The 72,089-nt window shown below is 40.6% G+C and overlaps 1 long non-coding RNA gene across 1 annotated transcript; it reads right to left on the reverse strand.

Annotated features, from left to right (window-relative positions):
* Nucleotides 1-11,904: 11,904 nt before the first annotated feature.
* LOC309624443 lies at nt 11,905-46,860 on the reverse strand. The gene is made up of 2 exons (XR_014241928.1): nt 15,365-46,860; nt 11,905-14,594 (listed from the first exon to the last, which is right to left on the reverse strand). It is a non-coding gene; the product is annotated as an uncharacterized lncRNA (long non-coding RNA).
* Nucleotides 46,861-72,089: the final 25,229 nt, after the last annotated feature.

The following is a 72,089-nucleotide window of genomic DNA, read 5'->3' on the forward strand; positions in this document are numbered from 1 at the left end:
CTAACAACTGTGCCTCAATATCCTCTGCTATTTCATCAATTCATCTAGTTATGGTGCTAGCCAGAAGAGGAACACGTGCCACCTTCTGAACTGCAGCCTCTCCTAAAAGTTCATGACAAATGTCCTTAGCAGCAGGCAGGATCAGCTCTTCCCCAATAGTAAAGGGCTTCTTAGCTTTAACAATGCAGTTAGCCACTAAGAATGATGTTCTCAGTGCAGACACATCTGATGAAGTTGTGGCCTTCAATAATTGCTTCTGTTCTTCCTGTTCATTTTTTTCTTTTGAAAAACTCCAAAGGCTTGTCTTTTAATGCAGGGTGCTTGGTCTCCATGTGGTGAAGCAGTTTTGAAGGTTTCAGGGCTTCATTGGATAAGCAGTCACCACATATTATACAAAGCAGGCTTGGAGAATGTGAATCACCTGTTGCAATGAACCTGTAATTTAAGTAGGACTCTTGATATTTTCTTTTAAATGCAGCTTTCTTTTTGTTGGCAGTCTTAGAGTCTTTTGCTGTCTCATCATTGGGTCTTTCCCCCTTTTCGAAGAAGCTCTCCAGCGACATTTGTTTTTTACTTATTTTGGCTAGGGTTAGCTTGTGGGCTTACCAAAACTGTGACTGAGACAAGTGTGCAGTGCGGGAAAGAGGTGCAGATGGAAGTGGTAAATAAAATAATGGGTGGGCCATGCGTGGGCTAAAATAAGTGTTGGGTTCTGACTTAAAGCCTGCCACCAGATGCAGCTGTACAACTGAAGTACATCAACTCACTTGCCACTATAAAGCCTGCCACTAGATGCAACTTAATTGTCACTTGCCACTCACTGATAGGGTTTTGATCTGAGTCGGCAAGCAATTGATTTATTACGGTCTCTGTGCAGTCAAACCTCTCTGCTGATGATAATCTGTATTTGCAGCCTCTCCCCAGCACTAGCATCACCGCCTCAGCTCCACCTCAGATCATCAGGTGTTAGATTCTCATAAGGAGCACGCAACCTAGATCCCTCACATGTGCAGTTCACAGTAGGGTTCGTGTTCCCATGAGAATCTAAAGGTGCCACTGATCTGACAGGAGGTGGAGCTCAGGTGGTAACGTGAGCAATGGAGAGCAGCTGTAAATACAGATGAAGCTTCGTTCACTCACCTGCTGCTCACCTCCTGCTGCATGGCCCAGTTCCTAACAGGCCACGGACCAGTACCAGTCCGTGGCCCTGGGGTTGGGGACCCCTGTTCTAGAGCATTGGCCTGACTTTACTATATCCATATTTAAATTCCTTCAGTGGTTTCCCATTGTCCCTAAAATATAACCTCAATCCTCTCCATCATACATCATTTGCCTTCCTCTCCAGCTTCACCTCTTGCAACTTCCTATCATTTTCCTCATGTTTCAACTCTAGGAAAAGTGTTTCAGTTCCTGAAATAGACCAGATACTCTCTCCTCAGATTCCTCTGGGTTTCATACCTAACAATCTCTTTCCTCCACCCTGGACCCAAACTCTTCTTCAGTCTGTTTAACTCCTACTCATCCTTCAGGTTTCAGCATGATGTCTATTCCCAAACAAACCTCCCCAATCCCCTAGCAAGCACAATACAAGTGTAGTCTTGGAAAGCATTTCCATATTAGGGCTTGCCCTCTCTCTTCCTTGCATTTTGAAACTTTGAGACTAATATGAGGAGAAATCTATGCTGGCCTACTGAAGGACGAGAGATTACATGGAGCTGAGACAAGTCAACTGAGCCCCTCATAGACCAATCTGCCAAAAATGGGACACATAAGGCCATCCTATACCATCCAGCTCCAACCAAGCTGATCCTAACCAAAAGAGTCACTTCAGGAATCCCAGTTATCCCAGCCAACCCATGAAATTGTTCCATAAATTAAATAGAAGTTGTTCTAAACTACTAAGCATTGCATGATTGGTAACACAGCAAAAGATAATCAACACAAAGTCCATCTTTATGTGAAATCTTATCGTAAATATCTACAAATAACTCATCATTATAACAGTGCTTTGAAAAAAAGACTCTCCTTTTGACTTAAATATAAGACTTGACACCATAAAACTCCTAGAAAAAAACACAGGCAAAACATTCTCTGATGTAAATTGTACCAATGTTTTCTTAGGTCAGTCTCCCAAGGCAATAGAAATAAAAGCAAAAATAAAAAAAAAAATGGGACCTAAACAAACTTACAAGCTTTTGCACAGCAAAGGAAACCATAAATAAAATGAAAAGACAACCTATGGACTGTGAGAAAATATTTGCAAAGGATGTGACCGACAAAGGCTTAATTTCCAAAATATACAAACAGATCATACAACTCAATATCAAAAAAACAAACAATCCAATCAAAAAATGGGCAGAAGATCAAAATAGACATTTCTCCAAAGAAGACATACAGACAGCCAACAGGAACATGAAAAGATGCTCATCATCACTAATTATTAGAGAAGTGCAAATCAAAACTACAATGAGGTACCACTTTACACCAGTCAGAATGGCCATCATTAAAACACCTACAAAAGGACTTCCCTGGTGGTCCCGTGGTTAAGAATCCGCCTTCCAATGCAGGGGACTCAGGTTCAATCCCTGGTCAGGGAATTAGGATCCCACATGCAGTGGGTCAACTAAGCCTGTGCACCGCAACTACTGAGCCCACTCGCCACAACAAGAGATCCTGCGTGCTACAAAGCTCCTGCTTTGTACAACTACAAAGCCCACGTACTCTTGAAGCCCATGCACCACAACTACAGAGACCATGCACTCTGGAGCTCGTGTGCCATAACTAGAGAGCCAGAGTGCCACAACTACTGAGGCCACGTGCTCTGGAGCCCATGTGCCACAACTAGAGAGCCTATGTGCTGCAGCTACTGAGCCCACACGCTCTGGAGCCCACGCACCACAACAGACAGCCCACTCACCGCAGCTACTGAGCCCACACACTCTGGAGCCCGCTCGCCACAATGAAAGATCCCACGTGCCGCAACTAAGACCCGACACAGCCAAAAAATTTAAAAATTTTTAAAAAGTCTACAAATAACAAATGCTGGAGAGGGTGTGGAGAAAAGGGAACCCTCCTACACTGTTGGTGGGAATGTAAATTGGTGTAGCCACTATGGAAAATAGAGTGGAGGTTCCTCAAAAAACTAAAAATAGAGCTACCGTATGATCCTGCAATCCCACTCCTGGGCATATATCTGGAGAAAACTATAATTCAAAAAGATACATGTACCCCTATGTTCATAGTGGCACTATTTACAGTAGTCAAGACATGGAAACAACCTAAATGTCCATCAACAGATGAATGGATAAAGAAGATGTGGTACATATATACAATGGAAGATCACTCAGCCATAAAAAAGAATGAAATAATGCCATTTGCAGCAATATGGATGGACCTAGAGATTATCCTACTAAGCAAAGGAAGTCAGAAAGAGAAAGACAAATACCATATGATATCACTTATAGGTGGAATCTAAAATATGACACAAATAAACTTAGCTATGAAAGAGAAACAGACTCACAGACATAGAGAAAAGACTTGTGGTTGCCAAAGGGGGCAGGGAGGGGAAGGAAGGACTGGGAGTTTGGGATTAGCAGATGCAAACTATTATATACAGAATGGGTAAACAACAGGTCCTACTGTATAGCACAGGGAACTATATTCAATATCCTGTGATAAACCATAATGGAAAAGAATATGAAAAAGAATATATATATATATATATATATATATATATATATATATATATATATATATATATAAATCACTTTGCTGGACAGCAGAAATTAACACAACACTGTAAATCAACTATACTTAAATAAAATAAATTTTTTAAAATTTTTTTATATTTTAAAGATTGAAAGAAGACTCTCCTTTTGGAGCAAGTATACAAAAATAAACTGAAATCTGTATATGGTGGCCACCTCTCACACTGACTCTCCTTTTACTAGTAATTTTATATTTTATCATGTTTTGATGTTCTAGGGAGTATTATCATCCTCTTGATACCTGCAACTCTTCTAGTTCTGAGTTCACAATTGTTTCATCAAGTATGCAAGTTGACCCACCTATAAGTATGCAGGTATTCTCTTCCTAATGTTGTCACTTAATCATTATTACTTAATTCTCTTGTTTATTTGAACCATGAATGTCTGTGATAAAGACAGCCATAGGAAGAATAACATGTCTGGTCTTGACTTTCTTCCACAGGTCTTCATTTAGATCAAACTGGGGGAAATAATGTTTTAACTATAGCTAAAGTGGGGGAAAGGAACTGGAAGCTAGAATCAGAAAATCTGAGTTGGTAACTGATGGAACTGAAACTCCATTTCTGGTACTGTGGACAAGTCCCAAACCTCTCTGAGCCTCAATCTCCTTTCATAACGGGGGATAATAACACATACTTCACAGAGCTGTTCTCAGTATGTCAGTTAGCCTTGCAAACGTTAATACATTGCAAACAGGTAAGTTATTATTACAAATAAGCAGCCCTTAAGTCCTCAGATGGTTTTCTATTTGACTCAAAATGAACTTGGTATGAAGCACAAAGGTGATGTGGCATCCTCCCCACATTCAGTCCTTGCAACTCATTGCCTACCCCTTGTCTTCCTGAAGAGACTTATTTACGTGCATTTGAGCCAATTCAACAATTGAGACATGCTTTACAGAGGCCCAAGTATAGCAAGAAAACCCACAGCCATCAATTAACTAAGTCTGTAACAGCTAACCTGCTTCTCTTGATCAACACAAAGGCAAACAAAAAACATATTTTAAATAAGAACCATAGAACCCATGTTTAAACCAATATAACCATCTTGGTTTTCTATAATAGACTAGAAAGGACTGGGTTTATAATGAGCGATATGTGACCACAGGAATCCTTTGTAATCATTTTTTACTACCAGTGGTGGAAAAGACATCTATTTTTATGGATATCTCTTTTCCCTTTTCAAAGATGACAGCGACGATAATACATTCAGCACTCTGGTGGAGAAAACTGATTTAGGGCTGCCAGCTTTTCAGCACTGTGTCTGTATGTATGCCTTCTGTTTTCAGAGTAGCAGGTTCAGCTCCTTTTTCAAGGACCTTTCCATGTTGACAGTACATTGTTACCTGAACTGCAAGGTACCTTTGCCCTAAGTGTGTGGGACTGTTCATTTGTCTGTTGCCATAATTTCCCAGCAATCAGCAAGTTCCAGCTCCCTCTCTAATCATGACTGGGTTTTTCATTTGCCAGGCAGTATTTATCAATTTCCCTGCTGCTTGCTTTTAAGTGATCACTGATCTATAATTCCTCTTTAGATTATCACTTAGGTCTGCTTTATAAGATGACTATTTACGAGGCAATGTGAATGTTGTCTGGCCTTGGACAGTTACAGCAACAGTTCATTTCAAGTGTCCCATTGTTATAAATACATTTTGCTCTCAACTCAACTCATCACAAAGCAGGAATAAATAGAACAATGAATTTTCTCTATAGCTTTTCAGTTATGTGAGCTTGTCCTGTCTGGGCTTTCTCCTCCCTTTAAGCCTACAAGTAAATTCTCAACTCATAAGACACCTAAGAAATAGTTACTGATTCTTTCTGAGATTCTAAACATTAGAGTGAAAAGCATTTAGTGGCTATGGCTGAAAAATGGAAGAAATGTCTACTGGGTATGTATTCAAATACAAGAATTAAATTTCAGTGCTGCAAAAACAAACATTTATAAGATTTTTCAAATACTCTTTGTCTTTTTTCCCCCCAATATAATTTGCATTTGCTAAGTTTCTTTTGTGTGTGTGTGTGTGTGTGTGTGTGTGTGTTTAACATCTTGACATTTGAATCTCACGAGAGTCTATTAGGTGTTCCTTAATAAATTATTCTAAATCTCATTAATTTCTTATCTTCAAGGTGCTTATTTTAACGAAAGAGCATTGAATTGTAAATCCTTCCAAGGTATTTATTAGGAGATATTGCTTTGTGACCTTTATGGCCATTATTTTGGCAGAACCGTTATAAAAATAAACTTAGTTCCTAGAGTGTTTAAACAGAAAGAATGTACTCAGGCTAACTTTCCATCTAAAATCATCCAAAATATACTCTAAGGATAGAGAAGAGCCATTTTGTTTAGAAAGTCGATCTTTTTAATTCTGCTTTTTTTTTTTTTTCTGGCTAGACTAAACAAATAAGTCACCACAGGCACTATGCATTTTTCCTATTCCTTTCTCTTGGGATGAAATATGAAATAATCTACAAAGTAATTTGATCCAGCAATTAAAAACAAGGACATGAATTACACTAACAACTGTCACATAGAAAGAATTAATTCCCTCATAACAGTCTGATGATACAGACCCTGGGTGATTACGAACAGATTGTAATTGGAAAAGAGCCAAACCAATTCAGGTATCTCCAAAACACAGGGGTAAGTCTCAACTTGCAAACAGAGAACATTTTTTACTACCCACAGGAGTATCTTTTTGCAACTGGTGCTCAGATGTTTATCTAGTGATTACTCAATGCACCTAGCGATGCAGCCATCCAAGGTACTGCACGTGGCGATGCCCACCGATCCTTGCTTCTGAGAGTTAGCACATCATTTATGGAAAGCAGACTTTCTGGAGTCTGTGTTTTTAGAAATGATGTCCTCCCCTGCCCCAAGTATGGATTATTGGCTGCTTGTGTTTAGTAGTATAGTATGTCATTCTAAATAATGGACATTAACTAGCTAGTGTGTCATTGGACAAAGTACGTGGGGGACACTGATGCCTGCTGCTTATTGGGAAAAAATTTCATTTTTCCAATGGCAGGCAGATTTTTATGATCCCTTTCAGATACTGTATCATTTCTGTAAGGCAAAGTCCTTTATTGAAGAAAACTGTTATATTCTCTGGTATAGCGGAAAGAGCTTAATTTGGGGGGGTTGGAAGATCTAGGTTCTTTTTCACTTATAAAAGTAGTAATTTGGGGGATTGTGAACAACTAGATTCCCTTAGCCCGGGACAGCCCCACTAATTCATTATCTCTAAGGTGGGCTCTGGGATTTACCTGGTCATTCTTTTGTGCTCTGAAGTTTAAGACCCACTTACTCAAGAGGAATTCCAGAACAATTTAGAATAAAGCTGTATGAGTGAAATAAGAGCTGCTTAGAAAAGGAAAATCCTACGGAGTTCTGGGCAGTAGGCATTATCTCAAAGTCACAGGCAGGCTTCCCAGCTTAGCCCTGGGAGGCCTTTACCAGCTCAGGTAAGGGCCTCACTCATTCATTCACTCATTCATTTATTCATTCATGCACTCAGCAAATGATTATCCTACACCCCCTTCATGTAAGACACTGTGCACTGGAGCAGCCGGCATCACCAAGCAGTCCTGCTCTCTTAGAATTTACTCTCTGAGCCTTGACATGTAAGTAATTATAGGGTGAAAAGTGCTTGGAAGCAGCCTAGGGTCATTATGAGGAGGTGGTCACCACTGGGGAGACGGAGGGTGGGGTGGGAAGGAAGTAGTGATAAAAGGCCCAACCCCATGCCTCTCACATGGAACAGCACAAATAACTGTTTTATTCAACAAAGATTAATTGAATGCCTACTATGAGCCAGGGTTTTGGCTAAACCCAGAGGAAAAACAAAGCAGGGGAAGGGAACAGAGAAAGATAAGAAGGGTGCATCTGGGAACAACTATTTTATCCAGGGCGGACAAGAAAGGCCTCTAGGAGGAGGTGACATCTGAAAGGTAAATTCAATCCCTCCCGGCCCCCAAAATCCCTGCTGGCCTGCCCTTTTTCTGCCCCTCGGCCTTTGCTTCAGCCCAGCCTAGGCACCAACACACCCCCACCTATAAAGGCCCCAGCTCGAAGGTGGACTAAGACAAAGGAGCCTTAATGAACTCATTAAAACAGCTTTGTCAGAGCTGGAGTTGGAGAACTGGAAGGAAGGGGAGGACAATGGGGTAAAATTCCCATCCCTTCCACAACCGGGGGGCCCAAGACGATAAACCCTTCTCCCCATACTCACAAGCATTGCTGTAGGTTGAGCCCCAGCCTTGAGCAGCCACCCGTCCACTCAGGATCAAACAAGGCCTTGATTTTTCTTAGGACCTGCTGTGTGTGAGCCCCACACTGGCCTGGTTGATGACAGCTATTAGAATGTCATGGGGGAAGTTTGGCATCTGGCATTAGTGTTTCAAATCTTGGCTTACTCTGCAGTTGCTGTGTGACTTTGTGCCCTTCCTGTACCTCTCTGAGTCTCAGTTTCCTTTGCCTGGAATGTTTGTCTTCCAGCTCTGCAAGATGCTGGCTCTTTTTCATTTTTTAAGTCTGAGATTGAAAAGTTTCTTCTCAGACCAACCTTCCCTGAAGACCTGATTGAAAGAGGCTTTTCTTGCTATTCTCCATTGCAACCCTGGTTGGCTGCCTTCTTGGCGGCCTTCTCAACTTGGTATTACCCATTCACAGTTTGTTTCCTGCTTTGCAGTGTGTCTCCCACTCTACCACGCACTGGAACCATTGTCTCTTTGGCTTCAAGTTTACCCGTGGGAGGCCAGTGCTCACCCAACGTAGGTCATCAATAAATATGTGCCCACCTTGAATGAATACACATAAAGTGAGATGATTACAATACTTGCCACACCTGGTCATTGTGAAGACTAAGTGCTCTTGGCACCTGAAAGCGATTAATAAACAGTAGCCATAATTAAAAGTACCTGTTCTGCACATGCTCTTTGTGTTTTAGGGTTAGTGTGGCCCTACAGAGGGAGAATGGAGGCAAAGCAAGTAGATATTCATGATTCCAAGACATGGGTGTTACAGTCCCCATAATACAGATTACAGACAAACAACTGGGGCTCAGAAAGGAAGAATGATTTGCCATGTAGCTGAATATATAATTCGCTTTGTTTTTAGGAAGCAAATCAGAACTGAACACATGAACTGCCCTTCAATCAGTTACCTTGTAAGGTTATAATGTATGTATTTTTTCTGATACTATAGTTTAATTCTGTGTGATAACAACTTCTTCTGGAACAATCTTTTTAGTCTGATAGCCCTTAAAAATAAAAATATCCTCTATTCCTTGAAGACGGATTTGATTTTGAGAGTGAAGAGTTATTCAGAGACAAAATAAATGACTAAATTGGGACCTAGAGGGTGATCTCTTTTGATCTATAAAATGGGTTGTGAACATGACTTTTGTTCCAGTTCATTTGGAAGAATAAACCCATGAGAATGCCCAAGAAAAAAAGGTAGTAACTTTTTTTTTTTTGGCTGTGTTGGGTCTTCATTGCTGTGCGCAGGCTTTCTCCAGTTGTGGCGAGCTAGGGCTACTCTTCTTTGTGGTACGCAGGCTTCTCATTGCGGTGGCTTCTCTTGTGGTGGAGCACCAGCTCTAGGCGGGTGGGCTTCAGTAGTTGTGGCATGCAGGCTTAGTTGCTCTGCAGCATGTGGGATCTTCCCGAACCAGGGATCAAACCCGTGTCCCCTGCATTGGCAGGCAGATTCTTAACCACTGTGCCACCAGGGAAGTCCCGGTAGTAATTTTTTTAAGCATAGCAAAAGACAAAGAAGAAAACAAAAGTCCTCCACGATTAATGTACCCAGGGGCAACCACCATTAACATTTTGGTGTATTTTTTTTCCCTAGTCTTTTTCACATTTTTTGAGGTCAGAATCATTCTTCTTATATAATTTTAAATCCTGTTTTGTTTTATTCTGTTTGCTTAAAATTTGTCAAATGTATTTTACCATATCACTGAAAATCCTTCTGACATATAATTTATAACAGCTGCATAATGGTCTATCTTCTGGATGTTCCAGAATTTATTTAAACAGTCTCCTGATGTTGTTTTCATATTTAAACACATATTTGTACATAAATCTTTGTCTACATTTTTGCCTTTTCTTTTGGATGATTTACTAAATGGGGAGCTGGTGAGTCAAAGGATATGAACACTTTTTACAAATTTGTTCCTCTTTTTAAAGATATTTTCATTCTCTTTTCTGATTGCAATACAGACTCATGGCAAAAACAAACCAAAAAAAACGCTGACATTTAAAAAAGAAAACAAAATTACCACTATTTGTTTCTGCATACACACACAATTACTTTTCTTTCTTTCCTTCCTTCCTCCCTCCCTTTTATCCTTCCTTCCTTCCTTCTTTCTTACATTATCCCTTTCTTCCCTTCTTACATTATTCCTTTTTTCCCTTCTTTCTAAAACAATGGGACCATATTATTAATAACTGTTTTGTAATTTGCTTTTTTCACCTAGCAGTATACTGTGGACACAAAGAATACAGTATTTTTCAATGTGTCAAACTGATGTCCAGAAGGGCCCCATCAGTGGCCATTCTCATCAACAAGATATGAAGTGCCCACCTCATTCTACTCATGCTATCACCAAATATTGCCTCTGTTGTAATTTTTGCTATTTAGTGGTAACTTACTATAGCTTTACATTGTATTTATTTGCACATTTGTGAAGTTAAATGCTGTTTTTGCTTTGGACCCTGAACTTCCATCTTTTGTGTTTATCTGTTCCCTTTGCCCATTTACTTGTTGTAGTCTTGTTTGCATATTGATTTGTATGAACTCTTGATATAATAAGTAGTTAGGACCTTGTTCACTATTGTGGCAAATGCTCTTGTTTCTTGTCTGTTTCTTTTTTTTTTTTTTTTAAACAGCTCCTGTTTATTTTTTTATTTTTATTTATTTATTTTATTTATGGCTGTGTTGGGTCTTCGTTTCTGTGCGAGGGCTCTCTCTAGTTGCGGCAAGTGGGGGCCACTCTTCATCACGGTGCGCGGGCCTCTCACTATCGTGGCCTCTCCTGGTGCGGAGCACAGGCTCCAGACGCACAGACTCAGCAATTGTGGCTCATGGGCCTAGTTGCTCCGCGGCATGTGGGATCCTCCCAGGCCAGGGCTCGAACCCGTGTCCCCTGCATCAGCAGGCAGACTCTCAACCACTGCGCCACCAGGGAAGCCCTCTTGTCTGTTTCTTAATTGTATTTATTTTTAATTGAGTTTTAAAAAATTATTTAAATTTATTTCTTTCCTTGTATTAACTTTTCTCCTGTTTTCAAATGTAAACAGTCCTTCCCCATACATAGTACAGGTAAATATTCACCTTTTGTTTTCCCTTTATGATTTTTATTTTAATCTACCTGGATTAATCTATCATGGAAAATACCAGAAGATTAAGATCTACCCTGAGTTCTGTTTCCAAATATTCAACCTTTCCTGTTAAAATTTTACAGTTCTTTCAGCATATATAAAGTCCTTATATGTGCAAAGGTTTGTTTCTGAATTGTGCCTTCCCTTCTAGGCTGTAAGCTTCATGCAGGCAGGCCAATTTATTGCAGTCACCTCATGCCTATTATATACCACTCTCTGTTCAGCCTAAAGAAACTCAGGTGAGCAGAGGAGAATTGGAATTCCTGCAGGGAATTGAAAGCCCAGACCATGCTAAACTTGCCAAAATTTGTCATCCCACCCTAAAATGCTGCAGATATAAATAAAATATATACCATGCCTGAAAAAAGAAGAGGATAAGCAGAAATGTCGAATCTATGAACTGCAATTTGTATAGAAAGAAAGAAGTCTATTTGACATCCGACTGAATTTTAGGTACGTAATACTTTCCTAATGGGTAACCATGGCCCTTTAATTTTATGTTAAATGCTTAATCATAGGGTTTTAATTCTCCTTATTATGGTTTTAAAAGAAAGTGCAAATGTTACATGTACTGGCTATACAAACAGTGGGGAGAACATATTTTAGGTTAAATTTCTCCAGAAAAAAGAGGCAGCTAGATTTACTCTGGTTTCCAAAACGCAAGCTCAAAAGAACTATTTACTTAAAGGTTTCAATTTCTCAAAACTTAAAGCAGTAAGGCAATCTCGGGTTTTTATTCTCTGAGTCTCTCTTCCTTTTAATGAAATATTAAAAGAGCTACCATACTATTGGTTGAATCTTTAGAGACAGGTCAGAGGGCTAAGAAGAATTAAACAGCTTTATTTCCAAGCTACTTCTAAGGTAAGGACGCCTGGCTGTTCAGGGGCAGGGCCAAAAGTGGGTAGGGGCAATATAAGAATTTTTCCCAGAAAGGTACAGTCACTGTCACCAGGTTATGTCACAGATATGTCTTGGAAGCTAATTTGTGAAAAGAGAAAATAAAAAGTGCTTAATCCTGGGTTACAATATCACTTGGGGTTAGCACATTCTGGTAATTCACAATTCACTCTTGCTTATTATCAAAGAGTTAGCAGATTTCCTCTGAAATTGCAACAAGCCATGATAAGACAGTACAGCTAATGCCTTACTCCAATGTTATTAAAAACTCTAATTCATAGTTTGGATAACCTAGCCATGCCCTGTGCAGCAGTATGAATGCATAGAGGGAAAAATTTGGATTCAAATTTCCTGCATCATGAAAATTCAAAACAAAAGCAATATTGCTGCCACTCAAATCGGCAAAGCTGTTCTGATTCAAAGACCAGATTTCCTGATTAAAAATTTGCAATCAGATCAGGTTTTGGAGGATGCAAAGCTATGTGGGACAAGCATTATTAAACCTTTCAAAGTTCTAGTATAGCCACTCGAGGTTTTCCACTGTGGCTTCTGGAGTCAGAGTCACCTTTGAAGTGTTTGAAGCTGTGAGTCTCAGATGCTTATTATTGAGACACATTTGCCTTCACTGAACAGTACAAAGTTCTAAAAATACACATCTGAATGACACCGCAGGTACATTACAACAATATTCATCTGCATTACTAACTCTCTCCTCAAAAACACACTGGATCTATTAATAAGGATATTTATAATATGGATAAGAGATACTGGAAAAAATAATCCAGCTTCAGACACATACTTTGAGCAGTATCCATTTGAGAAATCACCCCAGACAAAAGGTGGTCATTCCTGTTTAAAGCCTAGACCCCCAAGCAGCAGGCAGCAGTGAGAGAAAACACCAAGTAATTCTTTATACATTGTAAAATGTGAAGATTTTTTTTTTGTTTTTTTGTTTTTGGACAAAGAGCAAATTCTTCTCTTATAACCACAACCTCTTCAACTACGTTTTTCTTGGAGTGACAGACTTAAAGATGATCTGCTATTGAAGGAAGCATGTCAGTATAAGTTTGCAATAATAAAAATCTCACTGCTATCTAACTTAAATCTCCTTTGTTCCTGCAAGGTAAGTCCATTCACCGCTTCCCTGGGGCCATTTCGTGTCCAGAGCGCTGTGGCAGTGCTCCCAGAGATGAATATGGTCTAGCTTTATCTTTAGAGCATCTTTAAAATATAGATTACAAGAGAGAAGCTGACGACAAAGTGCTGCAATGTGGTATTTAGACAGCGCCGTGCTCTGCAGACAGAAACCTGCCACTACATTAATTCATCTCGCACCATTTTCTGTTCTCATTATAATTTTATCTTAGGAATTAATACATTCTGCCATTTTCTATTCTGGTTACAATCTAGAGAAATCCGTGAGGCTGAATACATTTTGTACCACTTTGCTCTGCTTATAACGTTAAGATGTTTTGAAGAATGGATTAGTTCAATGCCACTTTCCCTACTTTATCTTGAGAATAATAACTTAAACAGAAAGCTTCACTCAGCGTTGGTGTGAAGGCACTTCTAGTATCAAGATTGTATAAAGAAAAGAAAGTAGGAAAAGTGATTTGTCTTTGCTTTCGCTTTTGTTTTTAAAGTCACTTTGGTCTTCCAGAAATTTTAAAGAGAACATGCAAAAAGTGATTGAAAATATAAGTAAGTAGTATTAGCCACATGACAAAGGCCTTTAGAAGGAAAGAGAAGTTCTCATCATGAGTCACTCTTTATCCTAAGTGAAGAAAACTGAAGTCCCTCCATCACAATAACACTAAAAAAAAAAAAAAAAAAGCCCTAACAGTTGAAAATACACAAAAATTCTAACAAAGGTTCAAATTTAACCAAATATGTAAAAATATCCTCTTAATACTACAAGGACCAAAGTGGCTAAGCCATTTTGAAGAATCATGTAATAAACAAGTTCATATGGTCACCAAAGTCAAAATGGTAAGAGTGATTTTTTATGTGGGATTTGGCGGGGGTGATGGGGGGTAGGGAGGTATACTCAAAATAATGGAAAACTATACAGTTTGGGGTAATATTACAATTTTGCAGAAAGTCCAACTGTAGTGATGACCGTAAACTGTGCTTCAAATACTAGATGAAACTAATGATTTGCCGGAGGAAGATATGCATGCTGAATATCATTAGGATGCAAAATACCTTCTTAAGCTATTTTTTGTCTTCTACCTGCTCCCCTCCCCCTCCCAAATGCTCTAGAGCTTTCTTTAGTCTCTCATTTTCTTCTCTCTTTTATTCAACAACACACATTTGTGACATTGTGCATTCTGTGTTTGGGAAACAAAATAAAGTTAATTGATATCGGTATCTCCAATCAAATTAGCTGATTGAGCCACAGATACACTACTCAAGTAAAAGTCCTTACCTTCATCTATTTAGTTAGTTCCTCTCCCATTCCCTGTGATGGCAATTGCAGAGTTTAACCTCCTTTAAAATCTCCTTCCTCTCCAGTTTCTCGCTATTCTCTTCAGAAACCGTAACTTCTCTTTGCAGGAAAAACAAACAAACAAAAAAAGTCAGCATAGGACCCTCTTCTACCTTCTCCCACAAATGTGTCTAAGTTTATATCTTCTCTTCCCTCCAACCAATCCAGTCAATGGGTTAGGTGCTCCTTCTTACCTCTGGGGCTCCTCAGTCCATCCGGTCACAATCCCAACCACTCACCTCCCTCCAGGACCTCCCTCCCTGACTCACCTTCTTATACACTCAACCTCCACTTTTGCTACTAAAGCTGTGGACCCTTTAGTATAAACACAAATCTCAGGCCTCCTCTCAATTCCTTAAAATACAACAATTAACAGATGTCTAAACATTTTAAATCCCAAATACCACTCAAATTATCTCGTTTTTTCTTATTTCCATTCACAGCCAAACCTCCTCTCCTCCCACTAATTTCTAACACTTTGTAGTGTGGCTTCTGCCCCATTACACCACAAAACCTGCTTTCCCAGCCCTAAGGTCACTAATGGCCTCGTTGTTGGAATATCTAATGGACATGCTTCCATCCTTATCTTGCTTCTCTGCAGTGTTGACACTGTAGACTGCATCTTCCTGCTTGAAACTGTTTTGTTCTCGTTTCAGTTTTTTTGCTTCAGGGACACTATACTCTCTTAATTCTTTTCCCTCACATGGCTGTTCCTTCTCAGTTTCGTACATTGGTTCTTTCGCACTCCCCTAAAATGCTGCTGTGCCCCAGGACTCCACTGTCAGCCATCTGATCTTCTTCCTTTCTGTGTGCTTTATGGATGAACTTACCCAAATCTATGGCGTCTCTATTTCCTGCATCTTTCTAACTTCCAAATCCAAGGCTTCCCTCCAGCCTCGCCTGCCCGACTCACTCTCTGCTGAGTATCTGTTTGCATATCTTCAGATCAGCAATGACTACTCTCATCGACATCACCACCTCTTCCTTAAGTCCCAGCCAGTTCACCCTGGCTGACTTGTTGAGGGTAAGATATGGGAGCTCATGTCACTTTCAGACAGTTCTCCAAGGGATGATTTCACTTTTGACAACTGGGCAGGTAAAACAAAAACAAAAAACAACAGCAACAAAAAAAAATGAATGACTCAATGTCTGCTGTATCTCAAGCCCTTGTATTAAACGTACTGGAATTTACCCAATTATATCAGGCTGTCTTACAGATAACCTAAAAATTAACGAGATCACCAAGCATGTTACCAACGTCATAGATTCCCATCCACCTCATCCCCATTACCTGGCTACTTTCAAACTCAAGTCTCAGGTTCTCAGACTATGAACATAGCCAGATTTCCCCACTGGTAAGAGTTCACCCAATGACACTGGAACAAGAACATGCAATACAATCAGGGGAAAGTTCCAAAGATCAGAAAATGGTCCACATAGCAGTAATCTTTCTTAAGAGTTTTCCAGTAAGACTAGTTTTGCCTGTCAGGAGAGCAAAGATTTAAACATCTTAAAATCAACTCTCAAGACACTTAACATCCATTTTATACTTAGAGAAGATTTCAACCAGCTACAAGTGTATAATTTTAAAATTCAGCTTATTCAGCAGTGTGAATATGGAGAAGGTAATTGCATGTCACCAATTTAGAAACTTCAATCGGAAAAGAAGTTATCCAAGATCCCTCATGGTATTTAGGATAAGGTTAAAGAGAAGGAAATATCTTTTATAAATATGTGAAGAAAAGAGGCTAGGGTTATTTCTATCTACTGTTTATATTTAGTTGCCCCTTTTATTCTAAAACTACATTGTTGCTATTTGAGGCTTAAATACAACCTACAATAAACAAGGAAATGAACAAACCATGCCTCTAAAATGTCCAACTAAAGTCAATTTTAAAAACTCTCCAATGGAGGCTCTTCTGAAGAGACAGCGTTGACTTCTTGTTGCCTGGATAGCCATTTTAAAAATAAATCTACCATTTGAAAGAACTCAGACTTAATGGTACCCTCCAAAGGAGATACTTGATTCTCACTGGAAGTGGAGTAGCTGATTCCCTCTTCTGTGGATTGAACACAGATGGGACTTTAATCAAACATAATTTGAAATGACACCTGCTATTAAAACATTATTCTGTGTGAAAAGCAAGGCTTTGTAACTAAACATATGAATAGATATTTTCACACCTTCCGTTCATTTTCTCTAAATTTCCAACACAGGTTTGCAACAGCCTAGGAGACGAACAGTCCTTAGGTGCTCAGGGACCACCTTTAGCAGTACAGGCAAAGTAGCTCACTCTCCCATCTCATTCAATCCTGGTTCTTGGCTGCATTCGTGATAATTAACTCTAATTGTAATGGCATCCAGACTGATGGAGACTCTGAGCTGTTAGGGACGGAGCTGAAACCACTATACACTCATTTCCCTGAAGACCATGGACCTTCAGGGGGTAATGACTTTGTGTCATTATATTCAGAGCCAAAATTCAGCTGAGAGACTAAAGGTTCTATTTCCCATTACCCAACAGCTCAGGCTGGTAGTTCCTGTTCATGTTGTGATAGCCTCCAATAAGTGTCTCGTCAAATTTCTCACTGCTTGAAGCTTAGAATACTTTCTCTTTACTGGGAAACAACATTTTTTTCAGGAAAGTAAGTTTTAGAAATGTTAAAAAAAAAATAGGAAGCATGCAGTAGACAAGGCTAAAAGATGGTATAACACTTTTCAATATATTTAAATGAGAAAAAGAAAAACATAAATATATGTCAGTTCAAGCAAGAAAAACCAAAACAACCTTCTTACTTTTTCCTACTATATTACAGCTTACATCAGTAGCTAGAAAGACTATAAATTTTTTCTTTTGCATTTCTTCATGTAGTTACCCTTCTTACAATAATATTATGTAAAGTGGAGGCATAAACATATTGTTTATTTAAAACTAAGCATTCATTTATAGTCCAGGGATTAGTATAGAAAGTTGGTAAATAGACCCCTGGGGCAATGGAAACCAGATTCTTTTTTTTGGTTCCCATCAGACTCATTTCCAAACCCTGTGGGGGTTTATCAAGCCAGGCTTCAAGTGTTCTGATCCTTTCAGACTCCAATTAACCTGTGCTCTTATGTTGGTTTTCATTCAGGCTTGTGCTGCTCATCTCCAGTGAGAAGAAAACCAACATAGGAAATGAGGTTAAGCAAAGTGGTGGCTGGGAACTTGTTAAAAAAAAAAAAGAAGAAAAAAGTTGATCCCCAAAAGAGGCAACAAACATTCTAAGCTAGTTTGACTATTACAAACAGAATCTCTGATAACCTCACAGTGGCTGGTCTAAGGGATGACAACAAAGGTAGATGCCTACGCAATGGCTCTGACAGAAGCTGGACCGTGCTTGGCAGGCCTGCTAGAGACAAACAGTTCTGTTCAGCACACATCCAGGAACTGGGGAGGGATGGGAAGGGCTGCCCGCTTCCCGTTTTCTGCCTCGCATTCACATCTCTCTTGTTTCATTCCTATCGAGCCAACTCTGAAGCTGTTGAAAGAGGATTGGCTATTGCTCCCGTCAGCCACCTGGCAGCCCTCAACCACATCCAGCTTTATTTAAACCAGTGGTTGGCTTCAAAAGAGAAAGCCAGCAGGAAAAGAGAAATAAAAAAAGAGAAAAGAGACAGCATGCAGACAATAGGTAGGCAACTCAGGAGTTTTTACCCAGGAGATACTGGTTCTACATCAGCTAGCCAAACAGACACTTTTTAAAGGGAACCTAGACTTGAGTCAATCATGAGGAATAATCTTTGAAAACGGTGACTACAGCAGGGCATATGCTTTAACAAGGAATAGACTAAACAATGTAGCCTGTGGGTCTTCTTTAGTGTTTATTACATTCTTTTTGTAGAAATCCCCGTAACATTTAAAAAAACATTTTTGCATGCAAGTTTATATTGTATCATTCCCATGCATACAAATGCTCATATAATGGCAAGAATAATATTAATGTTTATTGTGACCACATACTTGGTATTGTACTAAGCACTTTACTTGACTTATCTCAGTTTATTTTCACAGCAACCCTACAAGAAAAGGTCCCCTTAGTATGTTTATTTGTGAAATACCACACAATCCTCTCATTTAACTGATGAGAGAACTGAGAATAACTTGCTTGAGGTCACATAGCCAATAAGTGGTGGCCGAGTTGGGACTCAAACCTAGGATTTCTGGCCCCAAAGCCATTTTCTTAATCCTTAGCGAGCAACCGCTCTGAAGGCAAATCTCAAGATCTAATTCATCTGAGCCTCAGATTCCTCAATCAGTTTAATGAGGAGACTGGATGATACTATCTCCCAGTTCTGAAATAATCTGTTAAACAAACCCCTGCTAATTTGGCAGGATAAAGGAGTGCTCCTGAGCCCTTTTCTATCAGCTCTCTGGAAACCCTGAAAACTCTGCTTCAAGGGATAGAATAGCAGCAGATAGCTTTGATCTCCATTCAATAAGTAAGAGTTCAAGATCTACAACCAGATCTCAATCTTTCGGTGTGAACTCCAGATGTGTCTGGGACTGAGTGTATCCAAGAATTCTTCCTGTATGTGATGAATCTTAGAATGTCTGTCCTCCTATTTAAAAAAAAAAAAACATAAAAACCCCTCCCTGGATTCCATGCATCAGCTACAAGCCTTTTCTTTGCCCATCTTATAGCAAACTCCTCATATGAGTGTCTATACTTGATGTCACCCCTCTTTGTCTCCCATTCTTCCTCAACCTACTCAAATTGGGCTTTTGCCCCATCCAGTCACAGAAACCTGTCTTGTCAAGGTCACCTACAACCTCCATGATGTTCTTCATCCAGCCAGGCCTGGAAACAAACTGTAGCACCATGATACAGAAGAATGGGTAAGAAACAGAAATCTATAGATCAAAACAACAACTTATAAACTATCTTTACTGAAACTCTTAAGATAAGTGCAAAAGGCAACAACATATTATTAAACAGAAATACATTCTTTTCCATAGACTATCTTATTACTACAAGAGTTTCTTCATCTCGCTACACTGCTATTTATTTTGTTCAAGAAAATTGGTAAGTAGTTTAAATTTTATGCACCCTCCTATTTTACTATTGCCACATATCAGTCTATCATATACTGAAGTTTTATTCTATTTGTTGGAGCTGCCTACACTAAATAAGATTTCACTATTTTGTAGCCATACAAGCTCATCTAAACTGCCTTCTTTCCTCATGCTCAGGTAGGAAAACAGGTTAGAGGGTTAATGGTTCACCTAATGTCACAAAGCTGGTGTTGAAAGACCTGGGACTAGAAGGCAAGTCTGTGAATTCAGAAAGAGTCCCTAATACCATAGGCCTTTGATGTACTTCCACACAGGAGTGGACTTGACACAATTAGATATGCCTTTTATTAGTCAATAAGTGATAACAAGACAATATTCAAGAATGAGAATTGTGACTCTCTCCTCTCTAACGCACCTGTGCTAAACCCAGTGTCTGTTTTGACCACTTGGAAAGTGGTCCCAAGTCATTGTCAGATATGTTAGCTACGATAATTAGGTTTGCAAATGTTTAACCATTTAAAAATTAGATCAAGTCAAGGTTATACCATTAATAACACCATTTTTACTCAGATGCATCCTGGTATGCTCTCTTGAGTAGCTAGCAAATAAACGGGAGGTGGAGTTAAAAGCTAGTGCACCAGGAACTTGGCCTAACATTCAGCTTGTCTTAGTGATGCCTCACCTGTCATCAGTGTTCTCCAGTGGAAATGGGAATGTCCACTGTGAATGTCACCATGATTTTCTGCAAAGCAGTGGTTTCATGACGGCCAAGAGGCAGCTCAGATGTCCCTTGTGAGACGTTCTCATGTTGCCTAGCTTTTCTTGCTATTAAACAAACTAAATATTGGGCAAAGAATTCTTCAGAAAGTTTGGAAACAAATTTTCCTAGATGCTCGTGGTTGGTGAACCAGTAGGAGACATAGCTCTTGAACCAAACCCCATTCCATCTGGTCATGAGCCAGATGAGCCAGTGACTAGCAGGATGAACAACACTGATGAGATGAAAAGATGCTCCCTTTAGACTGAAGAGATTGGTTTCATAAGAAACGCTAAACTTTTTCTATTCCTTTAAAACGTGGTACCACACTTATGGTACCAACCAATGAGGTTGGGCCATGTATCCTTGACCAAAATCTTGTTTCAGGTTCTGAAATTAGCAACAACGTGGGGATAGGGGGAAAGCTACCCTCCTCCCTTGCCTAACGACCAGAACAGCAGGTGTGCCTATTTTCAGAAGTAAGTGAAATATTTGCCAAATCATTTGGCACATTTCAACTCAAAATGTGCCAAATTACCTGTCAAGGCTAAACAGCCTTTTTAAAAGAAAGACAAATGTCCTTCCATACACATTTGCATGGACCCACAGTGCCATCCAGTGGTTCCTCATGTCGGTCACAAGTGTGCAGGGCTCCAATTGTCTCTTAGGATTTGGATCCGAGCTGACTACCCTTGCCTTGACATTGGCTCCTTTGGAACCCAGAGCCTTTGGGATTTGGTAAGGGGCAGTGCATCCATTTAAAATGAGCTGGGTTGGAGGAGAGTTGGTGTCAAGGTTTGGATGTCAAGGACACATCTATGGTATACTGAGTGGAAATGGGAGTCGCCTGTAGGATTTTCCAACTAGTGAACATCCCAATGCCAAGAGAAACCTACCAAACACACCTAGATCTTTGTGTTCAGTCCCTAGGCTTCCTAACGTTAAGAGGATTGGGCCAACCAGAGTATGGCAACCTACTTCATTTTATCAATACTTCCACCTGGTAAACAGTCTTTTAATTCCCTGCTTGCCCAATTTCTCCCTTAAAATGTCTTTTTAAAGAAATGGGATTTCTCTTTCAAGAACTCTTACAAGGAGTCCTGGGCCATATATGCTGATAACAAGTAGGTAAAGAGGAAGAAAGGTAGAAAGTGAATTCAGGAAGGAGAAAGAGAAAAAGGACAGAGAAAACAGACTTGATTCTGTTCTATTCAGATGACTGGAGGGTCAAGATGATACCACCTCTTCTAATGTCAGTTTCTATACACTGTAGAGCAAATGGGGTTTTGAAAGGAAAATAGATCATATGGTGACAGCAGCAGCTGTATATTACCATAAAGATAGATTCCTTTTCAGACAGTAGCTGTGAAATGCCTGTGACAAAGCACGAAGCTGGACAAATCAAAAAAACTGAGCACTCTTTTATACACCCCCACCAGGTTGGCTCTGAAGAGGTCAGAGTTCTCACTGGGGAAACAAGAATCTGAATGGGAATTGCAGATCACTACAAATAGGTTGATTCTTTTCCCATTGGTTTTCCCAGTGTATCTTGACAGAGACCTGTAACATGGTTCAGCCTCAAAATCTCTAAGCCTGTCAGACCAGATTTAGACATTTCAGTTTGTCACTTCTTCAGCTTTTTAAAAAGATCCCATGAAGAAAACATCAGCTGCTCTGATCAGCAGGCTGCTTCCTTCCCAAATAAATTAAATCCATCTGGTTCAAATCATGATAGACCTGGGTAGACCATACCCACTGGGGCTAAACCCTCCACTTTCCATTTGCTATTTCATCTTATTTGGTTTCAATACATTGTATAAAATAATCAGAAATGAAGAAATTTTAGATATCATCAGCTAGGCCGATATCCCCATTTTGCAGATGTGGAAATTGAGGCCCATTTCCCAGTTTGCATTTTCTCCGTGAGTACAAGCTTTTGGCCTATAGTAAGAAGACATATTAGGAAAAGGGTCAATTACTTTCACATTTTTCACAATAAAGAAATGTCCGCAAACTTGGTATCACCGAGTAACACAATCCAAGAGTTTAGTGAAAAGGTTGGAGAATAGTATAATCACATTGGCTTCCCCTCTTGCTACATTCCAAGAGAGGATATGGATTCTTCAGTGATAAATGGGATGATACTCCCAACTGTGCTCTAGAACCTGGAATTCCGGGTTGCCTAGCTCTGGTGTCACTAACATAGACTAACTCACTTGGACTTTGAAGACTTGCAATGGTAAAATTGTGGTTTTCTGTATTATTCCATTTGAGGTGGAGAAAGGATTAAAAAATAAGTTCAGTAAATACACAGTTTCTGATCAAAGACTTGGGAAAATAAAATTATACGAATGCTTTCTGAGGAGCAGAACCTCAACTGGGAAGAGACACGGGAAAAATTATTTAAAAGAACTAAGATTAGGCTACTGACCACCAAGAATGTCTTGCTTAGCAGAGTGCAGATGATTCCATATTGGTAAAAGGCTTCCTGAAGCTTCTGCCATGAGACAAAGATTTTGGTTAGCTGAGACTGAGAGGAGGGGCCTTAAAGGGACAATCTAGACTGTGTATTCACTTTTACAGTCTTTGGACATGTCTAGACACATCAGTCTCTTTGATTACAAAGGACAAATACCCACTTTAACCAGCTCAAATTAAAAAAACAAACAAAAACCAAAAAGACAGGTCGTTATTGATAAGACCTCATTTCACAAACACAGACAACCACAGGCATAAAGCAAAGCCCAGCTGGGCCTCATAGAGCCTGAAACTTGGAACTTAAGAGTCAGGAACTAAGGTTCAAATATCTCTCTCTCACCCTCCTTCCCAGTCAATACATATTTATTGAAATCTGTATCAGTAAACCAAACATACAAAGATTCTATCCTTGTAGAATCTTGCATTCTAGCTCACATCTTTCTCTCTCACATTTCTACACCTCACTGCCATGTGCCATCTGTTCCCTTCTTCTCTTTACAAATGAATTTTCCTGGCTTACTCTCAATCTCAGTTCCCCTATAACTTCAGCAAGGATTGACTTTGGCTCACTATATTACAGAATCTGCCTCTAATTCTCCATGACCTTTCAGCTCTAGTGTACCAACTAAAAGCTCACAGTGAGCTATCCCATGGATTAGCTGGCTTTGGGTCAGAGGTCATCCCTGCTCCAGGTTATGGGCTGTAAACATAGTATCCCAGGGTGATCTCTCGGTCTCAAGCCATTGATGGATGCAGTCAGTGATGGGGTCATTGATGGATAAAGGTCCTAGAAAAATAGACCATTGTTGAGGTGGACACCCCAAAATCCATCTACTACTCTGTAATGTATTTTATTTCTCTGAATTTATACAAACTTGCTTTGACAAACTTTAATATGTCCCTGACCACTAAATCTTCCTTTGCTATCACCAATTTCAAGATGATGGTGTCAATTTCTGCCAAAATTCCTATCATTTTCACATCACTAGCCAGTTCTTTGCTGGTCAGAATTGGGAATCAAGTAGAAATTTTCCTCATTGCTTCTTCTAACTTCTAAACTATGAAATTGTCAACAAGTCAAAAATTTACCAGATGCTCTGCTTTTAGCAGAATGACACTTTCAGCATATGTCCAACTAGAGTAATGAGGTATTTCAGAAATCTGGTTTCTGTGCCAAATTTCAGGAAAACATCATCCATATTGTAGTCTGAGATCCTACAAGTCTATGCCTAGTTTTGGGACTATGGTGTATGACAATCATGGTATTACTTTGGTTTCTCCTTTCTCTTATCCTCTGGCAAATGTTTTTTGTCAGGTCTTATCCTTAGGTTTATGTATCTTTATATGACTCTCAACAGGGTTACTTTGTGGAAAAACCCATATAAATGCCATTTGATATACTTAATCCTTTGGTAACAAAATAGGTACCAGATATAACAAGACCTCACCAATGATTTTGTATTTGCCATTGGTATCGCCCATTTTAAGGGGTCTTCCCTGGGCTTATAAAATCTTTCCCAATGCCTTCTTGCTCCAGAAATTTTATATGATATCTTAAAGAATGGCTCAAAAGCTACCTTGTGACACTTCAGTGGTACTGATAAAAATAATGGGTCAAAATTGGGCGATGCTCAATTTTACATTCAGAAGTATGCAGAAGGTCAGGTAACATGTTCAGCCTTTGGATGTCATACTCAGGAGAAGCCTCTTTAAGCATCAGTAGCGTGAACAGCTTGTTGGGTATGTGGAGAATGTACTGGGTAATTCTGAAATGATATTAGACCACACTGAGTGAGCAGAATTACAGACAGCTGCCCTTTATAATATTAGGATCTCCAATTTCAACTTCACAAGCACAGGTGAACAGATATCCACCATGCCCATCAACTTGTCACATATTGGTACAGCTGTTATACATCTGTCTGAGTCTTGGCAGAATAATTTTTCTCACCAAATCTGTCAAAATACGAAACCCATCTGTTGCTGATGACAGCAGAAAATTATAGGGAAAAGTAAAGGGTCATCAGAAGACCACTAATAATTTGGGCAAGTTTAGGGCTTTGGAAACAAATGATTTCTCCTGCTAATACTATTATTCTTGAATAGGCACGTCTCTAAAAGACTGTGAATTTAGATGCTTCTCCTATAAGATATGTTCAGCAAAATACCTGCTTTTACTCAAAAGGATAAAATTTATTTTGCCTATAAATGTATCAAGCATAAGCTATTGCAGTTTAAAATGACTCATGCTTTACATATAGTTCTTACATGAATGATATCATTGAGTCCCCACAATAACCCTATGAGATAGAGCACTTCTTTTTTGCTATCATTCAGTATATGAGGATATTGAAAGGCTTGAGAAACTATATGATTTTCTCAAAGTCATATGACTTGCTAGTGAGCAAAGTGACTAGAACCTTCCAGGTGTTCTGACCCCTGACACTTCACCACAGTAGTGCATTTTCTTTTCTCTTACACTGACCAAATCTCATCTAATGGTTATTCTCTTGGTCCAGAATGGCTGCCCCAGCTCCTGCCTTCTCATTTGACCTCAGCCACAAAAGTAAGATATAAGATATCTGCTTCCCAGGCTTCCCTGGTGGCGCAGTGGTTAAGAATCCACCTGCCAATGCGGGGGACGCTGGTTTGACCCCTGGCCTGGGAAGATGCCACATGTCACAGAGCAACTAAGTCCGTGCACTACAACTACTGAGCCTGCGGTCTAGAGCCCACGTGCCACAACTACTGAAGCCCATGCACCTAGAGCCCGTGCTCCACAACAAGAGAAGCCACCGCAATGAGAAGCCCGCGCACCTCAACGAAGAGTAACCCCCGCTCGCCGCAACTAGAGAAAGCCCGCGCACAGCAACGAGGAACCAACACAGCCAAAAATAAAAACAAATAAATAAATTTATTTTTAAAAAAAGATATCTGCTTCCCTTCATTGGTTAAAATTTAGCCACACTGCCATATACAGCAGTTACGTAACCAGTAATATGTGGTCTTTTTCTGGACAACCATGTGTCTTGCTAAAATTCAGGGGAATCTATTACTAAAAGAAGAGGAAAAGAATAAATTTGGGGAGAAAATTAAGTGTCTGACACATGGTATCTAAAGAGAACTCCAAGCAGAAATGGCCCCATGGTGAGTCTTATTTGGTGTGATATAATTCTAAAAGCAATGTTTTTGGGGGTTGACTTGGGTACTTCTAAATGACTCCCAGAAGGTCACCAAGCAATTTCCTTCCTGAAACAGGGTCAGGCTCACGTTAAAGTGGGAGGGGTGGGTACATGAGAAGGAGTTGCTGTGGGTGTTGTGCTAAAGCCCCTTCCAGAATAAAATAATTAAAGAGCCTTAGCTCTCCAGTGTTTTATTTTCATACCTCTAATCTCACATTTCCCCAAAAAGATTTCTTTGAAGCCCTTGGTCTTGGCTCCCAGTGTGAAATAGGTGTATCACAGGACAGTCAACATTCTTCCATTGGTAGGACAGTTTCAAAAGAGAAATGCAATAGCCAAAAAAGAAAGCCTAATGAATAATGAAGGACAGAGAAAGGTAGAAACAGAGGATAGAATCTATTTCATAGAAAAACTGAGTACAAGAAGGAAATGAACAGCTAAAGATGATACATGACAGATAACATTTTTTTCCTGGCGGCTTTCATCTTTCTTTTGGATTTCTGTTTCTCTCGGTTCCACTTACATTCACTCTCCCTCCTATTGTGATTTCTATTTTTTCTGTGGATTTTGAATAATCTTACCTTGCATCTTTTAAGTAAGTCTGTATCGGTAGCCCTTTCGTAGCAACTTTGCATATGTACACGTATAAAAAGAAAATCCTAGGGCATCTCAAAAGGGAATGACTGAATTCATTCAATTAGAGTCAAGAATACTATGTTTCTCTTTGGGGAATTTCTCATGCAGCCCCAGTGACAAAGCAGAGGAGCAATGGGTGAGATGAAATTACTCCTTTTTGCTTAACCGCCAAGAGCCCTGGCTTGCCATTTCACAAAGCACTGCCTTTCCCACCCAGCAGCGTAAAGCAACAGCCCCCAGGGCAATCTTGTAATTATACACAGCTCTGCTCTTACCAGCCAGTATGCAGATTGAGCTCGTTTATCAACTCTTCACTTATCTAGGCTGATAATTTTAAATACAGTAAAATCTGCTACCTTAAAAAAAAACAGTGGACTGTTCTTCCACTGGATTCAGTTTTGTCTGAATAAGGTTATATCTGAGAATATAACTCAGCCTCCCAGCAGAAATAAGTACTTTTCACCAGCCCTGTCTTTCTCATTCTAGAGCATAGATATCATTTGTTTCTAATGTGTTATAGACAAACCACCCCTGCTTATCCTTTCAGCACTGGACTCCTTTGGCTCATTCTCTTTCCTGAGTTACAAACACACTGGGAAGCCCACTGTTCCATCTTCCTCCAGGAATAATGATGCTAACAAGAACCTATCTATACAGAGCTGTAGAGATTATGTGCTTCCAGATCATTTCTGGACTCCTGATGCCTCAGTCCCTCCCCAACTCTCCCCTGCACCCCTACTTCTTCCAGATGGTCTGGGAATTAAGGCTCCTTCCTCCCATGCTGGACCTAGGCCCAGCATGGCTGCTAGCCTCCACCATTGCCTCCAATAAGGCCTTCTCTTGCAGAATGACCCAAGATGACGTGGTGTTCCCAAGAATCTCTGGGTATTCTTTCTCCAGACTCCTGGTTCCTCATCTTCCAGACCTACCTTCCATTCCACTGTGGCCCAGCCCAAGGAACCAGCTTCGGGCCATCTGCTTAGTTTTAACATTTCTTCAACCTAGCCCCAGATCCTCTGTAAGATAGAAGCATCACTGAACCCTTCCTTGACAGAATATCAGAATGCCATCTTCTTCCTGCCAATCTTCCAGAGCTGGAGTTCTGCCACTCACATACAGATTCCCCAGAGATCAATGGCCCACCCTATTGGTTATTGAATCTCAATTGTCATGAGAAGATGAATACAGATAGTCTCTATTTGTTGAATGCACATAACAGGTCCTGTGCTAGCATTTGTGGTATTAGTGGCAGAGGGTCCCACACACACTGGCTCTAATCTTTGCTCCAACTTTCTTAAAAAATGTGATATTGCAGTCAAGTAGTGTCGTATATGTACTTAATTTAGGCTAACTCAAGTATATATTCTCTCTCAAAAATTAAAATATATAAAATGACATTTCTTACATACTCTATATATTTACTCTCCATATTTTAATTTACTTTCTATAGTGTACATTTATAAACATATAGTATGAAATAATAAAAACCCTAGGCCCAGGGCCAATCATTGCTGAATGACATCCAAGCTACCAGGCATTGCCTCTGGACCATCTGCTCAGGTGTGTCAGAACCCCTTCTTATTTAGCCTGGGCCACTGACAACTGTTCCCAAGTCTTTGCTTCAGTGCCTTCCTACCAAATCCATAATACCAAGGATGCATGATGCCTGAGTTGCCAGTTGACAATGTACCAGCAATGGTATCATCCTATTTGATACACTGAGTGAAGCAGTGAAGCACTTAGATCCATTTGTTTGGATACCACTTATTCCTAATGGCCCTGGGAAGAGGGAAATGGTCAGCATTTTGCAGCTAACCATTTGAACACCTTACTGGGAGATCCAGAATATTAATGACTACTCCTTTCTGGATTCTCATCCTAGCTAGACCAATGGCTAATTGCCATGCGTTTGAGCAAATCACCTAACCCTCTGGGCCTCAGTTTCCTTATCTGCAAAATGAGGTGGTTAAACCAGATGATCTATCTTGTCCCTTCCAGCTCTAACATTCTATAGTTCTTTCCACAAAAAAAAAAAAAAAAAAGATTTTTCCCACTATGCACCTCGCTCCTGTTGTTGCCCTATGACAGGGCCCAAAATTTCCTAGAGAGCTCTAGCTCACAGCTTGATTGGAAGTCTTCCAGCCCAACCTTGGTGGTCCCTCCACATCACATCCTGATGGCATTATTTGATGTGATCCTCGTGAGATCAGGGGCTCCCACACCATGGGAGACCCTGTCTGGAATGAAAGCCATGGCGGGTGTCATTGGAAAGGTTTACCTCTTTCCTGTCAAGGGGCAATGGTATGCTTCTTCATATATTTTGATTCTTTTATTTCACATCTCTTTGCACAAAGCTGAAAGAGAAAAGGTGGTGAGAGAGGAGAAGCAGGCCACAGAAAGATGAAATCTTATAGAAAATGAGTTTGAATTTGCTTCTGGATAAAAGGCAGCTTCACAATGGAAAAATTATGATAGATGTGTACAATATTTCATCTTTAAAAGTCTCAGACTATTTAAGGTCAGGAGCACAGCAGAGAGCTCCTGCATCCAGGCTTCCTCTCTCTGTAACTGTGACCCAAGTAACTTGGATGAATCTGAAGACAAAACTTGATAGGACCATTTTCTTGCTCCTCTGTGTCCAAGCTGCTTTGGGACCAGATGTTCTCTGACTTCTCTGAACTAACACATCTCATCAAACTGACTTGATATACTGCTCTGCCCGGCCTTTAGCAGACCATCTCCTGGGACTTCCTAAAAGCAAATTACCCTCATGCTCCTTTTGAATTTGCATCCAGATGAAATCCAGTTCAAGAAAACTGCAAAGGCAGTCTTTAAAGGGAAAAGCAAAGATTTTGCAAAAGGGCAACCAGCTATGTGAGGAGCAAAAGGAGAAAAAGGAGAGGGAATTGGTTACTACTTTTGTTGACATTAAGTAACTTCTCAGAACAATAAGGCCAAATGACCACCTTCTGCACACAACATCCAGTCCCACTGGCATATCTCCCACAAGGTCTCTCCAGATTCCCACCTTTTCCCCCAAACTCCTGGAGGCTAGAAATTCTTTTTCTCTTTCCCAGCTCTTATTGTCTCAGGGCACTGCCTACTGGTAGACTTGCTACCATTATAATATCCCCTTCTAGACTATAAGTTCTTAAGAGGAAGGATTACTTGGGAATCCTTATATAACCTGTAAATAATAGAAATTAATATAAATATAATATACAAATTTAAAAATTTGTCTGCATATAAATAAAATCTTGCACAGTGCCTGGAACACAGTAAGGATTTGATAACTATTTGGCAAAATAAAGAACAGGAGGATAAATGATACATTCTCTGAGTCTGTTTCTGACCCCCCTTACTGTTCCCTCATCCTATGAGCTTTTGTTTTCTCTTAAAGGGATAATTTACCAAAAAGGAAAAAAAAGGAATCCTGAAAGAAGGGCTACATGACTTCTTTGTTGGCTCAGGCTGCTATAACGAAATACCATAGACTGGGTGGCTTAAACACAGATACTAATTTTCTCACAGTTCCAGAGGGTGGAAGTCTGAGATCAGGGTGCTAGCACGGCTGGGCTCTGATGAGAACCCTCTTCCTGACTTGGAGGAAGGCCACCTTCTTGCTGTGTGCTCAAATGGCCTTTCCTCAGTGCATGATGTGAAGAGGGAGAGCACCAGTCCCATCATGGGGGCCCCACCCCCAAGACCTCATCTCAACCTAATTACCTCTCAAGGCCCCCTCCTGACACCATCACATGGTGAGTTAGGGCTTCAACATGTGACTGTGGGGGAGACACACACATTCAGTCCACAACAACGTTTCGCCGAGCCTCTGACCAGATGTGGCGGTGGCCTCTCTGCCACTTCCCTGCTGCTCCTCCTCCTCAGCTATCGCTTGTGTTTGAGGAAAGTAAAGAGAATAAGCAGGGGAGGGGCTCGCTCACCTTTCTCCCCTGTGTGTTCTGTGCAGCAGTTACCCTCCTGCGAGTGTCTCTCCACGGGAAGATTAGAAATACAAAAAGACTCGCCTCATGGCTGCCCTGGATTGAGTTGTGGCAGCTGATAAGGCAAAGGCAGCTACGAGGCTTGCAGCTGGAGGCTGGTTAGGGAAGAACTGGGCGCTGCTCCTGCTTCCCCAGCATCTCTGGGCACACAATCTGCTGGATTACTGACGATGCTGAGTGATGTGGATGGCATTTATGAGTTTTCAATAGCTGCTATAAAATGAACTTCACGCCATCTGCAAAATTAGGATTCAGAAGCAGCCCTGGATATTAAAATATTTGTGGCTGTCTCTGCTATTATACAAGATTTTACATTTTATAGGCGCCCCGTGGGACTAGAAGTGTAAATTAAGATACATATTTAGAAGGCGGTAAATAAACTTACAAAAGCAGCAGTACAACTAATGAATGGTCAAAAAATTGCATATGGGAGGAGAAATAATTTTTCTATATAGAGAATCAGAAGCTAAATGGGGTTTAAACACTCTCCTGTCACTATCATTAGGACAGTAACAGTAAAAACAATATGCTGAAATTCACGAGGAAGTTTTTTTTTTTTAGCAAAATGCATAAACAACTTTACATATAACAGAGAGATCTAGCAAGTGATAATCTTCCTCTCCCTTCTGTCCCACTGGACTATGGAACTTGTCTAATTACTCCAAAGCATCCTATAGTATTCTCTCCAACAGAGCAAATGTTTTGATCAAAAGAATTCCATAGAAACCATTCCAAGGCCTTATGCTAACGCCACCAATTTTCTAGCATAATTACTGTATGTGTCACTTTCTCTTTAGCCCACATTCCCACTGAAGATACAATCACAGTATGATTCAAAGATGCAACAGCAAATCAGGGCCAATTACTATCAATCTGAATTCCCCAGGCAGAGGGTGTGACTCCCAAACTCTCCCTGGACAGGACCATTGCCCTTTTAAATGAGGGGTGCTCATTTTGGTATTGGTCCTGGGGCAAGACCGTTGGTGGAAGGACAAGACTCTGGCTCTGGGAAGATTTCAAGGAAACTGCAGTTCTGGCGTTCATCTGAAAAGCTGCCTCCCACATCCCTCCTTCCCCATGCCCTTAGAGATAACATGGAGGAAAGCTTGTCTCTCATCTTCTCTAGCAAGGAAATACTGCGTCAACCCATGTTTATTTATGATGCCTGTGATCAGGTCTGATGCCTCAGAACAAGTCAGAGTGTGATTCTGGCAGCAATCAGTCAGGGTGCTCTGGCCTCACCAGGCCAGCCCTCAAACCAAGTCTGGGAAACGGACACACTTGGAGAGAGGAAGCAGTGGGTTAAAAAGACGACTATTTTCACGATATGACTGCTCAGGACGAGGCCATTACTCGAGCCCTCATTCCCTCTCCCAAATCTACTCTTTTCTTCCAATCATATCAATCAAGCCAGGCCTGGGGACGCCAGCCACTCAGGCTTTGCCTTTGAAATGCTGCTTGCGCTAATGGCGGTTGGTCAGAGCCCTAAGAGGCCATTCCCTGAAGTATCACTGAACTGAAACATAATCCAAAAGATAGAAAGGCTTTGGCTTGCTACTTTATATTAGAGCAAAAATAATCATGGTAATAGCTTGCATTCTCCTTGATACCTTTCATTCAATAATACCCAGCAATTTGTACATGAGTAATTAAGAAAACACTCCTTTGTGGTAAGTTACTAATTTAGCTCCCATTTTAAAGAGAGACAGAAAGAGGCTTAATGATTTTTCCCTAGGGGAGACCAGAGTAGGTAGCAGAAGCATTGGGTATGCAGTGATTTGTGGCATAAGATCTCTCGTATTTGTCTCTAATCCCTAATATTGGGCTCACAAAATTGCTTCAGAGCAGAGCTGGTCTTAAGTCTCTTGGGTGGTGTTGCTGTGTTCCATTCAGGAGCCGCCTGGTTTTGCTATGGAAGCAGCAGCATTTCATAGCTGTTGGTGAATATTTCTGTACTCTCCTTTCATCACATGATGTATGTCATTCCCCTCACTGGCGTTTCCAATCACTGAGAGCAGCAGAACCACGGAATGAATTGGAGCGCTGTAATTTTTCCCCCTCATTGATTTGGGGGGAGGGAAAGACGAGATGGGGAGGGAAATGGATAAGGTGGAATGTTCTTTCAAATCTCCCAACCGCAGCACAATCCCATGTTTCTTATAGCTCAGGACTGCTTATTCAAGCTCCCTCATCTCTCCAATTGTCTGTCTTCTGCCTGTCTCTTCAACAAGCCCTGGCTGCTTCTCTTCTCAGAAACCAGGGCATAGTTCAAGAGGGTACCACGTCACCCGGGATACCAGGGCACAGGGCCTGGGTCTCTGCCTGCCTACACTCTTGTCCCCCTCCTGCTCAGGAACTCTGCCATTGGTCAGAAAGAAGTTTTGGATTGGGAGTGAGAATGACATTTGATATTACAGACGGTGTTATTGGATGGTAGTGGTCATTACTTGTAATTATCCTTTTCAGGTTGGGATGCTGTGTATTGAGGCTGTTGTTCTTACTGGAAGATATGTCATTAAATTTCTATCTCATTCATGCGAAATTTAAGCTGACAAAGGGGAAAAGACAGTTACTAGATTGCTTTTAAACGTGTTTTTCACTCTGAGGTCAGCCAAGAACTTGGAGAATATTGGTTGGAGGTAAAAAATTTCTTTGTGAAACAGACAGAACTTTTGGAGATGGCAGATGGAATTTATGGTTGTTACTAAAATGGTTGCTGGGGTTCTTGAAGGTAACTCTGAGTTGTGTTCTTGAATAACTTCAATGATTATAGCAGCAATTAGCACAGGTAGGCACACATGAAAGTATTACATATAAGTAGATAAATAGCAACTATATCAATAAAGTACTCTGCAAACATAAACTGCTATATAAATGCTAATTAATTACATAAGTAGGCATACAAGATAGGATGGTTATTCATATTACTGCGAAGATCAACAGGCAGTGCATTCATTTGAAAACCAGGTTTCTCCCTCCTCCCATCTCCAGCCTCCTGCAATGGTAAGCCCCTGTCAGGGAAGGTGGGGTCTCTGTGCCTCCACTGTCCAACCTGCCAGCCGCACAAGGCTATTGAGCACTTCGAGTGTGGCTAGTCCCAAATGAGATGTAATGCAAGGGTAAAGAGACACTAGATTTTGAAGGCCTAGTTTGAAGAAAGAAAAGAAGGTAGAATGTCTCAATAATTTTTTATTGATCCCAAATGGAAATGATACTATTTTGGATCTTGGGTTAAACAAAATATATTATTAAAATTAATTTTACCTGTTTCTCTTTACTTTTTTAATATGCCACTAGAAAATGGAAAATTATATTTGTGGCTCACATTTGTGGTCTGAAGTACACTTTCATTGGACAGCGTTGCTGTGGACTATTAAACCTGTTTCCAGGTGCTTTAAGGAAGCCAGAGACATAGAAGGTACCACCAGGGCTCCCTGGGCCATAGTCTGCTGTTGTAACTCTCCTGCCTATGGAATACAAAGGAGGATAAACCAGGGCATCTTCTCCAATTTGTGAAGGATAGTGGTAAACCAAGTGGGCAGGCAACCCTCATCACCCCAGAATGACCACCTTTTCTGGCATCAGACACTTATCAAAATAAAGGGGCCTGAGGCAGGCTGGGATATTTGGGCTGCTTATCTGCAAAATGAAGAGGAAGCAAAGCACGAGTTTACCATGTCCCCATTTTGATAGGCACCTGTCTGATTGCCAGATCTGCCAGCTAATTATTCATGAGGTGAGAATGGGGTAGGGGCAGATGTTAGGGGGACTGACTTGAAAGTGAGAAAAGGAAATACATTTTTGGTGTAACTTCTGCACTAGTTACACCAAAATCACCATATATTGGGCTTGCAGGCCACCTGTTTGTCCTGAATGAACAGGACTTGCAAGAGTTCATTCATAAACTATATCACTTGGTACAGTGTTTAATTGTTGGATAAATGTTGATAATCATGAGCTCTAGGTTATGGTGCTACAGTCTTTGGGTGGGTTATATAAAGCACTTGAATTCTTATTTGCATGTTATTTGCATAAGCTTACATATTATGTTCAGAAGACTGTAAATCCAAGTATGCACAATTAAATTAAATTCATTAGTGCAGCACCCTACAATTGTGTGCAAATCTAATATTTCAAGATTCACTCATTTGATGAATCTAACAGATTTTTAAAACACTGAATCCCATTCCAATTCAGAAATCATGAATACACAACTTGCATGGAACTGGCAATATGCATTCTCCTTTTGGCATCACAACCCCTGTGGATCACCAGGCACAGAAGACTAATTTATAAATTAATTTATTTATTTTTGGCTGCGTTGTGTCTTCGTTGCTGCACATGGGCTTTCTCTAGTTGCAGTGAGCAGGCTTCTCATTGTGGTGGATTCTCTTGTTGTGGAGCATGGGCTCTAGGTGCGCAGGCTTCAGTAGTTGTGGCACGCAGGCTCAATAGTTGTGGCTCGCAGGCTCTAGAGCGCAGGCTCAGTAGTTGTGGCGCACAGGTTTAGTTGCTCCGTGGCATGTGGGATCTTCCCGGACCAGGGCTCGAACCCGTGTCCGCTGCTTTGGCAGGCAGGTTCTTAACCACTACGCCACCAGGGAAGTCCCATGAGACTATTTTTAAATGCCCTACCTTTCGTAGAGATGCTTATCTCTCAAAGCACTTAGTGCTCATCTGGTCCAACGTCACCATGACTGTGATTGACCAATGAGGGGTCCAAGGCCCAGAGAGAAAATGAATTTGTCTGGACGCCATAACCACTAGAGACTGACGCAGGACTAGAAAACATCCTCTGGCCAGGCCCACTCCTCACAGTGGTGGTACCAGGGCTCGAGAACTAGAGGAGACTCACATACTATAGGGCTGGGCATCTAAAAGTCACAAGTCAAGCTAGCAAACTGTGAAATACAATCTATTCCCTTCCCTAGCCAAGCATACCTTTCTAACCATCCAGTGGGCCAGGTTCCATGCTAGAATTTTGGGATTTCTCCGGTTCCCCAGAATATGACCTGGAAGAGAATTGCCAGCTCTAGAGGGGCATGTGCCATTGAACCTGCAGATTCCTTTCCCAGGGCAGAGACACAGCCAGGAAGAATTCCAGAGCAGGGTCTTCTAAAGGACGGCTGGGCAGGGCACCCCCTGCCAGCATTTAAGGGGATTCCTCCCAGCCTGACTCAGTCTTGCATGTTGTGTCCATGTTACAACACGTCCTTCTGCACAACTGAATGGACATATAACCCTGTTTTATCCCAATAATAATTATTATTCCTGACAAGGGAAGGCATTCCTGGGTCTCAGGACATAGCGAAAAAGAGTTGAAGTGCTAATTTCCTTGGAGCATTCAGATCTCATTGCTTCTCCTCTGTCACCCTTACAAACACATGCATACACACACGCACACATGCACTGAGACAGACACACACACACACACACACACACACACACTCTCACACCTGGACAACGCTATAAGCAGAGTCAGGAATCCTCCGCGAGGCACAATCGTTCTCGTTACCATCATTTGTTTGTTTGTTTTGAATCACTGGAACTACGCTGATTTGCATGTTGTTTTCATAAATTTTCATCCCACATTCAAGAGGCCCTGCCTCTTCAGCATCCCACACTGCTGTGGAAATGTGGCCAGCTTTCCCTGTGTTGTAAAGGAACACAAAGGAAAGCTTTATTTCTGCAAACATTTATTACAATGAAGCTTTTAAGTATTACAGAACATAGAAGGATTTTTTTTTTAATTTAATTTTATTTTTGGCAGTGTTGGGTCTTCATTGCTGCACGTGGACTTTCTCTAGTTGCAGCTAGCAGGGGCTTCTCTTGTTGCAGAGCACAGGTTCCAGGTGCGTGGGCTTCAGTAGTTGTGGCACACGGGTTCAGCAGTTGTGGCTCGCGGGCTTAGCTGCTCCGCGGCATGTGGGATCTTCCCCGACCAGGAATCGAACCCGTGTCCCCTGCATTGGCAGGCAGATTCTTAACCACTGCACCACCAGGGAAGTCCCTAGGATTTTGTTTTAATTAAAGTACCATTGTGAGGAATTTTTATAAAGCCATCCCTTTCTTATTGCGGTCACTGAGCAGCTTGGAAGCATGAGAGCAGGTGACCAGGGGAGATGCAGAATGTCCTGCTCTGGGAAGGATATTTTTAAATGATCCACCTGGGACAGTGCCTAGAAATCCTCTCCGGGTTTCTGTCCTCTGAGCCTCTGAAATCCTGCTTGCCCAGTGGTTTGCACACCAGAACTCCCAGGGTGATGCTGCCACCTGGCCTGGCTCAGTGCTCCCTGGTCCCCAAGTGAGGCTCAGACAACTGGGTAAACTGTGTCTGTGCCTGTTCAGGCTTCAGTTTGGGAATAGTGACTACACTGTGTATGTATGTCCTCCTGAACCTAATCATTCAAATTAATTATGAAAAAGGTTTTTACCAGCCCTGTACATGAATGTGATAATAAGACTCCTGTTGAAAATTAAATCACGTGTGCACAGCCCTCATGGTCTCTCACATAATGGCCTTGCCCGTGTGCATTCTCTCCCTCCCTCTCTCCAACCTAGTAAGTCATCTATTTGCCTTTGCCATGTTCCTTTTGCCCTTCGACGCTGAAACATTCACAGAATTAAAAGCCAAGAGAAAGAGGTAGGGATGGGCCCCAGTAGGTCACTGGTTCTCCAGCTACTGCACAAGAAATGGCCAAAAAAGAAAATGGAGGAAATGAAAGTTTACCAAGGAAAGGGAGAAAGAACTGAGAAGAAACGTAAAACACAAAGAGAATGACTGTCTTCCAGGCCATTGCTCTGGGAGCTAACATGGCCTAAGGGTCATGAGTCATGGATTTCTTTCCTGGGGAGGAGTGGGAAGACCACGGGACTGGGACTCAGGCCAACCCAGGGAACACCTGACCTGTCTCTTCCACAACAGGCTATGTGGTCTTGGCCAGATGCTTAGTCTTTTAACCTAAATTTCTGAATCTCTAAATTGGGATAATAATATCCTAACAATCCTGTTTAGAGGGTAATAGAATTAAATCATTTCATACGTTATTTTTGAGAGAAACCTATGTTGGGCTTTTATGAGACTGTGTCCTTCAGACTTTATATTGCCTCTCACAGAGTGAAAAAGGAATGTCAACTGCAGGATATTTTTTGTTTCTTTTTTTTAAAGTCAATCCATGAACACTTCTGGACCTTCTAATGTGTGTTCAACCTGCACCATGTAAATTATGATTTACAGAGGTACCAGCTGCCCTATTCTTGGCCTCCCCAGGCCCCAACAACCCCCTCCATACGCCTGCTTCTAAGGTCCCAACATATCATTTTCAAATACTGAAAACAATGATTCAACTGTTCTTGTCAGGTCTCTGGTCATCCCCTTCCTTGTGACCAAATCCAATGGACACTTCTCTGTTCTCATCTTATTTGGCTACTTCCTATTTCCTGGAACACTCTCTTACCTTGGCTTTTATCACATCACTCTCTCTCTTGATTTTCCTGATCTCAGTGGATCTTTCCTTTTTCTCCACTGTTGTCTTCATCTCTTCTCTCAGTTTCACATGTTACTATTACTCAGGGCTCAGTCCTACCCTTCCTTCCTTTCCTCCCTCTCTTCCTCCTTCTCCCTTCTTCCCTCCCCCCTCCCTCTCTCCCTCCCTCCCCTCCTTCGTTCCTTCTTTCCTCCCTCCCTTCCTTCCTCTCTTCTTTCCTTCCTTCCTTCCTTCCATCCTTTTCTGTATATACTCTCCCCCCTGGTGATCTCATCATTCCCAATATTTAATTCTATGGATATGCTAATGAGTGCCAAATTTATAACTGCAGCCCGTACTTCTCAGAGATCCATATTTACCTATCCAACTGCCTATTTGATGCTCTTCACTTGAATGTATCAGAAACCTCTCAATTTTAATGTTTTTAACATTTTTGAAATAAAAATCTTTATTTCTGGCCCCCAAACTTACCTTTCCACCTCCCCCTATAAGTACCCAGCACCTAGAGGAAAAACCATGCATTCATTCTTGATTGTCTACTTCCTACACTGTCAGTATCCAACCTACCACCAAATCCTATAGAGCCAACCTGAAAAATGTGTCATGAACCTGTCCATCTCCACCGACCACCATCCCAGGCCAGACCACCATCATCTCTCATCTGATCCACTCCAACACCTCCCTCTCTATTGCCAACTTTTGTTCTTCCTTCTACTCAATCCATTCTCCACACAGCAGGAAAGTAAATTATAAATCAGATCAACATTATGCAAAAATTGGATCATGCCATTCCCCCACTTAAAACTCCTTAATGGCTTTCTATTTCACCTGGAACAAAATTTAGTTTCTTTATATAGACTCCTGGGCCCTGCACGACCTGGTCACTGTCCATCTTTCCCACCTCATCGCATGTCAGGCTCCGCTCATGCCCAGCGATTTCTAGCCACACTGATCTCTTAGTTACCCAAACATACCCAACTCTTTCTTGATTCAGGGCCTTCAAATGCAGTAATTTTTCCTACATACTGTAGCACTTCTCTCTTTTACTCTTTTGCACTTGTTTAATGCCATGTCCTCAAGAAACCTTCTCCAACAATCCAATTTAAAAACAGATTTCTCATAATCCTTTTCCTCAAATTATAGTTCCAGCTTGATTTTAAGACTTTGGACACGCTTGAGACATCTATCCCTGTGGAAACTCCTAAATAGCCATCTTTGGTAGCTTCCAGCCCCTTGCAGGCCACACTCATATGTTCAAGAATTAGATCCTCCAGAAAATGACTGAAGTTGACGTGATGAACGTCTAATTTGACTTCTTTGTGAAAACAGTGTTCCCAAATAGCTTTTGATAGCAATAACCAATCAACCCAACAAGTATTAACTTAAATAGGGTAATTTTATAAATTATTGTCTACACCAGGATACTTCTGAGAGTAAAAAGTTACACTTTAAATAACAACTGAAGGACAAGGAGCATAAATTAGGACTGTCCCAGGCAAACCTGGAAAAGATGCCCTAACATTAAAAGACATCCTCATTCACTGTGTGGTTCAAATCTTCCCAGAGTTTCCAAGCAAACAAGTTAATGTAATGGTTAATCATAAAATCATATTCAAATGATATGGACTAATAGCCTACTCCACAAAATTCTTACCTTTATCTTCACAATTGTGATCTATTTTGTATGACAACAAATTAGCAGGTAAAGGAACCCATTTATAAATATGAGGGAATCCAGAAGGGTTTCTTTGGGGAGAATTTGATAGGCATAATTGAGGAGATATTTGAAGGAGATTTGCAGTCTCTTCATAGATGACTTTTTGATAAACTAATAACAAAATTAATAGTTAATGTTTACTGAACCCTTACTATATCCCATATCAAATATAAAATGCACTTCACATTTCCAACTAAAGGAATCCTCAGAACGACACCAGGGAGTACTTAGTATTAATCTCCTTATTTTACACATAAGACGACTGGGGTTCAGAGATTTAAACAAATTGCCCAAGATCACAAAATAGAGAGCCCCAAAGCTGGGCTCACTCCCAGATATGCCCTTCTCCAAAGCCTATATTCTTTGCCATTGTTTGCCTCTAAGACTATTTGTATTCCTGACTTCTTTTTCTTATTGCAATTTAGACATCAGACTCTGCTCCCAACCACACTGGGATGCTCTTCTTCCATTAGACAGGGTACTCCTTTCTGGGCTATGATGAAAACTCACAAGGGTATCTATCTCTGGCAGAATGCTCAGGGACTGCTACGGGCTGAGGGTTGCCTGTCTGTACCTGCCTAGAGGAAATGAACCAGAAAGTGTTACAGCTGAAAAGGATCTTGGATATTTCACAGTTCCTTCCCCTTGCTTTATACATGAGAAAATCAGAGAAGTGAATCGACCCACTCAAAGTCACACAGGCTAGTAGCCAAAAGCCAGAACCAGAAACCAGGTCTCCTGACTCCCAGTTCAATATTCAGTGGTGTGGAAATAATATTTGGAATATAGTGTCTTTAGAAAATGTTTCCACATAAATATTTTATAGACTGTACAGTAAATAATATATATTTAGAAAAACAATGTAAATATTTTATAGACTGTGGCACAACTGTCAAGTTTGGAATTAAATCTATGGTTCTGGAGCAGTGCCGCACACACGATATGGTACAATACACTGAGGTCTGGGCAGCCATCCCTAAATTGTGTCTGCATTTTCCTAGAATGGCGGAATTCAGACTGCACAGCCAGCTGCCTCCTCGTCCCTCACATTCTCATTGCACAACTGCCGGGAGAGTGCAGTCCATAGGAAAAGGGGCTGAGCAGAGAGACTGCACATCCTAGAGATTTTTGCAGCTACCCCCAGAGAGTGAAGCTCTGGCCACCCTAAATGACCCAGGCTAGAAAAATATTAGAGATGCCTAGACCTCCCAGGCCGCTCTGGGGTGCTGCAGTCACTACTTGCTTCTAAGAGACCATGAGGCTTGGGCAAGGAACACATTAGCCAGACAACAAATATTCATGGAGCGCTTAGGTAGCCAGTGTAGACCTAGGGTCAGAAATCCTTCCTGAAGTTCTGCTCTGCCTGGGGCCTATGGGGTCTTGAATGGCCACTGTAGAGCAAGGAAGGAACTCCAACTGGGGTGGAATTTTATGCCAGATGAGTAAGATGAGGGCTCAGATTCAGAATTAGAAACTAAAGACCTAGAGATATGTTTCTTACACAGTTGAACATGTGGAGGAAAACTTTATGCTTTTTATGTCCATAAAGTGAAAATATAAATTCCTTTTTATCTTTTTTGTTAATTCTCATCTCTGGCAAAAAAAAAAAAAAAAAAAACAAAAAACTTCTAAAGTGTTTTAACATGATCCAGAAATCATTAAAATATAGTCCCTGGAATCCTAGAAATTAAGCTTTACATGGAGCATTTGAAACTACCAAATCCTATACAAATTTTAACTTTTAAAAATATCTATCCTACAGCCTTCCCTATAATCCCCCTTGCTATGGGCTGAATTGTATTCCCCAAAATTCATATGTTGAAGCCTTAACCCCTAGTACCTCAGAATGTGATTGTATTTGGGACTAGGACCTTTGAAGAGGTAGTTAAGGTAAAATGAAACCATTAGGGTGGGCTCTAATCCAATCTGACTGATGTCTTTATAAGAAGAGGAAGTTCGGTCACAGAGAGACACCAGAGGAAAGACCACGTGAGGACACAGTGAGAAGGTGGGCATCTGTAAGCCAAAGAGATATGCCTCAGAAGAAACCAAACCCTGATCTAGATTTCCAGCCGCCAAAAATAGGAGAAAATTAATTTCTATTGTGTAAACCACTCAGTCTGTGTTATTTTGTTATGTCAGCCAAACAAACTAACACACCACCACCGCCACTCCCTACATGCCTCTCGTAATGAAATGCAAAGAGGTAAATCACTAGGTCCTGGTTATGGGTACTGTTAATGAATATACTATGTTGGTTACATTTATATTAGCACTCCACTCTGGACCTTGTAAAATTCTGAAACAGACTATAATAAAATCACATCTTACTTCTATGTATCAGCACAGTTTAAATATGTATTAACACCAATAAACTACACATCCTTATTCAGAAGTTACTCATAGACACCCAGAACTGAAAGGCACACATCAGATATTATGATTCTGCACCTAAATGCACAGGTACCATTTCCTTCTATGAGGAAATGGGTAGAACTTCCACAGATCTGGGCAGCTTCATCTTTCAGGGAGCATTGCCTCTTCCCCTTCCTCAGGTGAGTACTACCTTTCCTGGCCTCTAGAGTGTAGTCAACTCTTGGTTCTTATTCAGGATTTACTAGCTTGTGTATTCACCATAGGGGAAAAAAAAATTAGTTAGTAGATTAATGAAAAAAATGTAATGAAATAAATCAACAAAAAAATCTACTTTTTAGAAGAGGTCAACTGTTTGAAACTATATACCTAAGATGCAGGGCCACTGCCACCTCAACCAATTGAAAACACTCGTCTGCTGGAAACCCCATGTTTCCATCCACGCACAGGGAAGGAAGCAGTACAAGGTCCAACCAGCAGAATCTTGGGAGTTCTGGCCAATTGCAAAGTCATGTCAGTGCACAGTCCCTATCTTTTGATTTTTTTGGTCAACAAGGGGATGCTTAACTCTGCCTGCTCCTCACATTTTACGTGCTTTTAATCTGAGATTAGAGAAAAAGAGAAGTATGCTCTGCAGAGCAAAACTTGAATTTTGTTGCAAAAACCCAGGATCTGGAGTTTTAATTTAATGCTAGAACCAAACTTGCAGAGAGTGGATGGGGAGGCAAAGCCACTGAAGCAGCTGACATTAAGAAGGTGGGTAATTTACCTTCAGAGCTGTGTGGCTTGACTGTGATGCATGGGATCTGCGGTATGAGACACTGAGCAATGACACATGGTGAGGTTGCCGACCAGACAGGTGCTGAATGATAGCAGTAGTGCGGGATAGAAGCGGCTAGCAAAAGCAAGATCAAGCTGGTGCTGCACTTTATCACCTAGACCATCTGCTGGACAGCTTAGAAGGCAGAGGACCATTTGCTAAGTGACAAAGTGATGTCACTTTATTCTAAGTTTAACAAAAGAAGAACTCCACCAAGAAGCAGACAATAATAACAGACTATTTTACCACTTTTCATCAAGCAATTTGTGATGTTTTGAGTCCCCTAAGTATTATTCTTACATTATGTTTACACTCAGGTAACATCTGTAGAACACGAAATGTGTCCCTAAATATTTGATGTCATTTTAAGTAAATTGTTGTTCATTAAATCCATTATAGACAAAGTTCTGCCTAGATTTGTTTAGCTGCTATTGGGGGTTATCCATAACGCTTTCCACCTTTCCTGCTCTCAACCTCTCATGCACATTACCTCAAACACCTGACAGCTGATGGTACATGGGTGCATCTCATGCTGATGCCCGTGGCTTGGACTTGACATTAGAGCTGGGCCACCTGGAGCTCCAAATAGATGGTCTGCACATCTAAAAACAGGAGCCAAGCCCTTAGAAATTCCACAGGCCCCATGCATGCCTTTATCTTTGTCTTTGGAATGTATATGCTTGCTCTGCTATAAGTGAGTATTTCTTTAGGAGAGGCTGGCTTTTTCTCAGTGTTCTGATCAATATCAGTGTTGATCTCTCTCTCTCTCTCACACACACACACACACACACGCTCACTCACAAATGATAACTCCCTATACAGAATGCTTTGACTTGATCTCCATGTTTTACCATTGTCTTTGTCACGGAGACATCTATACATTGTTTATAATACCAGATTTATAAGTGGTTTGAGGATAAACTCTTGTGTTTAATCAAACACACAAGCTTGCCTTCTTTTTACTCTCCCCCGCTTTTTTTTCTTAAACTTAGATTTCCAGTTATCAAACAAATTGGTGCAATTGTTAGAACGTGTTGAGAATAATACAATTCACAACTTCCTGCAGACCAACAATTCAAACGTTATGCTTCCTTGAGCTGGACTCCAGGTCTTGCGGACTGCTGGGTCCTTGTGCTGCCTTACAGAGAGATTCATGATGGAGCCACACTGCATGTGGACCACACAGCCCAGCAACACCACTGTGACACCAGTGAGACAGCAGGGGTGGAGCTTGAAAGAAGTACTGTGAAAACTATACTTACTGGTTACTGAGGCAGGATGCCCAGAGGCAACTCCCACCCAGCACCAATGGCTAAAGCTGAGAATCCCTGCAAGTGCCACCCAGCCCCAAGACACCCTGCCTGACTGCTGAGAGAGCCATAGCACCAGAAACATAGGAATTATTGATTTGTAAATGATCAAGTTTCTTCATACCAGGTGACATATTGTTATAACAGAGCCTGAACTCCATTCTAATGGGTTGTGAAAAGCCTGCTTTTCCAAGGTCGCCCTTCTAACTTACCCAACACCTTACACCCATGTATCTGTAGTCTTCCACAGTCCGGCCAGACCAGAGCAAGAACAGGGTATGAACTCATCCACAGATATTTCCTGTGTTTTGCTGATTGTTCATTAGACTGTGAGTTCCTTGAGTTCAAGGACTGTGCCTTATTCATCTTTGTATTCAGGCACTACTGCAGTATTTGGTATGTAGAAGATGCTCAATAAATATTTGTACAAATTAAATGTTGACCCTCTTGGCAAGAGTTTTATACCTGGGTATTATGGCCAGCAGAAATGTTAGAAGCTTTGATTTCTGTGACATGTAGCAATATATTATCATGTCAGTTTTAATTCAACATTTAGTACACTCAAATTTTTGTGTCAGAACCTGGGTATAAAATAAGACTAAAATTCACTCTGGTCCGAAAGCTCTACAATTCAATTCTTACCAGATCAATTCCATGAACTTTGTATTAAGTATCGAGATATATGTACAGGAATTACGAGGAGCATAAAGAAGGGACACTTAGCCTTTTAGGACACATAATGTCATTTGGGTGAGTCAGGAAGCGCTGGTGAAGTACTTTTTCATTAATATCATTTGCACAAATAATATGCCAACTGAAAGTTCCCAAATTCCAGTTTGTAAACAATAACAATAGCTAATATTCTTTAAGCTGTTTCTATGTGCCAGACATCTTGTTAGGCTGCTTTGAGTGTACACGTCACTAACCCCCAAAGAGTCCCTAGGAGGCAGACACTATTACTATTTTCACTTTATAAATGGGAATTGGAGAATAGGGAGATTGTGTAACATGCCCAGAGTTGCATAACTTGCAAATAGCTGAGCTGGAATTAAATTTAGAGACTCCAGTATCCATATGGTCATGCTACTAAGAGGTCCTCCTCTACAGCTCTGCAACATCCTAGAATATTCTAGCAATGTCTTCACCAGGCTTTTGATTTCACCAGGATTTTGATTTTGATAAAACTGGCATTATTGAATGATGAGTTATAGGACTGGTGAAAAGCTGAATTCCAATAATCTCACATATTCAATGTGGTAGCTTCAGAAGAAGTAGGAATATCAGAAGATATGACTATGTTAAGGCCTACAAACTGTCCTCAGCAAGCACCTGTCTACCCAGGCCTCCCTCTCCCTCTGCTTCTGTTTACTTCAGGGGAAGTGTCTCAGCTTAAGAACCACAGGGATGAAGATGACAAGTATAAAACTCTTTCCAATTAGCTGTAAGTATGGGTCTGTTTGAGGACCAAGATCTGGTCTGTGTTCAGTTGCATATCAATAATCCTTGGGAGTGGATTTACCCACCTGTGGTTGTTGGCTTTGAACAGGTATCTCATCTCAGCGCTAGGTATTTAGTCAGGGGAGCAGACTCTCACCAAAACCATTCTTTATTGCAAGGGTCAGCAAACTTTTCTGTAAAAAGCCAGATAGTAGATATTTTAGGCTTTGTGGGCCATGTGGTCTCTGTCACAACTTCTCAACTCCGCCATCATAGAGCAAAAGCAGCCACAGGCAAGGCGAAAGCAAACGAGCATAGCTGGGTTATAGTAAAAATGTATTTATGAGTACTGAAATTTGGTTATCATAGAGTTTTCAGGTGTCCTGAGTTATTATTCCTCTTTTGATGTTTTTCTCAACTATTAAAAAAATGTGGAAACAATTCTTAGTGCACTGGCTCTACAAAACTATCCCAAACTACCAGAATACCAGCAACTGACTGGAACAAAGTCTACCCAGCTCTCCCAAAGGCCATATAACTTCCCCCGGGGCACAATGCTTGGCATGTCAGGCTTGCTGGAGGAGGGAGATTTTACTGATCGTTCTTCTTATTGTGCTACAATGAGCATCTCATTACAGAGGGAGCAACCTGGGCTGAGGTGAGCAGGTTAGAGTTCCTGGTAGGAAGAAATGCTCCCTCCCCCAATTCTTGTAGTCAGTATCCCTGACAGTATGAATACTGTCACAGGGTTGCTCATCTGTCAGAATAGGTTTCCATGAATTGCGGATGATATTAATGAGCATCTTTGCAAAAGCTCCCTGTACTGTTTGCCAAGAAATAATCTTCACTCTGACAATAGTAATTAGCAATAAATGTTCTCTCTCTTTCCTTTTAAAAGACTGGTGTTTGAAACCGATGTGTGTTTTATAGATTACCTATTTTTTGCTAAAAGAAACAAAGGGGGCTGAGGGTGATCTATATGTTGATCCCAAGTTTTCATTTATTGCCTCTGAGAATTCCAGCCGAAGTTTTGTTATGGTAGCTGGGGCGGGGCAGTGCGGGGTGGCAGTTCTATTTCTCCTCTCCTAGTAAGTGACATAGAGATAAGATTCAAAATTCTTAAGAGAGGCCAGCAACTCTGTTGGTGCTTGCTTGTCCATAGTCCCACCCTTACCAATTTAGGGCATGAAACTGACTTTCAGCTACCAGGACTGGCGTCTCTTTGCCTGAGGGTTTCCCTGGCACAATGGCACTGAGCCGCGTTGTCCACTGATGTAGCAGACTGGAAATGCTGGGGTATTAAGGACCCTCAGAAGCAGTGTTAACCACTGACTGGCAAGGATTGGTGTATAAATACCCCAACTTCCTCACTCATTGGGTGGGATAACTCCGAGGCAGATGTTCTACACTGGCTCCCAGGGTTAAGTTTCTTCTTCCCTGGATGGTAACTGGTTTGGTAATGTACCTTTCACTGGCTGCTTTCCCTTCCCACTTTCCTTCCCCACTCTCCTACTGGTTCCTCCTTCACCTCTCCAGTAAATTACCTGTACTCAAATATTTGAGTCAGGGTCTGTTTCTGGGAGACCCAGTCTTAGACTCTAACAACAACAACAACAAAAAACTGCTTACTTGGCCAGGTGTGGCCAAGGTCAGTAGTTTCCTCAGTGTACTTCACGACATCTTGACACACCAGGGGAAGGAGGACCAAGCAAATTCCAGATGCCCAGAAGACTTACCTTATATTTTCCAGAGAAAAGAGAAGGATGTTCTTTGCAAAAACCACAAAGTCTAACACAATGTGATCCTCCATTACCTCTTGACCTTACCTCCTACTACTCTCCACTTGGATGGCTGCATTCTAGCTTCTGTCTTCTTTGCTATTCCTGGAATATGCCTGGCACACTCCTGCCTCAGAGCCTTTGCTCTTGCTGTTCCCCTGACTGGAGCACTCTTCCCAGATATCAACATGGTTATTGCCCTCACCTCCTTCCAAAGGGTCTTGTTTTAATGTCATCCTCTCCTGGAGCCTTTCCTGGACCACCTCTGTAAAACTGCCATCATCCCACCCCAACCCTGACATTGTCTATCCTCCTGCTCTGCTTTAGTTTTCTCCATAGCACTTACCACCTTCCAGCACGCCCAGCCCCAGGCCTTTTCTCATGAAACTTTGCTGGGCAGTGAGAAGAGTTTGTATTCAGCTAGGTTACAATTGGTCTTTTTTTTCCCCCCCACTAATTCTGTGTTATTTTTGCTTCAAAATTTGTTTGTTTAATTCAATAGATTTATATACAGAGAAATTACCTTGAAATTGTCCTGGGGGGCAACTTTTATAGTAAAGTTCTGGTACAGCTACTGATTTTGGTAACCTGTGTTTTGAGTCCCAGCCAATGTATAGTCTTGAGCAAGTTACTGACTCTCAGTTTCTGCGTCTATAAAATGGGAGCACTAATGCACCCTCTGCAGGATTCTGTAAAGATTGAATAAGGTAAATTAGATAAAGTATACCTAGCAAGTTGGCACATGGCAGGCACTCACTAAGTGGTAGCTAATTTTATTATTGTGCAGAGTCGTTGTGTAGAGGTGACCCTGGCCCCTGAAGCTCAGTTATCTCTTAGAGATCAACAGGGGACTCAGCAGAGCTCAAATCTCTTCCCAAATCCTATTGACAAGGACCTTGGGCATTACTTTACTCTCTAAAAGACTATATATTAGTCAGCCCCACACAATGGCTTCTCCCTCTTCAGCACAGTTCTTCTGGCCCAGATCTTCAGGAGGTTTAACAAGGCTTCACCCAATAACAAGGAGAGAAGAAGGTCTCCTGGCTACCCCTCCTCGCAAAAGAGAGTTGGTTCCCCCAGTTAAAGCTACAGATAGAAAGCTTGCCTCAGCAACACCCTTACCTACAGCCACTAGGGTGGACCACTGCACTCATTGGTAGCAATACAAAACAAAATGTGTAGATCAATGTCTCTCATTTGAAGTGGTCACTTGAGAGAAGTTGGAAAGCCAACATGTGACCAATAATTCTTTAGCCAGACTATGCACGTAACATCTCAACTATCCCACAACTTGAAGGGCATGACATCAGGCACCATACCTCTTTGCTCACTAACCAGCCTGCCTGCCTTATTGAGCTACTCGTCGTTTATGAAAGCTGCAGTCAAGTCAGGCAGCTGTGGCTGCCTGCTCCTCGGATGTCTCAGGAGCTCACATCTGTTCTGTTCTGCATGGGGTCCTGCCCTCAGGCATCCTTAAGGCATTTCTTCTCCCACCCTGTTTAGGGTTCTCCCATTTAACAGCTCCTTGAGAATTCTGCTTACCTATTGTCTGCACTTATATAACTTGCATGGATGTTATGCTACAGACACTGCTTGGAACTATTAGACTATGGATATATTCCAGATTCTGATCGTTTGTGATTTCCAGAGGGTGACCTAAAACTGTTTAACCAGCCGTAAGTTACAAAGAATACTGAGGTACAGCAGAAGGAAAACTGTACAAAGTCAGAAAACCTACCTCCCAGTCTCAGCACTGCTACTACCTCTGTGTGACTTCATCAAGCCTTACACATCCCTGATCCTGACATTCCACCAATTTATAGATCATCTTTCAATAACTCGTGCTATGGAAGATCTGGAAGAATAAGGCAGGATCCCTGCCCTCAAAAGCTTAACATCTAATTGAGGATACAAGATCAATATGCGTGTGATGAAGGAAATCAAGCAAAACAGGGCGAAATTCAGTGTTAAACTGTGTGGCATGGATACTCATAGGTTGCAGGGTCCCAACAGAGAAGCTCAAAGAGGGCCGGAGCAGCCACGGAAGACCTCCAAGAAGAAGTTGGACTTGATTTGGGTCTTAAAAGATGGACAGACTTTTCAGGGCAAAGAACAGTGGGGATGACATTCCAACTGAAGCAGGAGTGAGCATGATGAACATAGGACAGGTGACTGCGGGAAAGTTAAAGATGCAGGTTACCCTAAGGCTGGACCAACAGAACAGCGGAGGACAATGAAGGTCAGAGAAACTTTTTGTGTGACCAACCTGGAAGTTATATAAGGTCATAAAAATTTGAATAATGAGGAGTCACACAGCTGAAAAGGACCTTACAGGCCTAATATCAAGGAATTTCTGGACTTCCAAGCCCCAAGTCCCCTATTTTAGCCAGTTCCTTGACACATCCACTCACTCCTTACCTGCCCTCTCAGCCCCCCACTCTCAGCCAACATGGAGTTCATGATTTGAAACAATGTGTATTCATTTAGTAAAATTCACTTATTTCCCCATTTTCACTTGCCAGTAACACAGAGTTGTCTGTTAGGGCTTCTGATAAACATGAGCTGACCAGTTTATTTGCATCAAGGTGATATAATCAAAAATAAATATCAAAATAAATCAACTGCATGCTTTAGTAAGCCTATGTTCCCCTAAGAGTAATACAGCTTATGTTTTTGAAATGTAATAAATGGCCCCTGATCGGGAATCAATAATTTAGGTGAAACTCCTTATTTTGGAAACAAGAGAAGTGGGGACCAGATCTAGCCTTGCCAAGACCTCTAAGAGATTTAAAACAAACCCAGGGGTGCAGGAGTGTGGGAGCCAGGACCTGGTTCAGGACTGTTGGCTCCCGTGGATTTGAGGGGTGAGTCTGGGATGATGGCAGGAGGCTCAAGAAAAGCATGCACTAAGACAAAAGCCAGCATCTGCATTAGGATATGGTGAGGAATAAACAGATCCAAGGCATTTTGAAGAAAGAATCAAAAAGACTTGGTAATTGGACTCATGGTATGAAGAGGAGGATGTATCGGATCTTTGTAAGCCACAGAAGCTGACTCTGGCTGGCAAAAGACAAAAAAGCAAACAAAAACAAACAAACACAATAATGAAAGGATATGGGTAGCTCAGAGAACCTAAGGAAAAGCTGAAAACTCATGTGGACCTCAGGTCTAGGTTGTAGGAAATGAAAGTCAGTTTCTTGAGGACCCTGCCACAGGGATGACTCTAGTCCACTGTCAGGAATTTTGTCAACGTGCTCGAGATTCATATTCCGGGTTTCTGGCCAGAGTAACTAAAACAATGGTGGTAGTATTAGCCAAAGTCAGGGACCTGAGAAAAATACATGGCCTTTGATGAATCACTTTTCTTCCTAAGCCAGAAAACTCTTAAAACTTCCATCTCTAAAATGCTGTGAGTTAATAAGTTGGAGTTTGGTTCTTTAATATTTCCTGTCTCCCAACTAACCTAGTGTTTTAGGTTAGATTCTCCCAGAATCACACTCTGAGACAAGGATTTAGGTGCAAGTGATTCACCTGAGGTGATCCAGGAAGCACCAGTAAGGGTGGAAATGAGGCGGGAAAGGGAAGAAAGCCAAGGCAGGTGTGTCCGTGAGCAGATTGTCATTGTGAGCAACAGGGCTCAGCCCCACTGGGGAGCTCTGCGAGACTAGAGAACCCGCCTCAGAGTTGTCCTATCAGAGGGTAAGGAGATTGGAGTACTTACCTATGAAATCTCCCCCGTCATTGGCAAGGGCTGCTTCCGGGGCGTTACCTTCTGGCCTGCTCTGGATGAACTGAGCATGCTCCCATCCTGACAATGCTCTTGGCAGACAGTTGCAGGAGCTGCTGATAGAAAACCATGGTCATGTAAGGGAACAGTGAAGGCCAAAGCACTATGAGCAGGGCATCAATAGCAGCTACTATTTGAGTGTCTTTAACAGTTGGGCTCTTCACAGCATTTTCACCTTGGAGCCACAACAATGTTCCATCAGAGGAGCCCAATCAGGGAAACACCAGTGAGAAGCTCACAAGTAATCCTGCAGAGCTCAGAAAGAGCCCAAGTCTGGGACTGCCTACTAGACCGTGTTCCTGTTCAGCTTCATGGTCTTTCCCTTGTTTACTTTCTGGGGCTTCTTGTTTATTTTACTCCTGAAACCAGTGCTCCTTTTCTAAATGACATTTTAATACCACTGTCCCCAGACAACCATGATGCTACCCTCTGCTGGAACATGCAGGGTAGATAAGTGGAAAAGTGTTACAATTTAAATTAGAAGTGTGAAAACAACACTGGGAAATTCCATTTGAGGCTTGCTCAGGAGAAAAATCAGCCTTCAGGAGAACTGATGGTCATTTTGGTGAGTCAGTGATGGAAAAGGTTTTGCTCTGATTTCATGTTCACTGCCTTTGGAAGGTCTCAGATGGCATCTTGCCTCGACTCTATGAATCTCAAACCAAGAGTAAGTGTGATGAGAGTAAACTACTGGGTGCCGTATTTGTGTCATGACAGATCCACGAGCTCAGGGCTAATCCCTTACCTGTCTCAGGTGGCCCAGTAATTCATTTGTTCTAGTCCACCAGTCAGGCCCAGCCCTGCTGCGCCTAAGACAGTTACTTGAGCTCTCATTTCAGCTCAGATCATGATGGGAATACTACTACAGAATATTCTCTGGGTAGGCCACATGTATTAGTTATTATTCACTCACATTATTGTGTATATCTTTATTATCCACTTATCTAATTCAGATAAATTGGAAATAGTTAGTGGGGGCATCCCCCAAGTTATTTCTCTTCTATCTGTCTCCCTTTCCTTGCCTAGGTAAGTGATCTTTGATATCTAATTTATACCATTACATACATGAGATGAAGTAACAAAATGAAATAAAGCCAATATTTATATCTTCCATTTATTTAATATTCAACATATGAGAATTTAAAAAGTGATTGAAGCTAACACCTGAAACATAATATGTTTAAGAGATTACCATACTATTTTAAAAGTCTTTTATAATTTAATAAAACCCCTAATTGCAGGCTTCAGTAGCTTAACTGAGACATGCACCCCTCCCTAAATACCTCTGTTTCCTACATGACCTGGCCCAGCCCTTCCACCCCAGGGATGCAACTACATTCTATTCCCCAATACTTTGCCTACGCATTACCTGAGCCTTTAACTAAGTTGCTCCCTCCAACTTGAATGCCTGCTCGCAGTTAGACTCCTCCCTGTCCATTCTACTTTCCACTTCAATCTCTAAGAAGGCAGCGTAGAAGACTGAAGGCACGCATTAGAGTTAGGTAGAACCGGGTTAGACAGCACCAGGCTTAAGTAACAGCTTTGCTCTTAACTAGCTACATGATCTTAAACTATTTACTTAAAACACTGAGGCTCAATTTTTCCATCTCCAAAATGAAAACAAACTACCTTATTCCTAGCATGATTTATTTCCCATCTCCCAAGCTCCATGCACATTCCAAAGGAGCTCTGAGGTTTTCCTCTCTTAGCATCATATCGAAGATCCTACTTATATAAATTGTGAATGTAAATAAAAAATTAACATTATAAAATATATGCTCTCCCAGTCATCACCCTACTTGAGAGGAGATTTTTCTACTTCATGTTAAAGAAAATCAGTTCTCAAAAGCAAGTTCTGGTCTTCCTCATGATCATGTGCCTTGTCTTCACTCATTCCAGAAATATCACTTAATTAATATTAAGGAATTAAAAGTTATAAAACATACAAGGATTATGTATGTTTCTACTGGACAGAGCTAGCTTTGACCATAAGAGGTTGAGCATCTACAAGCAATACTAGAAATACTGGGATAGGCCAGGATGCTCATTAGGCTCTCATACAGCAGAGCAAAGGAAAAGAGAACTCTTTGCTTTGGAAACTCTTGCTTCCTGAAGAGCCACCAAGCCGAGGGGAAGGTAACCACAGCTGTGGGTAGCAATAGCATGGTAATGAGTACAGCCTTTGACACTGACCCCAAGTTTGTGGCATAGCTGACGTCATGAGGCCCTCTGGGTTCCTTCTTTTCTCTGGCAGAGTTAAATCTGGCTTCTGGGTTTTCCCTTAGAGACCACTAAGGTCTTCAAAGCAGGCACTGCGTTACTTGTCACTATTCCTCAAGGTGGCCCTAATCAATAGGGAGACACAATTACTACCACCATTTACTGAGGCCCTACTGGGCACCACAAGCTGTACAGTTGCTTATGTAGAATCGTGGTTCTCATCATTTTCACATCAGGGGCTACATAGAAATTGGCAATATTTTTATAGCACATTGGTATAAATGGATGAGGCTGCTTGGCTGCAATGACTGGTTTCAAGCACCAGCTGCTCTAGTCATGAACCCTGAGGGCTGAGGGGACAATATCTCAACCCATTTTTATCCATTTTACAATATAAAAATATGCCATGGCTGATAGATTGTTTCATTTCCTCTTACAATAATACCTGGAGGTAAATATTGTTATCTACTAGTTGCTTCATGAGTTCACATACTTAGTAAATGGTAAAGCCAGGATTTGAATCTGGTCTCTTTGATCCCATGTTACCTTTTATCTATTACAAATCAACCTGCTTTTATAGCTGCTGATGCTGACTTTATAAGTCTTGGAGATGTGGATGGTGGTCTTGCTAAAATGGGGGAGGACCTGAGTTTTGAGGGCCAGGCTGACACATGGGCCAGGCATCAGAGAGATGTTCCTATATATTTTCACATGTGGGTCTGAAAAGATCAGTCCTATAGACTTCTTTGTAGGTTGACCACCTAAAGGTGACATCAGTCCAAAGGGTCTGGACACCAAGAAAAACTCAGGGTAACAAGTCACCAGGGAAAGGCAACAGAGACCAGAATGAAATGAGAGTCAAAGCACCAGGTGAGAGGTGGGAACTGACACAATTCCCTGAGCCAGGTATTCTCAAACCTGAAGGCAACAGAATCATCTGAACAGTTTGTTCAAACGGGCATTGCCCCACACCTGAATTCTGTAGGGTCACTGAAAGAAAAATGTATTGGTGAAAACTTGCAACCACTGGTGTGTTTAACCTTTGGTGTTTTTGCCAACAATTCAGTACTCTTCTACTTCCATAATTTTTTAACCCAAAGTACAGAAATACAATATTAATTGGCAACAAAAAAGTAACTGACCTCATCTCCACTCTCCCCCAGTCAGCTGGAAAGAGAATACCAGATATTAAATTCTTTTATTTGAGTTCTGGGATTATTCATGCAATGACATCATTACAATTATGTAGGACCCTGAGTCTTTTAAGGGCACCTCTCCCTTAGTCACAATTTCTCTCCTCCTTGTATCCTGAGCACAGCTAACACAATTCACTGGGCACGGACTGGTGGCCCCTAAGCTATTTCAATCCCCATCTGGCTTCATTCCCTGTTGGAGAGCTTGTCAAGACAATCTGTCTCTGAATTTGACTGGGCCTCTCTTCACTTACACTCCTTCAAGGGGAAATTGAATTTCTTCTGGAACAGGTTCATCAGTTGTTTAGAAGGATGCAGATAAGGCACAGGCAATTGCACGTTTATCCCTGAACTTTAAAGAAACCATAGGTTTCAAAAGAAAATAAATCTTTTAATCCTTTTACAGTTATTCTCCCTTTTAACTAAATAACTGGCATTGAAAAGAAACCATTATTGAACATGCCTCCCAAGTCCTTTTGTAAGTGTTACAAGAACTTCTAAGTGACAAGGGCTCCTGTTTTTGCAGAAGATAGGTCCCATTGTGAGCATTTAAGAATAAGTCATATTTAGTCAAAATAGGCAATCGTTTTTATTTTTACTAAAGACTTGTCCACCAGAAGCAAACTCAAAATAATAATAATATAAAAGATTTGCCCACCAGAAGCAAACTTAAAATGCATTTGTAAGCGCCAGAGTCAGTTTCAGGCTTCGAGCACTCCTGTTAGAATCCATGTTTGAGGGAAGGTAGTCCGGAGAGAGAGCATCTTGGAAAGGCACCAGGCAAAATAACAGAGTTTGAAAAGTTTTTTTTTTTTTTTAAGTCAAAGCATTTTTGTATTTTCTTTGATGTTAAAAGAAAAAGATTCTAATAATGACATTTTGTACCAAGAGTCATTAGACCAAAGTATCTGCCTGAAGCAAAATTTTACAGCCAAGATATGAACCTGCAAACAGAACCTTAACTATTGTGATAGGAGCTGACTGTAGTAATAAAAGTGAATTTGTTAAATAAAATATGTTTATAATTCACTGGGCTTGGAATCAGGTAGGTGGGAAGAAACCTCCAGTGAGTCGTTATGATTTTGCAAAACAGTCAAAAGAGCAGTTCACTCTGTAGGCAGGTGGAGGAGTGCATGCCCTATTGTCATTATTACAGTGTGCGATTTCATTTATTCATGGGGTGCCAGGGATGCATGCCCTTTTGAGCTGCTAAAACACAGTGGACAGAAGCAAGGAAACAGAATGAAATCCTGGCCTTAAAGAGACTGTGATAGAAACGTGTGAGCAAGTCCCATTTGGCTGATGACAGGAAACATTGAGAGAACATTAATGCAATAAGCTTTTGCAGACTGTGGTGGGTTTTTGCGATGATTCTGAAAGAGGTTAGGAGGAATAGGATATAAATTCATTTGGAAGTTATTCTGGGCAGCCATGGCGTGTGAAAGAAAACAAGGCCTAGCCAAAAAGTGAGACTCTCATTGGGGCATAAAGACGAGAACCAAACAAAGGAAGGAACAAGGCTTACTATTGCAGAGGACAGAATTCAGCTATACTATAAGAAAAAAAAAATTGGCTAGTATACAAAAGAAGAAAAGCTAGCTCTAGTTTTTCCCACAAATGGATGGCCTATAACATCACTATCAATAAGTCATATGAGGATCATTCACAGGTGAAAAGGACATAGAAAAGAGAACCAGAACTTAGGGAAGGTTGTGCCTCCAAACAAGCCCAGATATTTCTACTTCTACCAAATTTAATATCAAATAGATTTAAAAAGAGAAAGAGTTATGATATTGTGTCTCCCTCAAAATTCATATGTTGAAGCCCAAACCCCTAGTACCTCAGAATGTGACTGTACTTGGAAAGAGGGCCCTTAAAGAGTTAATTAAATTAAAGTGAGGCCATTAGAGAGGCCTTACTCCAATCTGACTGGTGTCCTTATAAGAAGAGGAAATTTGGACACACGAAGACGTTCCAGAAATGTGTGCACACAGAGGAAAGACTATGTGAAGACACAGTGAGAAGGCAGCCATCTGCAAGCCAAGGAGAGAGGCCTCACTAGAAGTCAAACCTGCCAACACCTTGGTTAGACTTCCAGCCTCCAGAACTGTGAGAAAATAAATTTCTGTTGTGTGAGCCACCCAGTTGGTGGTATTTGTTACAGCAGCCCTAGAAAACTAATACAGAAATTGCGGCGGGGGGGGGGGGGGATAAAAGAAAGATTTAAATATCAAGAAGAAGAAGTTCATATTAATAGTAGGTCTCTTGTGGTTGCCAAGGGGAAGGGGGTGTGGGGGAGGAGTGGATTGGGAGTTTGGGATTAGCAGATGTAAACTATTATATATAGAATGGATAAACAAGAAGAGCCTACTGTGTAGCACAGGGAACTATATTCAGTATCTTGTGATAAACCATAATGGAAAGGAATATGAAAAAGAATGTGTGTATATATATATATATATATATATATAATATGTATGTATAACTGAATCACTTTGCTGTGCAGCAGAAATTAATACATTGTAAATCAGCTATACTTAAATAAAATTTTTAAAAAATAGTAGGTCTTAAAAAATGATACAGAAATACATTTCTATGACCTTAGAAATAATCATCTTACAGAAGAGAAAACTGAAGGCCAGAGAGAGCAAAATTACTGTGCAAAGTCACAGTCAGTTGCTTATAACACTACCATTAGAACTCAGTCTCCTGACAGGGACCCTGAGCTGTCTCGTTTCACTCACCCCAGTACAGCCTTGATGGGTACAGGTTGAACAGCTGCCTCCACGCTGGGTCTCTTCCACCCATTCTTCTGCTATGACCACAGCAATCTTTCTAAAATCCAAATACCACCGTGTATTCTCTCACTCATAGCCTCAAGTACAAGTTCAAACTCCTCCACAGGTCTACTCCTCTACCCCAAAGACATTTTTTAGGTCCCGAAGCAGGGCTGTGCTCTCTCTTCCATCCAGACCTCAGGGTGCTGTCCTTCTGCCTGGAGAATTCCCCATACCCTACACTTTGGATGGTAAGCTCCTATTCATTTTTAAAGTCTTTAGAGATTACTTCTTCCAAAAGCCCTAATTCTCAGTTAGCTGCCCTTTCTAAATTATCCCCTTATTTCTCCCATTTTAAAGCTCATCGTATTATATTGTAATTGAGGCTCCAATAGGCCGTAAGCAGGATAAGGGCAAAAACCAGGTTTGTCTCATGCTTAGTAAATCCTAGTTGAGGGAATGCTGTACTATGTCTGTTTTAGAGAGGTTTCATTTGCACTGCCTCATATTTCAGCAGACATCTGTTAATCTGACTAGCCCATTGTATTCATAAAGATGGTTAATAAAAACTAGCTGAATGGATGAAGAGCAAGTTAACACAATATGTACTACTGGAGAGCAGAAGGGAGGCTGCATATTGTAGCTGCCTCATGCTTCACTGGTAAGTTGTTAATCTGACCCATTTTACCCATCCTCACCCAAAGAAACTGTGAGGCCACAGAGCATAACATAGGAAAATTCCTTGAGGTCATCTAAGAAGTGGGTCTGCTGCGAAGGCTGTTGGAAATCTTGAGGGAAAGTTAGAAGAGCCTTTGGAAGCCTCTGGAACAGATACTTCTAGGACTGGTCTAGCTGTGGCCATGTCAGGCTGTGCTGACAACATCCCGCAGGGAGCTCAGGGAGAAGGAAGGGGAGCAGACGTGGGCCTGATCGAACAGTCTTCAAATCTAGCCAAAACCCTGTGCACTAAAAGGCTGGGTGACTTGTTCAAGGTCACAAAGTTAGCCAGGCAGGAGGGTAAGGACTGGGATTTGAACCCAGAAAGTGTGGCTGGCTCCAGGGTCCATGCTATAAACCACTACGGTACATGGTAGGATGTACTACTTGTGAGAATTCTTCCCGTGGGGAGAAGTGGTGGTTGAGGATGTTAGACCAGACTTCCTCACTGGAGTTGTTGAGTTCTTGCTCTGCCTTCTTGCATGTTCAACATGCTGGAGAGGCCCAGCAGGTCCTTCCAGAAGGAAATATTTTTCTCTCTGCAGGTCTGGACTCCTACCAGTAGATTGTCACCAGTCAGAATAGGCAGGTGGCAAATTAAAGTAATTAGGGAAAAGCAGGAGTCACAGTCTTGAGAATAATTAATGTTGTCTTTTAATCTCTTTCCTCTGGGGGAAACTTTGCATACAGCTTAAAAGAAATGTCATCTATGCCTCACTATTTCCAGAATCTGATTGTGAAAAGCAGCTCTTTTCTTTCAGGGCTCTGTAAAAGCATCGTTTAAAGGGTCTTTCTCTCAGTTACCAGCCAAGTCCACACATTTTCCTGCAGATATGACACCACATAGGCCCCTGTAATAGCAGAACTACCAGAAATGGTCAGATATGTGGTTACAAGGTGACAGGAAACCTCCTGCCCCTCATTGCACTATTGCTCCCCCACTGCCAACTGGCACCTAAAGACAGTGATTGGGACCCCACAGAATACAGCACAAACATCTTGGGGAACTACAGAAGAGCTTCATGGAAATGGTATCACATGGCATGCGGTAAAGGATGAGAATATTCACAGATGAAAAGGAGCAGAGATGAACAAAGGAAAAGAGGTGAAATGCAGAGGACAGACAAAAAAGAGACAATTTGCTGTAGTGTTGGTTGTCCAAGGTGAGAGTAGGAGAAAATACTGCAAAGGGAGCCTGGAGCTATTTGGTGGTGAAATTTTAAGACCAGCCAAAGAAATGGCTTAATTTGGAAGGCACTGGAGAATCACTGAAAGTTTTTGAGGAGAGAAATGACATAAAGTGTTATTATCTTGGAGTTGGAAGGAATCTTCCAAGTCCCTCATTTTACTGTTAAGGGAACAGAGAGGAGAGGGTATTTGGCCAAGGTTCACCCAGAACTAGAAGTCAGGTCTCTTGATCCACAGTTCAGGGCTCTCCACACCAATTACCTTCTCTTAGCTAGTCCATTAGTTATGTCTGATTGTATGGAAGTAGCCATGGTGGTTTTCTATTTGTTTTTTCTTTTTGCTTATCATATTCGCATTCCCACCCCTCCCTCACAAATGGGTTTGCTCACATGGTTAGGAGGTAGCTAGAAAACTACTGTATCTTCATTGGTTAGTATGTCCCAGGTCCTGAGCTAAATGCTTTACATACATCTTCTCATTTAATCCTCACGCTATCCCTATCACGTATTATTGTCCACATATAGTTGGTCACATACTTTGCCAAAGATCTCACAATCACAAAGACGTGAGGCTAGCAAGATACGGAAACAACTAAGTGTTTGGTGACAAATGAATGAACAAAGAAAATGTGGTATATACATATACAGTGGAATATTATTTAGCCTTTAAAAATAAGGAAATTCTGCCATTTGCTACAATATAGAGGAACCTGGAGCAAATTAGCTAAGTGAAATAAGCCAGACACAGAAAGACAAATATTGCGTGATCTCACTTACATGTAGAATCTAAAAAAGTTGAACTCATAGAAACAGAGAGTAGAATGGTGGTTGCCAGGGGCTGGAAGTTGGGGGATATCAGTCAAAAGGTACAAAGTTTCAGTTATGTAAGATGAATAAATTCTGGAGATCCAATGTACAGAATAGTGACTATAGTTAATAATATTGTACTGTATACTTGAAATTTGCTGCAAGAGTAGATCTCAAGTGATCTCATCGCACACCAAAAAAAGCAAACTCTGTGAGGTGATGGATAATTAGCTTGATTGTGGTAATCATTTCAGAATGTATATGTAGATCAAAACATCATGTTGTACACCTTAAGTATATACAATTTTTATTTGTCAATTATTCCTCAATAAAGCTGAAATAAACAAACATTGGTGAGGGGGAAGGGAGAAGGGGTGAGGCTACAACTCCACCCTCGTTTTTCGTTCTCCCAAGAGTAGGTTCCTTCCACTATGCCAAGTGCATGCCCCACTTTAGCACATGGTGATACCCAGTGTCTTTTGAAAACCCCTGAAATCAAAATAGGTAGACATAATTCCACTTTTCCCACAACTGAACACCAATCATCCCCATCCCGACACTGCTCTGACCAGAATGGCCATGGCAGGGTATTAATCCCCACCTGCCTGGCTCACACTTCCTTACTACATTCCCACAAGCATCTCCCTAGTGATGTGCAATCCTTATTCTAATTCATGCAAGCAGCAAAGTTCCTGTGCTTTGGCCAGATACAATTCACCTCCCCAACTCTGGGTATAAAGAAATTTCATCATATGTGCATTTTAACTTGAGGGAAATCAACCACACATGCTGGGCCATCAAGAAGATTTGAGGGAGGGAGGGAGGGAGGGAGAGAAGGAGAATGAGACTTCCCTCCACCATTCTATTCAATGGTCATATATCCTAATGTAGAACTGAGAAAGGAGGTAGAAAACTGCTACACTTCAGGCAGTCTCTGTCCTGGGGTGCTTTTCATACTGACAGCATATCACCACATGGAGTTAATTCTAGCATTTAAAAGTATCTTTTTCATATAACATAACCCTTCAATTCAAGCCAACTTCAACCGATGCTGAACAGAAGAAAGCAGTGGGCTGTTCAAATGCTGAAAGAAAAAGCAGAGTGTTTTATATATCTCCAATGCAGTAACTTCCTAAAGAATGTTCAAGGGTAATTTGCACTATATGATGCTGTTTCTTTGCACTCTGCCTTCATAACCTAACCTCCAGTAAGATGTAAATCCACTCTAAGTTCAAATTATTATGGAGAACTCTCTTCTGTATCTTTCATCCCTCCATATAATCTCTTAATTTTTGCTCTCAAAGTCCAAAGCCACTAGGTGTGTGTGGTGGTGGGAAAGTGGGGGTTGATGAGAGGGCTGACCAGGCTTCAGGATTTTTTTTTATGGAGCATTAACCAATCTAGTACCATCCTCCATTAATTCTACCAGTATTTTCTGAGCACCGACTTATGAACCACATCCTGTGCTAGAAACTGGGAGCAGAGTTGTGACTTACTTAGTGACTTGGTAAGTTTTATTATAGAAGGAAGCACAAAGTACCTTGTTTTCTCTACCTCGTGACACAGGGTGCCACAGGGTGTATTAGCATTTCATCACAATGTTCCCATCTCACAGTTAAATTCACTTTAATCTTAGGTACATTAAAACCATTAAAAACTCCAATGGTTTTACCTCAATAGCTTTAGAAAAAGGAGCAAACTCTTACATTCTTCATATGCTCATTTGTTATGTACTGAATGCACCCCCCGTCAAATTTACATGCTGAAGTTTTAACCCCCAGCCCTCTCTCTCACCCCTAGAAAATAGTAGGCAAAGTACTCTCCAAGTCAAAAAGCATTGACAGCTTTTCTTGGTCAACTAAAATCACTGTATGACCTCCTCTGTCTAGTCCTCCGTAACATACACTCAGCCTCCCTTGCCTGCCTTCTCACTGATGATGCTTCTGCCTTTCAACTGGTCTAGTTTCTGCTCTCTGAACATCCTTATGCTCCTGTGTTCCCACCTCCACACTTCTGCTCTCTGTTTCCTCCCCCACCCCCCCGGAATGTCATTCTGCCCGCATTCACCACAATCCTATATTCATTGTCAAGTCTCATCTCAATAGCCGTGAACTCGTCCCTGGTCTTACCAATCGGATGTGACTTCTCCTTCCTTTGAATTTCATTTGAACATCCTTTTGGAATTTATCTGACTTCACCTTCCATTTACTTATGTTTCTAGTGTCTTAGACCTCCTGCTTGACTGTGGGTTCTTTAAAAAGTGAGGGTGCAGCTTGGTCACTTTTGCCACCTCAGAATGATGCCACGCAGTGCTCTGCCCTTAGAAGGCAACTGAAGAAAGAGTCCTGGAATGGGGTTCTGCTTTTCTGAGTCATTTGCAAGACAATCTCCAATCATACCTTTCCTTCTTGGATCTTTGGAAGCATTAGTCATTCACTGTGAACATAGTACCTGTGTCCAATTGTGTGCTGGACAATCAAGGCCAGAAATAGCCAAAATTACAAATTAGAATATTTCACTTAAACATCCAGATTCCCTTAGAATACCAAAAAGTCTGATAACACTGGAATTTCCTCATAGCAACTATCAGAAAGGGCAAATTCGCAGCTGCCCTTTTTGGGTGGGGCATACTTGTTACAGCCCTCCACAGTTCACTGGGCCCACCTCTTTTACTTATGTCACTCACTGGGCCCTCCAGGTGTTTGAATTTACAAGCCCTGGTCTAAATCATGTTTGGCCTTTGCCATTTCCAAAGAATCTAGTATTAGATGTTGCTCAGAACAAAACCCCTATACTTAAAGCCTTGCAATCATTTTTTTAAAATACACTCCTCTGAATACTAACACTGAGAATCCTGAATGATTTCCTGATGTACTTCTTCTTTCTGAAAAGGTGTCTCCAAGTACCTTTAGAAATTGTAAATTGACTGCACACAAAGGCAGCGTGAAAGTCACTTCAATGAATATAAAAATAAAACAAAATTGTAACATGTGAAAATGTCAAACCCTCATTAAAATACTAGAAATGTCATTTAATAAAAGAGGCTTGGAGATTCACACTGTTAAACTGAGATACCAGGGAACTTTATGCACATATTTTTAACACATAATCAAGAGAAAAAATTGAACTGGGAACTGTAAGGAAAATAACTTTGCCATATGTACCCCAAAATGTAGTAAATAAACAATGAGCAGAGATATGTTTTTACTCTTTGAATACAACATCAGGTCCCTAGAGCTGAGCCACAAGTCAACAGCATGTATTATACTGAGAAAAAGAACTCACTTTATTAAGTATCAAGAACAAAATCCTCCACAAATGTCTTTTCTAATAGAAATCACCCTCACTGCTAATTTGGAATTTGGAGCAATAGCCTTTTATTAAACTGTTTACAAACAGCATTTCATACGTCAGAATATATAATCATAAATCAAGCTGAGATGACTGCATTAGCCTCAAATAGACTCAGTTAGAGAACCTCAATGGGGATTTTTAAATACTCTTCCTTCCAATTTTACCCATAATGCCTTGCCATGCAACTTAATTTTGATATTGAGTCTTTCATAAAAGTTCTATCTTTACTAACTCAAATAACACTGTTACAAAATTAAAATGAAAAACAAAACACGGCAAGGGGAAAAAATTAACAGGGATAGTCAAGGGACTCCAGATGTATCTTCAAGTGAAAACAGAAGATATATAGAAAGTCAATAAAGAAGTGAGATAGAAAAGCAGGTTCCCATGTTTAAGTTGCACAGCAAGGGAATTTTCACAAGCTGTGGCCTACTGGCTTGAATAAACAGAACAGATTATGGAAGAAGTTACCTATAACATGAGGGAATAGCAGGCAGGCATACAAAATGGGCATTATAATTAGATTTTGCAATTATCTTGGAGTGCATTTCTAACCAGGTGTATAAGTGTATAACTTGATGGACAAGAGCACCGGCTTTGGAGTTGGATCTCTTGGTGATAGAGAGCAAGTTATTCTCTATCCCTCTGTTTCCTTATTTTTAAATTGGAAATAACAGAGCCTACATCATATGGCTGTTGTAGGGTTAAAGAAGCTAATGCATGCAACACACTTAGCAGGATTGTGGTTACTCTGTCATCCTTCATGTTGCAACAAGGCAGACTGACGTACTGAAAAGTCTAAATAGGTATTAAACTTCAAAACAAGTACACACTATCTGTTGACTCTTTCCCTTAGAAATAGGGAACTTGCATTGAACCAAGTCATAAAACAAAATTTAACATTTTTGAGCAAGGAAATAAAAAAGATCTTCAAAAAAATAAAGAAAAGAAAAGAAAAAAACCAAATAAGTGAACAACTTTAAACCATAAGTAAACTGACCTAAAACTATTGGACCAAAATCAAAGACGTCAAAATGTTTTCCAAATGAAAAGCAGAACAATTGTTTAATTAGGTTCAGTCCCTGGGAGAGAAATGAAATGAAAAAGAGGCAAATAATTATGTATACGAAGTCAAATGATTAATTTGTTATTAATGACAAACTCTGAGTCCAATTTTATTGTTCAACTTTCCACATTCCACATTCATAAGTCCAATTTTATTGTTCAACCTTCCACATTCCACATTCAAAAGTGTTGTCCTCAGCCTCCATGATCTGGCTTCTCTGTTCAGCCTTTCCATAGCTACTCTTATTTAGGGGTATTTTTACCTTTATTCACAGTGGATTCGCTGGCAGTGGACTGTAGGTGCCAGTAGACAACCTGTGATCAGAGGAAATGGATCATGACTTAAAGGCCAGAGCAGTTCTCAGAAACCACTTAACAGGCCTGATATGGAGGTGAAGACATCAGGTTTGTCAAGCAGTGGTTTCTGATAACAAGAAACAAGAGGACCAACCAAATCTAACACCTACAGGTGTTATATCAGGACCAGCTATGATTCAGAAGTTAGGAAAACAAACAAGAACCAGAAAGGAAGCAAAACAAGTACCTGAAATTCCAGGCAGTCAGTTGAGACCCAGGCTCTCCAGAATGAAACTGGCACATAGTAGGAAGTCAATAAATGAAAGAGTAAATTAATGACTAAATGAATGAAAGAGAGGATCATGGAAAAGCAAGCAGCAGGACAGGTAAAAGGTGTGTGGGTGGTGGGAGGGGAAAGTGTGGAGAGAAGACTTTGTTAACAAAGACTCTTTTGCCTCTACCTGAGAGTCATAAGGAACCTTCTTTAAGACTGGAGGAAGCCATTAAGTGTGGCTAGCTAGAGAAATGACAGTGTGAGTACACAAGTACATTGTGCTTACTAGTAGGAAGTAACGAGGGAAAGAACCAAATTGTCACTTGTGACCTACTCCTCCTCCTAAACTTAAGCAGCTTCTTCCCTTTCTCAAATGCCCTTTTATGCACAGGTCTCTAAACAGGCCTCAGAAACTCCACCTCTGACAGTTCCAGCTAGGTCTCATAGCAATTTTACTACACTGCTTGCTATTCTCCAGGGTTGAAATTCTCTGGGGTCTACCTTATTCCATTCCTGTCCTGGTTTAGGACAAAGGAGAGAGAAAAGGAAAATGGGGGAAAAAGAGTAACAATTTTTCACAGATTTTAAGAGAAAAGAACCAAGTCTGTGTATAAAAGAAGTCATGCTGTTCCTCCATTTCTCAGTCTCTGTCAATACTTCTCACCCAGATTTTCCTTAGAATGGGGGTAATGGATAGATGGTGCTCTAAGATCCTCCCTTAGGACTGACCCTTCGTTCCCACAGCTGCTGGGAATACTGACTGCTGGTAGCTTGCTAGAGATGGCCTTCGGCCACAGCATCATGTCCTCTCCCAGGCAGCAGCCCACAGCCAATAACTGGTTGATACAGAGATACAAGGACCATCCCAGCTCCAGAGTTCCCTTAGAATGGGCTGAGCCCCGGGTGCAATGCAAATCCTTTACCAATCACGACTCTCTCACTTTCCTACAGGAAGCACACAGTTCTCTGCTTTAGGGTCTGTCTCCGGAGAGCTTAATCTAAGAAAGGGACACCATGTTTGAGGATATATATAAATTACATTCAAGACAGAAAATACACTGACCTTAGGTGCTATTTCCACCAGCCATTGACCAGATAGAAATGATGTCAAGAGATGATTGGCTTAGAGGAATGCTTCTAAGCAGCAGACTTATATTAGGAAAAAATGGAGTTGTTCCTTTCCATATGGACAAGAATAGACGACAAAAGAAAGGACACAATCAAAACAAAGGCAAAATTGCTACCGAGAAATAGTTTATGATTGTATATAATCACATTGCTATGTAATCGGGATGTTCTCATTAAATATAGAAATAATATATAGTCCCTTATTGGATGCAAACAATTTCAGTAATGTTATAATCCTCAAAAACTCAGCATGAGTAGCCTGTGTAAAGCAGTGAATAGCAGGGATTTAATGACTGTCTTGGGGCTTGGTAAAACTGTGTGGTGTTATTTGGGTGATTGTGTCCAGGAATAATTGTTTCATTCATATTGAATACCAGGAAAGCTTTAGGAATTAAATAATTTATATTGAATTAAGTAAATAATCTAGCCAACAAACCTAATGAATCATGAACTGCATTCTGATTGGTGGAGAAGAGGCATTAGCCCCCAGAGAGTAGCTGCTTTCTCTACATAACCACCCAGGCACACTGCAGATAAATTTGCAAGTTGGCCAATATAGTTGCAAAAGATGAACTGAATATAAAAGATAGCTACTAAATCCCCAGAGTCTGAGGTGACCAGTGTGGATTTGGTGATGAATGCTAAAAAATTATTACAGAAACAATTAAAGTTAACCCTCAAATTTATGAAATCAATGCAAGTTATGCTGCTTGAGAAATTAACTGTGCTGTTCATTATAAGATTGCTAATTACTATTAGGGAGAAGTGTGCCTTTAAAGCAACATACTCAAAGTAGGAATGTTAGATTGGTTTTTGGCAAAAGATTGAGCATCTATAAAGATAAAAGGAATAGTTAAGAATAAGAGTAGGAAATTTTTTATGAAATACACATATGTAAAATCACCTTTTATTTGCTGCAGCCATTTTAAATAGTAAACACAGGGTTAGAATACTATTTATCTTTGGGTATCTTGAAGAACATGATATAAAAGCTAAAGAATAAATGAAAAAGATGACTAGGTATTTGGCATGTTTTCAAAAAAACACAACTAATCTAAGCATTTACATGAACTCTGTTTGATACGTAAGTGGAGATATAATTGTCATTATGTAATAAGTTGGAGTTTACAAGATTTGTCCTCCTGAAACTTTTTATTTCTTCTTGTAGGCTGTTTTCATCTAGGAAAATAGTCACAGCATCAAAAGTCCTGCTGGGTGTGTGGCCATGAGGACCAGGAGGATGATTTCCTTGGTACCAATAACCAGGACCAATAAAGCAGCACTTTCCCTTATATTTCATTCTCTTTTTTTTTGGAGAGTTGAAATCATGACTAAAACAACCAAACAAAAGATCTGCTTATCGCTATGTTTATTAAAGGAATATATAACTTGAACAAAGCTTTAAGATACATTAAAAAAAAAAAAACCTGTGTGCTTTTCTCTCTAATCTTTATCTCATAGTAGCAATCACTAGATTTTCTAACATTGATCTTTTTCTTGAGGGTAGAACATAACTTTCCAAGTTTTTTTCATTTCAAAAGGCTTTTCCTAGACATTCTCACAGTCTAGACTTTCGGCTTAAAGGTCATCTCTCTTTAACAGAAGCCTTACCTACCTCTCTACCACTTATCCATAAAATGACTATAATCACCCTTCCAAATATCTGACCCAAAGCCCCTGCTATTTCATTTTTAAGAGTATCACATCTGTTTTCAGTACACATTTTTCTCATCTCATAGAGTGGAGACACATCAGAAACTGGGTATGACAGATACATTACCACAGGGGAATAAAACTGAGGATGTTTCTGAAAATCACACTTAAGAAATCAGAAAAGCATTTAAACTTATTTACTGAGAAATGCATTTTCATAAGTATCAGGAATGTTAAAAACGAAAATACTGCACAGTACAGAACCAGGAACTGTTGTAATTACCAGTGTCATGTGGGCACTTCATCTGACCGGAATGCAAAAAGAAAAAAATACCCAGTAATAGCTGCTTTGAACAGATCTTTCTCCTTGGCTTCTTGTCCATACATTTTGGCATCTTTCTAGACAACCTTAGAAGAGGTGATGACCTTGTAATGTGATACTAGTAATAGTCATTCAGTGGTTACTACAACCAGAAAGCAATGTCTACGTTCAGATGGAACGCCCACCACTCACTAGTTATGTGACTTTGGGCAAGTTTTCTCAAGTCATTTCTTTTGAAGTTTCTCCATGACACCCATCACAACATGACTTGTCTTATTTATTGCTTTGCTTTATTCTCTCTCTCTTCACTAAAATATAAGCTCCTTAAGGGCAGAAATTGTGTCTTTTCCATTCCCAGCTCTCTTCCGAATACCTACAGTGCACAGTGGACACTAAAATATCTGATGAGAGAATGAAGAAGTTAATAAACCTCCTTAAGCCACAGTATCTTCATCTGTGAAAGGGAGAAGAATAATATCACCTATCTTAGAAGGATGACATAGCATACATAGTGAGATTGCATACAAAACACTGTACCTGACTATTATTAGGCAAATGTAAAGCATTATCTTTCCTCTCTTTCTCCTCACTGCAATATACATTAGCATCAGAATGCGTTTATCATTGGTGATCCTCAACCATACCAGATCCTTCTTACAAAAAATATTTTAGGGCTTCCCTGGTGGCGCAGTGGTTGAGAATCTGCCTGCTAATGCAGGGGACACGGGTTCGAGCCCTGGTCTGGGAAGATCCCACATGCCGCGGAGCAACTAGGCCCATGAGCCACAACTACTGAGCCTGCGCGTCTGGAGCCTGTGCTCCGCAACAAGAGAGGCCGCGATAGTGAGAGGCCCGCGCACCGCGATGAAGAGTGGCCCCTGCTTGCCGCAACTAGAGGAAGCCCTCGCACAGAAACGAAGACCCAACACAGCCAAAAATAAAAAATATTAAAAATATATAAATAAATAAATAAAAGATTACTATGAAAAAATATTTTATAATGCACTCTGTACTATCCTAAAGTGAAATTCATAGATATATAACCTATCTATCTACATCATCTTAAATGTATATAGTACCTTGTTATACAAAGAACAAATTTTTGAGTAATTTCCTTTAAATAATAATGTGTTACCACAATATGTCACCTCACACCTGTCAGAATGGCTATCATTAAAAAGAATACAAATAACACATGTTGGTGAGGATTTGGAGAAAAGGGAACCCTTGTACACTGTTGGTGGGAATGTAAATTGGTGCCACCACTGGGGAAAACAGAATGAAGGTGTCTCAAAAAACTAAAAACAGAGCTACCATAAGACCGCGCAATTCCACTCCTGGGTATATATCCAAAAAAACCCAAAAACACTAATTCAAAAAGATACATGCACCCCAATATTCATAGCAGCATTATTTACAATTGCAAGATACGGAAGCCACCTAAGTGTCCATCAACAGATGAATAGATAAAAAAGATGTGATATATATATAACATAGACTGGGTGGCTTATAGACAACAAAAATTTGTTTCCCACAGTTCTTTTTTTTTTTTGCGGGGGCTGGGGGGAAGTAGAAAAGAATAGCCTTATTGCTTTGCCAGGCAAAGGGGGCCACAGTGGGCTAATGCCCCCAAAACTGTCCCTCCCACAGTTCTTGAGGCCGGAAGTCTGAAATCAGGGTATGAGCATCGTCGGGTTCTGGGGAGGGCCCTCTTCCAGGCTGCATATGGCTGGCTTCTAACCGTGTCCTCACGTGGCAGAAAGGCTGAAGAGCTCTGTGGGGTCCCTTTCATAAGGGTGCTAATCCCATTCATGAGGGCTCCACGCTCATGACCTAATCACCTCCCAAAGGCCCTACCTCCTAATACCATCACACTGGGGGTTAGGATTTCAACATATGAATTTTGGAGGGACACAAACATTAGTCCATAACACTGTATTTTATCTGCACATAATTATCGAAGTTTTGTATTTTTGTGTTTAAGAGTTTTATCCTTATTACTTAAAAAACGATACTTTCACACCAATGAAGCACACACCAAAGCAAGAGAATGATTTTTGAGAACATACAATTTGCTAATAAATAAGGGGTATTTCAAATATGTTAGGTGAATTAGCTGTATAGGGAAATTCCATTAAACAAAATTCAAATGAATATGAAAAACAATATATATATTATGTATATGTATATATGAATCTCTTTGTTGTGCAGGAGAAATTAACACAACATTGTAAATCAACTATACTTCAATAAAATTAAAAAAGAAACAAAAACAAAATTCAAGGACCTTCTACTAAAATACAAGAATCTACCTGTTGACTGTAGATGTTATAATGCTCTTTGTTAAATAAAATATAAATTTCTGTGGAAATATATTTCTTCCTCCTACATCCTTTTACCCAGGCCTCCCACATCACTTTTTATGCTATAGCAGATACACTTGAATCTTATAAAATAATATAATTGATAAGTCCTTAACAACATTATTAAACTACCATTTATTTACTGCTTACCACGTGCCAGGCATGTTGCTGCAATGCCTTTTATACATTAGTGGTTCTCTATCCTGGCTGTCCATTACAATCACCTGGGAACTCGTCATTAAAAAAAAAAAAAAAAGAAGTCAGCACCCTAACATGCAGCCAAGGATTGAAATACACTGATACACTATCTCATTAGGAGTACAAAGGTAGGCACTATTATTATACTCATTTTTCAGATGAAGAAAGTGAGATACAGACAGGCTAGCTAACTTGCCAAAGTTAATGTGTTAGGTGGCTGAGTTGCAGTCTTAACCCAGAGAGGCCAAGCTAGATACTGCAATTTATTTAATAGACACTGCTATTTGCCATCATAATGATGAATGAACGAAGAAAAGAGCCTAGATTGACTAGCCTATTTTTCAATTAAGGCCATGTTTTTCATACATTGAAAATTAGTTCCCAGCCAAAAAAAGTCTTTAAACCTATGTTTTTAAAACAATTTGCATTTCCATTCCTCCTCCAAATACCATTGCAAAGTAAATAGATACGTTAATATGGCTTTTTTTTTTTAATCATTTGGTTTTTTTTCAATTGAGGTAAAATTCACATAACATAAAATTCACCATTTTAACCATTTTAAAGTGTACAACTCAGTGGCTTTTAGTACATTCACAATGTTGTGCAATGACTATCTAATTCCAGAACATTTTCAGCAGATCAAAAAGAAACCCCATACCCATTAAGCAATCTCTCCATTTTGCCTTCTCCCCCAGCTCCAGGTAACTAATAATTTGTTCACATTTCCATGAATTTGCACATTTCCCAAGAGTAAAATAATATAACATGTGGTCTTTTGGGGCTGGTTTCTTTTACTTAGCATAATGTCCTCAAGGTTCATCCATGTTGTAGCATGAATCAGTACTTCAGTCCTTTTTATGGCTAAAGAATATTCCATGATGTGTATATATCACATTTTATTTATCCATTATCAGTTGATGCACATTTGGATTGTTTCCACTTTGAGAAACATTATAATGAATAATGCTTAATGAATATTGGTATACAAGTTTTTAATAATATGGTAAGTAACATCATATTATTACTAAATAACAATAACTTTTCTAGTCCTCAATACTCACTCCAACCAGGCCTGGCATTGAGTACAGAACTATTTTATCAAGTTATTAAATTCTTTTTTTTTTAAATTTGTTTATTTATTTATTTTTGGCTGTGTTGGATCTTCGTTGCTGTGCGCAGG

This window comes from Balaenoptera borealis (genome assembly GCF_965194805.1).
Source record: "Balaenoptera borealis genome assembly, chromosome: 2".
Lineage (NCBI taxonomy): Eukaryota > Metazoa > Chordata > Mammalia > Artiodactyla > Balaenopteridae > Balaenoptera > Balaenoptera borealis.